At 41.7% G+C, this 72089-nt stretch overlaps 2 protein-coding genes across 5 annotated transcripts; one reads left to right on the top strand and one right to left on the bottom strand.

Annotated features, from left to right (window-relative positions):
- Window positions 1-12798: 12798 nt before the first annotated feature.
- LOC122905469 lies at window positions 12799-21081 on the bottom strand. Its single transcript, XM_044247038.1, has 6 exons — window positions 21068-21081; window positions 16420-16474; window positions 15971-16242; window positions 15640-15709; window positions 15352-15452; window positions 12799-12904 (listed from the first exon to the last, which is right to left on the bottom strand). Exons 1-6 carry the CDS (start codon window positions 21079-21081, stop codon window positions 12799-12801), a joined length of 618 nt encoding a protein of 205 aa, XP_044102973.1.
- TCAF1 (TRPM8 channel associated factor 1) lies at window positions 15659-62414 on the top strand. Of its 4 annotated transcripts, none has more exons than XM_044246778.1 (9): window positions 15659-15732; window positions 37010-37643; window positions 51459-52453; window positions 52722-52819; window positions 54111-54324; window positions 54637-54876; window positions 55816-56153; window positions 57449-57699; window positions 59922-62414. In XM_044246778.1, the coding sequence occupies exons 2-9, from the start codon at window positions 37024-37026 to the stop codon at window positions 59929-59931; spliced, it is 2766 nt and encodes a 921-aa protein (XP_044102713.1). In that variant the 5' UTR covers window positions 15659-15732; window positions 37010-37023; the 3' UTR covers window positions 59932-62414. The 4 variants fall into 4 exon arrangements, with proteins under 4 accessions (XP_044102713.1, XP_044102712.1, XP_044102716.1 ...); XM_044246777.1 differs by lacking the exon at window positions 15659-15732 and adding an exon at window positions 27398-27517; XM_044246781.1 differs by lacking the exon at window positions 15659-15732 and adding an exon at window positions 27398-27517 and having other exon boundaries at window positions 57449-57725.
- The last annotated feature ends 9675 nt before the right edge of the window (window positions 62415-72089 follow it).

Here is a 72089-nt window from a genome sequence, read left to right as displayed (position 1 = left end):
AGACAACTTGAAGCCTCTGGAATCTACAATATAAAAGTTGACCAAAAGACTAATCATTTGCCTATAACTGATTACCTTGAACATTCTAACCTAAAATGCTCAGTGGCTTAAGGATTAATATTAGTGCAGTATTTTCTATCACTGTATGTTACTTTTTAAAAATGAGATATGGAAGAGTCAAGATGGAGGAGGAATAGCAGACTGAGATGACATCAGGTAGCAGGAGTACAGCTAGATAGATATCAAACCATTCCAAACACCTACAAACCCAACAGGAGACTGAAGAGAAGAGTGGCAATTCTAGAAACAAAAACTGACCACTTTCTGAAAGGTAGGACGTGCAGAGAAGTAATCTGAAGCGACAGGAAGATAGACTGCAGGGGGAGGGGCCGGCTCCCACCAAGTGGTGGAGCAATGGAGCACAAAATTCAAACTTTTAAAAGTCTGCTCCACTGAGGGACATCACTCCAGAGGCTAACTGGGGTGGAGTCCTCACAGAGACAGTGTGGTCTCGGTCCTGTGGGGTCACAGAAGGATCGGGGTGTCTGAGTGTAGCAGAGCTTGCAGGTATTAGAGCAGGGAAGCCGAGGAGTGAGCTCTCAGCTCAGGATTACCTTAAACTGTGTTCTGTGACACAATCAGTCCACTGCTCTTTGAGCAGGGACCCCACAAGTAGCAGATCGGGGAAAGCCACAGGAAGAGCAGAGAAACAGGAACTCTGCCGGGTTTGCAGACTCCAAATGGGGCTCTGTGCCAGATACAGAAATGCTTGGTCACGGTCAGGTGAGCTCGGAGTGCAGCTGGAGACCAGGGAGGTGGGAGTGATTGAGTGCTCTTCTCAGAGGGCGCACTGAGGAGTGGGACCCCAAGCTCTCAGCTCCCAATCTCCTCCTGGCCGGAGATTGGGAGGCCAGTATCTTCATTCCCAACCTCCAGAACTCAATGTGAAGTATTCAGGGAACAAAAGCTCCAGAGGATGAACTCAAGCAGATTACTTATCCCGGCCCCTGGCAAGAGCAGGGCAAAAAAAGACCAAATCCAGCAGGAGAAGAGACATAATAAAGATCACGGCAGAAATCAATGAAATAGAAACCCAAAAAACTGCAGTAGAACAAATCAACAAAACCAGGAGCTGGTTCTTTGAAAGGATTAATAAGATTGATAAACCCCTGGCCAGACTTCTCAAAAAGGAAAGAGAAAGGACCCAAATAAATAAAATCATGACTGAAAGAGGAGAGATCACAACCAACACCAAAGAAATACAATTATAAGAACATATTAGGAACAACTACATGCCAGCAAATTAGACAATCTTCAAGAAACAGACATTCCTAGAGATGTATAAACTTACCAAAACTGAACCAGGAAGAAATAGAAAACGAACAGACGCATAACCAGGAGGAGATTGAAGTAGTCATCAAAAATATACCAGCAAACAAGAGCCCAGGGCCAGATGGCTTTCCAGGAGAATTCTACCAGCATTTAAAGAAGAATTAATTCCTATTCGCCTGAAACTGTTCCAAAAAATAGAAATAGAAGGATAATTTCCAAACTAGTTTTATGAGGCCAGCATTACTTTGATCCCCAAACCAGACAAAGACCCCATCAAAAAAGAATTACAGACCAATATCCTTGATGAACACAGATGTGAAAATTCTCACCAAAATACTAGCCAATAGGATCCAAAAGTACATTAAAAGGATTATTCACCACGACCAGGTGGAATTTATTCCAGGGCTGCAAGGTTGGTTCAACATCCACAAATCAATCAATGTGATATAATACATTAATAAAAGAAAGAACAAGAACCATATAATACTCTCAATAGATGCTGGAAAGCATCTGACAAAGTACAGCATTCTTTCTTGATCAAAACTCTTCAAAGTGTAGGGATAGAGGATACATACCTCAATATCATCAAAGTCATCTATGAAAAATCCATAGCGAATATCATTCTCAATGGAGAAAAACTAAGAGCTTTTCTACTAAGGTCAAGAACACGGCAGTGATGTCTGTTATCACCACTGCTATGCAACATAGTACTAGAAGTCCTACCCTCAGCAATTAGACAACAAAAAGAAATGAAAGGCATCTGAATCGGCAAAGAAGAAGTCAAACTCTCACTCTTTGCAGATTATAGGATACTTTATGTGGAAAACCCAAGAGACTCCACTCCAAATCTGCTAGAACTTGTATAGGAATTCAGTAAAGTGTCAGGATATAAAATTAATGCACAGAAATCAGTTGCATTTCTTTACACCAACAACAAGACAGAAGAAAGAGAAATTAAGGAGTCAATCCCATTTACAATTGCATCCAAAACCATAAGATACCTAGGAATAAACCTAACCAAAGAGACAAAGAATCTGTACTCAGAAAACTATGAAGTACTCATGAAAGAAATTGAGGAGGACACAAAGAAATAGAAAAATGTTCCATGCTCGTGGGTTGGAAGAACAAATATTGTGAAAATGTCTATGTCTAAGGCAATCTACATATTTAATGCAATCCCTATCAAAATACCATCCATTTTTCTCAAAGAAATGGAACAAATAATCCTAAAATTTATATGGAACCAGAAAAGACCCCAAATAGCTAGAGGAATATTGAAAAAGGATGCCAAAGTTGCTGGCATCACAATTCAGACTTCAAGCTCTATTACAAAGCTGTCATCACCAAGACAGTATGATACTGGCATAAAAACAGATGCATAGATCAATGGAACAGAATAGAGAGCCCAAAAATAGATCCTCAACTCTACGGTCAACTAATCTTGGGCAAAGCAAGAAAGAATGTCCAATGGAAAAAAGACACTCTCTAAAACAAATGGTGTTGGGTAAGTTGGTCAACCCCTTGCAGAAGAATGAAACTGGACCATTTCCTTACACCACACACGAAAATAGACTCCAAGTGGATGAAAGACCTCAATGTGAGACAGGAATCCATCAAAATCCTTGAGGAGAACTCAAGCAGCAACCTCTTCGACCTCAGCTGCAGCAACTTCTTCCTAGAAACATCACCAAAGGCAAGGGAAGCAAGGGCAAAAATGAACTACTGGTACTTCCTCAAGATCCAAAACTTCTAAACAGCAAAGGAAACAGTCTACAAAACCAAAAGACAATTGATAGAATGGGAGAGAATATTTGCAAATGATATTTCAGATAAAGAGCTAGTATTCAAAATCTATAGAGATTATCAAACTCAACACCCAAAGAACAAATAATCCAATCAAGAAATGGGCAGGGGGCATGGACAGACATTTCTGCAAAGAAGACATCCAGATTGCCAATAGACACATGAAAAAGTGCTCCATATCACTCGGCATCAGGGAAATAGAAATCAAAACCACAATGAGATACCACCTCACACCAGTCAGAATGCCTAAAATTAACTAGTTAGGTAATGACAGATGCTGTCAAGGATGTGGAGACAGCAGTAATGTCTACAATAGCCAAACTATGGAAAGAACCTAGATGTCCATCAACAGATGAATGGATAAAGAAGAAGTGCTATATACATACACACACACATACATACAATGGAATACTATGCAGCCATCAAAAGAAATGAAATCTTGCCATTTGCGACGACGTGGATAGAACTAGAGGGTATTATGCTGAGCAAAATAAGTCAATCAGAAAAAGATAATTATATGATCTCCCTGATATGAGGAATCTGAAAGGCGATATTGGAGGCTTGGGGGTATGGAAGGAAAAAATGAAACAAGATGGGATCGAGAGGGAGACAAACCATAAGAGACTCTTAATCTCACAAAAGACACTGAGGGTTGCCGGGAGAAGGGGGATAGGGAGAGGGTGGTTGGGTTAAGGACATTAGGGAGGGTATGTGCTATGGTGAGTGCTGTGAAGTGTATAAGCCTGACGATTCACATACCTGAACCCCTGGGGCTAATAATACATTATATGTTAGCTAAATAAATAAATAAATAAATATGAGGTATGACTTTTATAGAATAAAATGTATAGATCTGAATGTTCAGTGCTGTGAATCTTGACATATATACCCACATAAGCTGCACCCGAATAAGATATAAAACATTTCTAGAAACACCTTTTATACCTCTTGCTCCTTTGCAGTCCATATACTCCCTCAGGGGCAACCTCTTTCTGGTCTTTATCACAACAGATACTAGTCTTCCTGTTCTTGCAATTCATTAAAATGAAATCTCCAGTGTCTAATCTTTTGGGTCTCACTTTTTTCACTCATCACCTAACATACATGTTTATTTTAAAGAATTGTTTAGTTTCTGTCTCTTCTCAATAAAGCAGGGATCTGTATTTGTTCAACACTGCATTCTGGATGCCCAAAACAGGGCCTGGCATATGGAAAGTACACAAAATTATAATATGTTGTTAGGGTGCAGGTAGTTATAAAATGGTAGGATGAGGGAAGCTTTGTGGTGGAGTTCTGTATCTCGATCACAATCAAGAAACACAAGTCGACACGTGAGATGCAATGGCATAGAACTGTACACACAGATACACACACACACAGAAGTGCATATAAAACGTGAAATCTGAGAGAAACTAGGTGAAGGGTATGCAAGACTTCCTGTACACTTTTTTTTACGACTTCTTGTGAATTTATAATTATTTCAAACTAAAAACTTTTTCAAGTTGTTGATTTGATTAATGAATTCAGCACAGCATGCAGCTGTGTTTTTTAAAATTAGGGGCTGAAAAAGGAAGAAAATATTTAATAATGCTAAGAGTAGCTTTCTTTGGACCTTGTTATGATGGCAGATTTATTTTTATCTATCTAGGTATTTAAGTTCCTAATGGAAAAATAATTTAACTTAGGGTTTCATTTTTTTGTTTTGTTTTGTTTTGTACTCCTTTACATATTCTTTGAGTCTCCTGGCACAGAAAGAAAGAGGTTTCAAATAATCTTTGAAATGTAAAGACCTTAACCATGCCTCCCTCCCAGACCCCTAAGCTGAACCCCCAGGTCACTTTAAGGTGAGAATATGTCCTTGGAACAGAGTGAACCACATGGATGGCTAGCAAAGCTATTTTGGGCTTTAGAAAACAATGATCTCTCCAACCAGCCTTCCTAAACTGCTTGTGTCTTCAGGTACCAGAGTAGTCAATTTGTATTGTTTGGCATTGGAAGCTCAATGAAAGAACAGATTGGGTTCGTGGCTTTTAGGTAGTTTGCCTAAGGGAAATATTTTCTCCTTGCCCCTCCCACCTGAAACAGAAAGAGAAGTTTTGTGAGCATGTAAGGGCACAGGGCTCCTAATACCACTGGAAAGCCTTGCCCATGACTCATTCTTTCCATTCCTAGACGGCAGCTCAGCTTTTTAATTTGTAGTTCTTTATTTTAATGCAAAACAACCTCCTTCCTTCTTTTTGCTTCTTTACCGGATAGCCCCTTGGTAATAATTCTCAGAAGCCTTTTGGAACAAGCAACCTCTAATTGTGCAAAATGTCTCTGATAGCACTTCAGTGAGAAAGGTGTGTCAAAACCAACAGCTAAGAAAGAATTAGATCCTTTAAAAGAAAAAAGTCACATTTTAACGAGACTAAAATATTTGTAAGTGGTTTTGTAATTTCTTTTCACCCAGCTCTGTGAATTCCTGAGCCTAGAAGCTCCACAAGCCACGTCTATAAATCTTACTGAGTCAGGAGCACCTCCACTGCAAAGTTCCAGCCCCTCGGGCCCCCAGTGAAGCCCAGAAGGAAGAATGGGGGCTTCCATGGACAATAATTCTTCTTTTCACTCTCTTTTCCTACTTTAAAAACTCTAGCCTATTTTTCTGTCCTTAGCATTTCTCTGACCCTACTTCTAAGCATGTTCTGAGCTGAAACTGTAAGTAATATAGACAAGGGAATTTTTACCTTTCAGAGTTTCTGGAATATGCAAAATCAGCTTACCAGGCATGGAAGATGAGAGGGCAGGAGGACCTTTCCTTGGTCAGGGCGACAGGGAGGGGAGCGCAGTCAAAAACAGTGCATGTAGCTACAATGGTGGACCTTTGTGAACTTGTGAAGCATAGGAAGGTATGTCTACAAGGTAAAGACTCTCTTTGAACCCAAAGGGGCCAAAGTTTCCTTGGGGATTATCTGTTTCTATTTTACTTCACTTGGGTTATGCTCGTAACTTATTTCTCATCTCACAATATCATCATCCTGACCTATTCCTTTTTTCTTTAGCTGTGTTGAAAGAAATTGTCTCTTCATTTCCACAACATGAAAACTGAGCTCCAGGGAAGAATGAGGATTGCTCAGCGTCATGCAACAAGTTAATGACAGAGCTCAGGCCCAACTCTCCAGGATCTCTGCCTCCATGTGTTTTTCCATTGCATAACCCCTGGAGCTCAGCATACTCACTCACCATTTCCACGTGCTGGCAGGACAGACGAGAGTGACCCACCAGCCAGCACTTATACACTTGGCACCCAGGCGTGGGTGCAAGCTTGATTCATGACCCTGGGTCCGAGCTTGATTTACGACAGCAGATGCAGACACAGCCCTTCCTCTCCCAACCACTTTAGTCATCCCACCTTCTCCTTACCTTCCCATCAAAAAAAGCTAACAGAAATCTTCTAAATAATCAAATAAAAAAGGCTAACACGATATGAAAACTATGCCGATATGAATAAAGCCAGGCCAGTAGCCTAAAGTATACCACTGCTACCACATTTTGTAAAAAGTGAATTTATGGGGTTATAAGATAGGTGCACTAAATTAATATAGCATTGGAAGACTGTATTACAGGGGAGCTAAATGAGAGATTTTTGCTAAACAAACTGCTTGGCAGACATCACCATAATCAAGGAATGGGCACGAACACATTTGTAATGGGAGAGGTTGAAATAATGTGACATCTGATAGGATGAAGAATTCCCTGTTGCTTCTGTGATGCTCTGGCCAAAATGCATAACCTGAAACTCAAGATGAAGAAATATCAGAGAAATTCAAATTGAGGATATAGAAAGTAACTGGCTGTAGTTGTCAAAAGTGTCAGGGTCATAACATGAAAGACTAAAACAATGACAAATATAACAGGTATGATACTTTGGAATGGGCACTGCCAAGTCCTTCCTGGAAATCATGGATCTCCAAAGGTCAGGAGGGCTGTGGGATCAATAATGAGTCGGCAAGACTCTGACTCAAATGTCCAACATCTTTCTACCGAAATCATCCAGTTGGCTATTAAGACATTTTGTTTAACTTCAACATGAAAGTGAATTCCCTGCAGGAGAGTAAAGTATGTGATCTCCTGACCATTGGGTTTTCATCAATAACAAAAACTGAGGTGTTCTTTCTACCTCATCCTCCCTGGGGCAACATGGGTTTTGCTGCCTCTCGGGGCTCTCTGTCCTTAGAAGAGTAGAGCCACCTGTTCAACCTGTCAGCTCGTTCATCATCCTCCAAGACGTGAGCCAGGGTCCAAGATGCAGTCTCAGCTGTTCCATCCTGAGTCTCGTAATTCTCCCTGGCTCTGCTTTCCTCTTCTGCCTCTTCCATTACACATCAGCAAAAAGAATTCCAGGCAGTTCTCAGGCTGGTTTTGCAAGCAGAGTCATGAGTCAAGCTGGACTCTCTGCTTGCCTGAACCAGGCCATATTTTCGGGGTCTCGATTATTGCCTTACAGAAAACTTTTTGTAATCTTGTCCCCTGACAGACAGTCAGAAATCTGGCATGCATTTACTCAGCCCTCTCTACCCTTCCACAGACCCTAAGACCAATACCTAGTAATGCGCTGAGCTATTGCTTTCACAGCTTTCAATTCAGGCATCACCTTTAGATTCTGCCTGGATTAAGTGTCCTTTGTCTCTCTCATGTATTTGTTCCATAGTTTAAACTCCTTACTTCTGCCCTGACTTTCTGTACCTTATCAACACCCTTGGCTTTCTGTACCGATAGAAAGATGTGAATGTGACCCCAGGGGGATGTGATTGGTTGTCCTGTTGCCCATCATAGACCCAAAGCCCAGGATTCTCGAAATGAAACCAGCAAATCCCATTCTGTTTGGGTTTGTCATATTATCCATTGATCTAATGTTTTTCTCCAAAATATGTTAATTGACATCGAACCATCCTCACCAACACACATCACCCATCAAACTATGAGCTATCATTCCCTGGCATCTTTCACAATTCAGAATAATCCTGACTCTTCAATTGAACCATCAGTTTTAAATTATAGACTTAATTTTTAGAAATGAGAGCCCGGGATCCGTTTTTGCCCTCAGAACACATTTTAAGTACCATTATCACTTTCACAGAGTCTACTTCAGCTTCTTGAAACTATTTTTCCAACAGTTTAGCGGCCATGATTAACCAATGCCATTAGCTCAGTTCTATGACCTGATGGTATTCAAACACTGTAGGGTAATGCACAACAACAGAACAGCCTTCATGTTACCCAATCCAACACATAACTCATAATCCCAGAGAAAGACTAATCATTTCTTATTAGTCTTATTAGTCTATTTTGGTACACTAGAAACAAAAATATATTTCTTTAACATGATACGTATTATCTCTCCATTTTAAATCAACAGCCAATATCACACTTAATAGTTTCTTTAAAGAAAAGATCAGTAGAGAGGCATCTGGGTGGCTCAGTGAATGAAGTGTCCGCCTTCAGCTCAGCTCATGATCCTGGGGTCCTGGAATCCCCCAGAGTTGGGCTCCCTGCTGAGCAGGAAGCCTGTTTCTCCCTCTCCTTCTGCCCCTCCCCACTGTTTGTGCTCTCTCTGTGTCTGTCTCTCCCAATAAATAAATAAAATCTTAAAAAAAAAAAATTCAGTAGCACTCCTTCAGACCAGTATGATCAGTTAGGAAATGTAATAATTTAAAAAAAAAGATATTTTAGGTGAACAAAATACATCAGCTATAAATAGGATTTATATCAGTTCTAATGTAAAAACCTCACATAATCACAGTGGTTACATACCTGGGTTTGTGCCTGACTTTTTCAGCCCTGCTGCACTTGCCGATGAAAATACACCCGTCCACTTCTTGAGGATATTTTTCAGTAATCCAACAAGTATCCAACTTTGTGGGCATTTTAGTTTTCTATCTACAAGCAAATAAAACATAGGGGCTATGGTTTTTTTGTTTACTCTTTGGCAGGAGCAGAGGTTGAGGACAGGACCCAGTACCTTCCAGGTAGAAAGAGATCACCATGAGCATCTCCTGGCCATAGGCTAGACCTCCTCAGGGCTTCCAGGTCAGAAAGAGGCCTAGAGTGGGTTAGGGGCAGAACTGGCAGTTAGCTCAAGGGGTGTGATTGGGGTGAGCAAAGAGGTTTCCTCACACCCAAGAATCCGTTGGAGTCTATTGTCTTTCAGAATGCATGAACCTAGGTCAGCTTCCAGCCTCTCTGGGGCTTCTAGCCTAGCGTCTAGGCCCTGGAAGAAAAGGGATGAGGACAGAACATCTGCCAGGCTGAGGAGGGGTGGATGGGTTGGGAGGCTTCTGCTGCCCCTGGCTCTGCTGTGACCATCTCCTAGTGTCTTCAGGATATGGGAGCTTCCTCCACAAATGGCCAGCCTGAATCTGACTTGCCCAGGGGTTATACACTTGAAATCCAGACCCTGATCTGAAGGAATTGGGGCCCAGCAGGAGGCTAGCTGAAGGAAATGGGTGGCTTTGGAGGCTCTGTTAGTGTCATCACTAGGGAACACCATGTAAGCCAAGGAGGGTCTACAAGTGCCCCCTAAGAGTGTCTGGGCCTGTGTCAGATCTGTCAAGACTTGTTTCTGGATCCCTTAAAATAGCTTATTTTTCTTCATTTAGAAGGATGATAGCATATTTTGCTTTTCTTTCTCCACATCACCCTATTTCAATTTCCTAAATGGGATTAAAGAGAGACAGACAAAGGGAGAGAGGCCACAGATTTAGAGTGTGGAGGCTATATATTTCAGTGACCAGGAGAAAAACTATGAATTTTTTTAAGTTAAATGAAAAAGCTGAACATTTGATAATTCTATAAAGGAAAACAGGGGAAATCCTTCCAGGAACATGTTAGTTAGCATAAATGCTGGCTTCTGCTAGAAGGCAGAAACAGGAATTTCCCTGTAAAAATGGCAGAAGGAGGCCAGATCACAAAATTCCTTTTCATCAATATCTAGTGAAATTTGTTTGAAGAAAATTGTAAGAGCAATCAAAACCATAATGAGATACCATTTCACATCAGTCAGAAGAGTTAAAATTAGTAACTTAGAAAACAACAGATGTTTTTGAGGATGCTGAAAAAGGACAGCAGTGTCCTACACTGCTGGTGGGAATGCGAACTGGTGCAGCCATTCTGGAAAGCAGTATGGAAGTTCCTCAAAAAGTTAAAAATAGAGCTACCCTATCACCCAGCAATTCACTGCTAGGTATTTACCCAAAGGGTACAAACATAATGACCTGAAGAAGCACTGCACCCCAATGTTTATAGCAGCAATGTCCACGATAGCTAAACTATGGAAATAGCCCAGATTTTCATCAACAGATGAATAGATAAAGATGTGGTATGTATATACAATGGAATATTACTCAGACATCAAAAATATAATCTTAACATTTGCAATAATGTGGATGGAACTAGAGGGTATTAAGCTAAGTGAAATAACTCAGTCAGAGAACGATAATTATTATATGATTTCACTCATATGTAGAATTTAAGAAACAAAACAGAGGATCATAGGGAAAGGAAGGGAAAAATAAAGTAAGATAAATCAGAGAGGGAGAAAAACCATGAGACTCTTAACTGTAGGGGACAAACTGAGGTTGCTGGAGGGGAGGTGGGTGGGGTGATGGGGTAACAGAGTGATGGGCATTAGGAGGGCATGTGATGTATGAGCACTGGGTGTTATGTGCAACTGATGAATCACTGAACTCTACTTCTGAAACTATACATTTTATATTAATTTATTGAATTAAAATTAAAAAAGAAAGTTGTAAGAGCATAAAAAATATACTTCTTAGTATAAATCAAAGAGGGAATGGGGGTATGACATCATTCCATGAAACCTAACAGTGAATATAATTTAATAAATGCATGGCATTTACTGAGACCTTCTACGTACTAGGCTCTCCTCACGCTCTGTCTTATATAAGAATGGGTGTTTGAAGCCAGGATGCCTGGCTCCAAATCCTCTGCAAAAAAATAAGATTCTTCATCTTGGAAGGATGTTTAAACACCATCCCCCGCTAGTTCTGCCTAAGGCTCCTTCGCAGCCTGAGAAACTGTACTAAGGGAAGAAGGTGAGTTGATAAAATGCTAAGAATTCTTGCTGTTATTGGCCAATCCTGAGATAATGGACTGATGAGGTGGGTAGCCCTGGAAAAAGAGTAAAATTCTTCAAGGTAGAAATGTCTCTCTACCTTCAACTTAGTCTGCGGAGACACCAAAGAAAGCTGCAGCACTAGCAGCTTCCTGGGGTTCAAAAGTGCTGCAACCCAGAAGAGAATACATCCAATCACATGCAGAAAACTCAGAACATTTTGCAATATTTCAGATATTCGTGCTGTGGAGAAGCATTTACCTGAGCAATCCTTTGGCTTCTCAGTTGAATCCAAATTAACTTAAAAGTTACACTGTTGGGATGCCTGGGTGGCTTAGTAGGTTAAGCATCTGCCTTCAGCTCAGGTCATGATCTCAGGGCCCAGGAATCAAGCTCTGGGAATCTGCTTCTCCTTCTCCCTCTGCTGTCTCCCTTCACCCCCCGCCCCCAACTCGTGCCCTCTCTGAATGTTTGTGGCCCTCTCGAATTCATATGTTGAAATTCTAACCCAACCTGATGTTAGTAATATTAGCAGAGAGAGCCATGGAGAGGTAATAAGTCATAAGGGTGTCCTTGAAAGGTGATGAAGAAATCCATGCTCTCTCTTTCTGCCATGTGAGGAAGTGCTCTTGCACTTCCTAGCCTCCAGAAAGTTGTGAGAAAAGACATATTTATTCTTCAAGCCACCCAGCTATGATATTTTTGTTACAGCAGACCAAAGTGACTTTTTAATTAAAAATAGCATGTGCAGAGGTGCCTGCCTGGCCCAATCAGTGGAGGGTGCCACTCTTGATCTTGGGGTCATGAGTTCGAGCCCCATGTAGGATGCAGAGATTACTTAAATGAATAAAACTTTAAAAAATAAAAATAAAAATAAAAATAGCATATACACTTTAATCCTTCCTTTTTTCTTGCATTCCCATCTATTAATGCACTGCATTACTTTCACAAAAATAAGGAAGTCATTGTCCTTAAAACAGAAGACAGCACTTAACTGTTCTTTAAAAAAATCTGCTTTACCAATCTTCCCTCAGTTTTCCCCCATTCTCCCACTGTTCCTATTTGGATTATGTTTATTTCTCAGTGAAGTTCCTACACTTGATTTCTAAACACAAAATGTTCCAAGCATAAGCTTTAAACATGTTTTTGTTTGCCATTGTGTTTGTAATAATTCCATTTAAAAAATTGATTTTAGTCCCTGTTAAAGCCCACAGGGAGGGACATATGAGGACATGGGGAGAAAATGGGGAGAGATGGAATCAACCATAAAGGCCCTCCAGTAGCTGATTTATTTTTCTCGAGCTTTTATCACAGACTACAGTGAAAAGTTACTTTCAGTGTTCTAAAATGTCCCCCTCCCACACTAGAAGTCCCTTTGTTATGCAATATAGTGCTTTTAGGGGTGGTGAGGAGAGAAAAAAAAAGCTTAGGAAAACACACAAGGAGCAAGGCCTGCCTGGTAAATAAAGAAAAGCCCCAGTGAGGGGCTACAGATAGGTAAATCTGTATAGAGAGGGATAGAGGACATTGATTTATCGCAAGGAGTTGGCTCAGGCGATGGCGGAGGCCAGGGAGTTTCCAGCTCTGCAATCAGCCAGCTGCAGACAGGAGAGCGCACAGTGGAATTCCAGTCCAGAGGCCAACAGGCTCAAGATTCTGGAAAAAAGGACAGGAGGATCAGTTCAAAGGAAGGAAGAATTCTCTGACTCAGGAGAGGGTCAGCCTTTCTGTTCACGGGTACAACCACTGTCCCTTTCTCCTTGGAATCTACAAGCTACCTGTGGAAACCTAGCCTCCCTCAGAACTGCCCCACCAGGCCGGGCCACAGATGGAGGGCAGACGTGGGGTTCAGTTCTCAGAGGTTTCCAGAAATGAGCAACTGGCTTCCCGTACACAGACGGGTAGTTTCTGACTAGAAAGTCTTCCAAGGCTGAAAGACAGAGGCAGCATCCGGGGTGTCTGGAGGCTTCTCTGGAGGCAGACTGGGTGCTCCCAAAAGACCCAAGTTGCCTTAGCCTTGAGCTTTCTCTCTTTCCCTTTCTCTCTGCCAAGGCAGCTGCATTTCTCTCTTGCCATGTTCCTCCTCCTCTCAGAAATTCAGAGTCAATAGCACACATGCCTGCCCTCCCCCACTCCCTCCCCTGACACTCACAAAACCCACCATTTTTAGTTGTTTGTTTGGTTTTTTTTTTGCTGTGCAATTGGTCACAGAGTTTGGGAGCTAAAGCATCTTGTCCAATCTCCTACATTCTTAAAAAGGAATACTGAATGCAGACAGAAGAAAGGGTTAGCACAGGTGGAGAAGGTGCATGACCTTGACATTTCTAGGCTTTGTTCTGTGTGTATGTGTGTGTGTGTGTGTGTGTGTGTGTGTGTGTGTGTGTGTGTCTGGGGGGAGACAGGGCGGCAGCAGCCTGCAAACCTCCTCCACCCATACTGGCAGACATCACCTACCTTGGCCAGCAAATTCCCTGCCAATGGGGGCGCCCAGCTGTTTTGCTCAGCTTCTCTCCTCTCACAGCTGCCTCCCTTATCCCCCTCTCCTCGCCCCTCCTTCTCTGACGTCACCCACAAGCTCTTTTAGGACTGGCTCTGGCCCTGGAAGGAAAGTCAGGCCTGGGGTGAGGAGCGGGAGAAGAAAGGCAGAGAGGTGGGGTACTAGGACTGACAGGCCTCAGAGTCAAGAACGCCAGTATCACACACAGGGTATCGTGTGTGTTTCTACAACCCCAAAAAGCAGCAGAGCTTTAAGTGGTAGTAAGAGGGCACAACCAAGTGTTCTGTTGACAAGGTGCTCTACCCACTACACTTTCTACCTGCAAAGAAGGAATTAACTTCTTTAGATGAACAAATGCAGAAGAGAAGATGAACAGAAAGAGAAATAAGCTTAAAAAGGGAAGTGAGATTCAGAACCGAAGGTGGTCTGTGGGATTCAGGGCAGAAAGGGAGCTAACAGGTCAAAGTCGCTCAGAAATAAGTGAAAGAGAAGCAAGAGAAATAGGAGGACAGGCAGAGAGATCCAGGTGGAGAGATGGCTGGCTTTGAAGATGGATCCCAAAAACCAAAGAATCTGGGCAGCCTCCAGGAGCTGAAAAAGTCAAGGAAATGATTTCTCCCCTCAGGTCCTCCAGAAGGAACACAGCCTTGTCTACACCTTGACCGCAGCTGGTCGGCTTCTGAGCTACAGCAGTGTATGATAATAAATGTATTCTTTCAAGTCACTAAGTTTGCGGGCATTTGTTACTGCAGCCGTAGGAAAGGAACGCACTCCGCGGATCGTAAGGAGGAGCCCTGCCAGATGCTTCAGAGTCTAGATTTGTAACAGCCACAGCTTTCTTTCTCTCATGCCCAGATTTATTTCTCAACAAATTGCCACTCCCATGCCCTGTCTGTCACCTATTCGTTGATCAGCAACATTTTTAACACCTTCCTCTTTCTTTTTTAACTTACAAAACAATACATGTGCTATTTTAAAATAATTCAGTGGCTTTTTAAAAGATTTTATTTACTTGACAGACAGAGATCACAAGCAGGCAGAGAGGCAGGCAGAGAGAGAGGAGGAAGCAGGCTCCCTGCTGAGCAGAGAACCCGATATGGGTCTGGATACCAGGACCCTGAGATCATGACCTTAACTGAAGGCAGAGGCTATAACCCACTGAGCCACCCAGGTGCCCAATTCAGTGGCTTAAAAAAAAAAAAAAAAAAAGATTTTATTTATTTATTTAACAGAATAGCACATGCAGGGGGAGCAGCAGAAAGAGAAGCAGAGCACCCACTAAGCGGGGAGCCTGATACCTGGCTGGATCCCAGGACCCTGAGATCATGACCTGAGCCAAAGGCAGACACTTAACGACTGAGCCACCCAGGCGCCCTAACTCAGGGGTTATGAAGGTAAGTATCAATAGCAACTCCTTCTCTCTTAGCTCTGCCCGGTGTATAAGCAATGTAAGATGGCTTTCTTAAAATAATGTAATCATATGCTCCATTCTAATGCAACTTGACGCTTTTAATTAAAAATATCTAGGACCCATAGTAGATTTACCTCGTCTTTAAAAATAATCGTGTATTACTGTCTATAAAAATATATTATATCAATTGCTCACTTGTTCATAAATTGTCTCAGATTTATTCTCAGCAAATTGCCCTGCCGCACTCCCTGGACGGGTGCTGGGGTCCCCATTCCGGATCTAGGGCCAGCATCTCCCTGCAGAAATGGATACAAAGCGAAGCTTCTAGGGTCCGGGGACTGAGGGCCAGGCTCCGCCCCAGCGCTACAGCCACCAATCAGCTCCTGGGACGCCCCCTCTCCCCTGCCCCGCTCGCCCCCCCACCCCCATCTGCCTGAGACTTTCCACGTCCCCAGCCTCATCCGCCGCCCACTCCCTTCTCACCTGAGAAGCTCCTTGCCTTAGGGAACGGCCGCTGCCCTTCCGAGCCAGTCCTCTCCGCCCCGAACCCGCGCTGCAGAAAAAGCCGCGCAAACGGTAAGTGAGAGTCGGCGATGGATTCTGGACCCAAAGAGGCCTGGGATCGACAGAGGCCACCGCCCCGGAGCGCTGCGACCCGGGGGTGGGGTGGGACGGGGGAGACCCGGAGACAGAGGGAATGCCCGAGGAGACCGTGTATGCTGTGGGGTAGAGAAGAATGGGGACTGGAACAGGGCCTCCGTTTGTCCCCAAGGGGGGGTGGCAGACGTGTTAAATAGAATTTCTTGCTGTTTACCTCTCGGATTCTTCTCTGCTGTCTTCCTGCAACTCGGTCTCTCTTTTCTTCTTGCTGCAGTGTTTGTCACCCTTGCTTGTCAGGAGGCGATGACCTTCCCCCTCCCCATTTTCTTGTGCTTTTTTGGTGCGTGTGCTCTGTATTGAGATTTGAGCTAAAAGGAACCCTGGAGGTAATGTTACCCATCTCCTGGGGCCTCGCTCTTTAATGATCTGGGTGTTGCTGGTCTCTGCAGGACCACTCCCACCGCCCCCCAACCCCCCACTTTGACCCTTGAAAGGTCAAAGTCCTGACATGCTCCAGGGCTTTAGGTGCCCAAAGGCTCTGAGTGTGTCTGCGCCGGGTGAGGGAGGCGCGCGCTGCGGGAGGGGTGGTGCTGGCGCGAGGAGGTGCGGTGAAGCCTGCAGAGCGTTTAGTCTGGAATGTGTTTGGCCTGAAGCTGTAAGTACCGGATTGTACAGTTCCCAGGTCAAACGCAGGAGCTGGCCAATGAGTTGGGTAAACCTGCCATGAAAGGAGAAGGCTTTAAGTATAGGAGAAAAAGACTTATGAATCAGATAGTAATGAAACTTCTTGAAGGAAGTGCAAGTTCAATTAGACAGAAAGGACCGAATGACCCGCCTAACAAACCGTCCATCCATCCATCCATCCACCCTCCATCCATCCATCCTTTCATACTCCAAATTAGTTATTTGTCCACCGACTTCATTTCAATATCTTGTTTTCTTTTTTGCTTTGGTTTGATTTTTTAAAATTTATTAGAAAGGGGTATATAAAGCATCTAAGAACAGTCTAAACAATAATGAACAGAATGCCTGACCATCTCCTAGATTGAAAAAATGACATTGCAGTACCGCAGGAGCTCCTTAAGCCCTTCTCCCTTCCGTGAGAGGTGACAGCTGATTTTTGGATTAAGCATTTCCTTGTTTTCCTTTATAGTTTTGTGATTTGTGTGATTTTGTGATTTTGTATCTCAAAAACATAGACATGTTTGCTTTCCCTATTTTTAAAACTTTTTTATTAATGACATTATACTGTAGATACTCAAGTTTTTGAGATTCACCCTCCATGATTCCTTCATTTTCACTGTTTATGGTAGGAGTATACTATAACTTATCCATTCTACATTTAGGTTGTTGCTCATTTGGGAAATGTATTAGTTATCTATTGCTGTGTGACAAATTATCCCAACACTTAGCAGCTTAAAACAAAAACCTATTATCTCACAGTTTCTGTGTGTCAGGAATCCAGGAGGAGCTTGGCGCGAGGGTCTGAGGCAGTATCTCTCACTGGCTGTAAGCAGCATTGGCTGGGACTATAGTCTTCTCAAGGCTGAGGGTAGAGGGAACCTCTTCCAAGCTCCTTCAGGTAACTCTTGGCAAGCCTCTTGTCCTCACTGGCTTTGGTTGGACACATCATTTCTTTGCCAAATGGGCTTCTGTTTAGAAACTAGTCAAAACATGGCAGCTTGCTTTCCCCAAGATAAAGGCTCCCTGAGAGAAGAAGAGAAAAAGATGAAGGCCAGATTCTTGTTGTAACCTAATCTCAAAAGTGACATGTGATCTTCTGTTTATTAGAAGTGAATCAGTAGTCGTAGACAACACTCAAGAGAAAGGGCTTACACAAAACCATGAATATCTGGAGGCAGGGATTATTGGGGGCCATTTTAAAGGCTGCCTACTACAGGGATATTAACAAACAATGTTCTCTAACATTCCTACACGTGGCTTGTGGTTCACATCCACAGGCTCACTCTGGCTCCCTCAACTGCACACTCAGGCATAGAATTACCAAGTTATAAGATTTGTGTATGTGCAAATTTATTAGGTTATTTCGAATCTGTTTCCTAAGTATTGAGCTGGTTTTTACTCCCTCTAGCAAGACATGAGAGTTTCTATTACTCCACATACTTGTTATAACTTGGTATTATCAAATTTCATTTTTAACCTGTCTGGTGCACATGAAATAGTGTTCCACTGTGATTTTAATTAGCATTTCTCTGATAACTAATGAAGTGTCCATCTCTTCAGACATTGGTGAAATATTGTGGTTTCTCTCTGAAATCCTGATTCCTGTCTTTTACTCATTTTCATATTGGGTTATTTGCTTTTTTTCTTATTGCCTCATTGGAATGCTTTCCTTATATAATGTGGATGATAACCAATTCTTTGTCAGCTATATATGCTGCAAATATCTTCTTCCAATTTGGTACTTAGTTTTCCTTTCTCCTTATGTCCATCTCTCTCAATGAACTAAGTTTTGAATTTTAATTTCAAGTTACCAATATTTTCTTTTATAAAAAGAAAGTTATGTTCTCAAGCCAATAAATTAATTTTAGTATATTTACCTCTTAAAGCATTTATAGCTTTGCATTTGGCAATTTGTCTTAATCTACCTGGAAACTGATTGTTATATTGTTTATTCAATATGAATAATCAATTGTCCCAGCACCAGTGATCTGCAAGAATTCAGTTTTTCATATACATGAATTTGTTTTAAGTTTCCCAGGCCTGTAGTTATCTATTTCCTTAATGATTCTAGGTTTATAAGAAGTCTTAAAATATGGTAGTAAAGTTCTTCCCATTTTTTAATTCTTCTTCAAGAGTTTTTAGCAATTCTTGGATCTTTGATCTTCCATATAAATATATTTTTTAAAGATTTTATTTATTTGTTTTAGAGACAGAGAGCACATGCAAGCAGGGGGAGGGGCAGAGGGAGAGAGAGAGAGAGAGAGAGAGAGAAAATCTCAAGCAGACTCTGCACTGAGCATGGAGCCTGATGTGGGGTTCAACCATGTGGCCCTGTGATCATGACCCAACCAACCAAACAAGAGTCAGACACTCAACCAACTGAGCCAACCAAATGCCTCCATATAAATATTTAAATAAACTTATCAAGTTCTCCAAAACAAGGAACACACGTGTAAACAAACCCGTTGGAATTTTGGTTGATATTGCATTAATTTTAAATATCAATTTGGGGAGACAAGTCCTCTTTAAGATGTTGCATTTTTCCATCTATGAACTTGGTACATAAGGCTATTTATTTAGTTCAACTTCAATGTTTTTTAATGTTTTTTGTAATATTTTTTATTGTTTTCCTTCTGCTATGTTTATTAAATTTATTTCTAAACACATTATATTTTTACTGTGATTGTAAATGTTTTTTTTATAAAATTATATTTTGTAGCTTATTGTTCCTGATGTATAGAAAATCAGTTGCCTTTTATATATTGACTGTATATCAAATGTGACAAACTCCATTAGTAATTCTAAATTTACTTATATAGTCTTTCAGATTTGTTACACAGGCAATCATATCGCCTAAAAATTGACAGTATTGTTTCTTCCTTTCCAATCCTTATAGCTTTAATTTCTTTTTCTTGTCTTAACTGCATTGGCTAGGACTTTCAGTATAAAGTTGAATAAAGGTTTTATCCTTTTTGTTATCCTTAAGATAAAAAGAAAGATTTCATTATGTAAACTTTGGTATTTGCAATGGTTAGTTTATAAATGCCTTGTTCAATAATAAGAAAGTTGGATTCTTTTTCTGGGAAGCACTTTTTTTAAATGAGTAGATGTTTTATTATAAAATGCTTCTTCTATAGCTATTGATTTTCTCATATGTTTTTTCCATTTAAATATGTTAATATGATGAAGATAGTCTTCAGTCTTTAATATTTAATCAACTTTGCATCCCTGGAATAAACTGTATTTGATAAATGTGCAATAATTTTTATATAATGATATAGACATAAGCATTAGATATTTGCATTTATATATGTGAATTGAGATTGGCATGCAATTATCTTCTTTGGTTCTAACTTTATTATTTGTTGATGTCACCTCATAAAATAAGATGGGTAATAGTCTCATTATTGCTATTCTGTGGAAGAATTTGGGCTAGGTTGGAATTATCTGGTCCTTGAATATCTCCTCAAATCACCAGCAAAACCCCAGAGTTTACTTTATCAAAAGGTATTAAACTTACTGGTTCAATTACTTTAAGGATTATAGGACTATCTAGGTTTTCTTATGAGTGAACTTTCATGAATTTATTTTCTAAGATATTTAACTGTTATATATATATATTTTTTCAAGCTTAATAGAATAAAATTGTTCATAATATTCTCTGATTATGTTCAGTTTATCATTATTATGACCTGTACACTTTCTCATTTTGTTTTGACTAATTTTGCCAGAATTTAGACTACTTTATTAGCTCTTTCATTTACTTATACACACATACATAAAACTTAGTTTTTTTCCATTAATTGTTATTTATTTTATTTGTTCTTCTTTGAATTTTTGGTATTTATTTTCTAAGCTTTTAAGGTATATGCTTAGCTCATATGCTTAACTCATTAAGCTCTTAAATTTGTGTACTGCTTTTTAGCTGTATCTCACAAGTTTTGACATGAATATTTTGTAATTATGTAGCTGTAAGTATCTATAATTTTCATTATGGTTTCTTATTTAAGCCATGCGTTTTTTCACAACAATGTATTTTAATTTCTAGTTACTCACATGAAGATTCTTTTATTATCTTGCAGTAAATGTTGCCTAATTCATTATGTAGTCAGAGAATGTTTGATATCAGTTCCTTTGGACTTCTGAAGCTAGCTTTATGACCTAGCACATGGTCCGTTACATTTGTGCACTTGAAGATAATGTGTAGTGTCTAATTAATTAACAAGTGTGGCAATTATACAATCCAGATCTGCCATATCTTATCAATTTTTTATCTGTTTGAATTGTCAATTACCAAAAAAAAACTTATGTTACAATCTCTCACTGTGATGGTAGATTTTGAAATTTCTCATTGTAGGTGTGTATAGTTTTACTTTATGTATTTTGAGGCTATTATTAGTGAATTGGAGTAAATTGAAAATTTTAACATTATGAAAGGATTCATTATTATGGCTACCTCTTAATGCTTTTAGTCTTAAACTCTTAATTTGCTCAGCTATAAAGTCAAGGTTTCTTTGACTGGTGTTGATCCTGATTGGTGATTACCTTTAAGAAAGATTTATCTTTCATCCTTTGACTTTAAATCTTTCTAAATCTGTTTTAAGTCATATATAGGTCACAAACTTACCTGTAGTTTTTCATTGCTGGTTTTGAAATTATTGCTTGAGGAGTGCCTGGGTGGTTCGGTTGGTTGGGCATCTGACTCAGGTCATTATCTCAGAGTCATGAGATTGAGCTCAGCATCAGGCTCCACACTCAGCAGAGATTCTGTTTGAGAATCTCTCCCTTTCTCTTGACCCCTCCCCTTCCCAAACAAATAATCTTGAAAAATAAGTACATAAAATTAGTGTTTGACAATTTATAACTTACCATTGAATAGTTTATTCCAATTATATTTATTGTGATTAGTAGGGCAAACAGATTTATTTCTGTCTCTCTCTCTCTCTTTTTTTTTTTTTTTTTTGCTAATTACTTTTTGTCTGATTTATCTGTCTCTTTTATTCCTTTGTTTCCCCATTTTACTACTAATCTTATTTGGAAATTATGTGTTGTAATGTTTTAGGCTGAATGTTTTGTATAACACATTTAATTCATAATATTTATTGGGGTATAATTGAGAAAATTTTCATATATATAAGATGCACATTGTGATGTTTAGATATATGTATACATTGTGAAATGATTACCACATCAAGCTAATTAATATATTGATCACCTCACATAGTTTACATTTTGTTTGTGTGTGTGTGTATTAACAATTGAGATGTATTATCTTAGCAAATTTCAAGTATATAATAAGATATTATTAACTATAGTCCCTGTAGTATACATTAGCTCTCCAGAACTTATTTATGTTATATACCTGAATTTTGCAGCCTTTCATCTATACTTCTCTTCATTTCTTTCACCTCCCAGCACCATGCTACTTTCTGCTTCTGTTTGACTATTTTAGATTCTACATATAAAGGAGGTCACACATATTTGTCTTTGAATTATTTTGAAATTTTGAAACATTATAATGCCCTCAAAGTTCATCCATGTTGTCACAAATGGCCGGGTTTTTTTCTTTTTTTTATGGCTAAATAAATTCCATTGTACATATATACAACAATTTATTCATCCATTCATTCATTGGATAATGATTTAAGTTATTTTGATTTTTCATATCTTGACTACTGCAAATAATGCTGCAATGAACATGGGAGTGCAAACATCACTTCCAGATACTGATTTCATTTTCTTTGAATATATACCCAGAAGTTGGGTTCCTGGATAATATGGTAGTTCTGTTTTCAGTTTGGGGAGGAACCTCTATGCTGTTTTCCATGATGACTTTACCAATGTACATTCACATCAACAGTACATAAGTGTTTCCTTTTCCCCTTACCCTCACCAATACTTGTTATCTTTTTGATAGTAGTCCTTCCAACAGGTGTGAGATAATATGTATGGTTTAGATTTGTATATCCTGATAATTAGTGGATTTGAGTACTTTTTCATATACCTATTGGCCATTTGTATGTCTTCTTTTGAGAAATGTCCATTTAGGTCCTTTGCTCTTTTTTTTTTTTTTTTTTTTTTTAGGTTTAAGCTCTTAATTATATATTTGATTTTTTAAAAATTTTTTTATTTTTTATAAACATATATTTTTATCCCCAGGGGTATAGGTCTGTGAATCGCCAGGTCTACACACTTCACAGCACTCACCAAAGCACATACCCTCCCCAGTGTCCATAACCCCACCCCCCTCCCCCCCTTTGCTCATTTTTTTTTTTTTTAAAGACTTATTTATTTATTTATTTGACAGACAGAGATCACAAGTAGGCAGAGAGGCAGGCAGAGAGAGAGGAAAGCAGGCTCTCCACTCAGCGAGAGCCCGATGTGGGACTCGATCCCAGGACCCTAGGATCATGACCTGAGCCGAAGTCAGCGGCCCAACCCACTGAGCCACCCAGGCGCCCATTTTTTAATTGGATTATTTATTTTCTTGCTAGTGGGTTGTTTGAATTCCTTAATTATTTTTTGTATTAACCCTTACTGGGGATATAAAGTTTACAAACATTTTCTCACATTCCATAGGTTGTCCCTTCCTTCTCTTGATTATTTCTTTTGCTGTGCAGATGCTTTTTAGTTTGAAATAGTACCACTTGTGTACTTTTGCTCATTACCTGTGTTTTTAGGGTGATATCCAAAAATTTGTTGCCCAGACCAATATCAAGAAGTTTATTCCCTATGTTTTCTTCTAGTAGATTTCCAATTTCAGGTCTTAACATTTAAGTCTTTAAGACATTTAGAGTTTTCATATATGCTATGAGACAAGATTCCAGTTGCATTTTTTTGCATGTGGATATCCAGTTATTCCAACACCATTTATTGAAGAGTCTGTCCTTTCCCTGTTTCTTTGTACCTTTGTTGACAGTGAGTTGAATGTAAATGTGTGGGCTTATTTCTGGAGTCTTCATTTTTTTCCCATTGGCCTATGTGTTTGTTTTTATGCAAGTACCATAATACTTTAATTCCTGTAGCTTTGTAATATAATTAGAAATCAGGCATATGTAATGCCTCAAGTTTTATTCTTCTAGCGGAAGCACGCCTTGGCAATTTGAGTTCTTTTCTGGTTCATATGATGTTTAGGATTTCTTTTTTCTAGTGTTGTAAAAAATGCCATTGGAATTTTGATAGGGATTGGGGCGCCTGAGTGGCTCAGTAGGTTAAAGCCTCTGCCTTCAGCTCAGGTCATGATGCCGGGGTCCTGGGATCGAGCCCCACATCAGGCTCTCTGCTCAGTGGGGAGCCTGCTTCCCTTCCTCTCTCTCTACCTGTCTCTACTTGTGATCTCTGCCTGTCAAATAAATAAAGTCATAAAAAAAAAAGCTGCCTTCAGCTCGGGTCATGGTCCCAGCGTCCTGGGATCGAGTCCCACATCGGGCTCCTTGCTCAGCAGGGAGCCTGCTTCTCCCTCTGCCTCTGCCTGCCATTCTGTCTGCCTGTGCTTGCTCTCTCCCTCTCTCTCTCTGGTAAATAAATAAAATCTTTAAAAAAAAAAAAAAGGAATTTTGATAGGGATTGTATTAAATCTGTAGGTAATTTTGGTTAGTATGAACATTTTAACATTACTAAATCTTCTAATCTATGAACATGGAATATCTTTTCATTTATTTGTGTCTTCACTTTCTTTCTTCAATGTTTTGTAGATGTCAGTGTATAGATCTTTTACCTAATGGTTAAATTGGTTCCTAGGTATTTTACTGTTTATAATGATATTGCAAATGGGATTGTTTTCTTATGGTTTTCCATATATGAGTTTTATGAATTTTAATTCTATAGTGAAATTCTCCAGCCTTGCTTCTATAATTTTTCAACATATTGACTCAGTTAAAGTCAATCCCTAAGAATGCAAATGTCCAAATCACCCATGAGTCTATTTCTATTATTTGTTGTTTCTTCTGAGTTCTTGGCAATGTAATCAGATTTTTAGCCTTTCCCTAAATATTTTATTGGGTAAAGGACATCATGAATGAAAAACTATAAAGTTATACTTGATGTTATTGTTACTCAAAGAGGATTTTTGGGGGGATGAGAAATGATAAAGCACCAGAAGATTACTTTTATGCTATCAAACACTAGTTTTAAGCTTTTTAAAAACTGAAGTATTTTAAGTTTTTACTTTACTCAAGACCATAATCTTTACTCCAAAGGTGTCATTCTTTTGATATGCCATGAATCCTCTCATGTCTCAACTGAAAGCAGAGTGTATTGACAAGAGTATATTATTTTTGTGACCTTCTTGACCTCCACTGCTTTATTCCCAGAACAGTATAGCTACTGAAATAACTGTCACCTGCTTAACATTTGACCACCATTTTCAACAAGTTTTGGTGGATTTTTGGAGGTAGCAGTCCCTCTCTGTGTGTGCATAGCTTAAGAGTCAGCCAGTGACAAATTAAAGGGAATTTGTACATAGATTTTTTTATATTCAGTTCTCAGAGATACCTTCTTGTCTGAAATCTTGTCCTATGAGTTCAGTTGGTTTGAGAATCTTGAATCAGTAAGACTGACACTTTCTGCTTGGCCTCACTTTTTCTGCATTGTGAACTAGAAAATGCCCTAAATGGAAAATCCCCAGCAGATGTGGAGCTCATGTCCTGTGTGTTTCTTCCCTTGGGATTATAGCTTCTCAAGTTCTCCTTGTGTTGTTTGCTCTTCAGAATCTTCCATTGTCTCCTATATTTTGTCCAGCTTTTACTGCTGTGAGTTTTCAGTGGAAGGGTTGTTCCAAATAAGGTATTCTCTCAATGCCAGATTAAAAAATTTCTTATCATTTTGTCTTGCATTTCAGGTAATTTATCTAAGATTATTGTATTTCTTCTTGAGATACATCCTTTAGAATTTCCTTAAAAATCTTTTGAAAATAAATTCTCAAATTTATCTGAAAATAATCTCCTCTTTGTTTTTAAGACATTTGTAATGGAAGATAGTGCCCGGGCAGCACTAGGGGTAAGAAAGAAAGGAGGCAGTATCCAGTTTTAGATTATTATGGATGCCGCTGCCTTGAACATCCTAGTATGTGTCTTTTGGTGATGCATATATATACATTTCTCTTTGGTATAAGCCTAAGAGTGGTATTACCGAATAGTCCTTTTTACCCCCAAATTATATTTGAAACATCTTAAAAATACAAAAAGTCTAAAGAAAAAAATTAGTAGCCAGCCCTCTCCACTTCCAGAGATAACCAAATATGTCCATATTTTTCCTGCATAAATAAACATAAAAACTCAATAGAAGCATTACAAATTTTTAGCTGAAAATATATATGGAGAGCATTTCTCAAGGTATGACTTGAGCTTGTCCTTTTTAAGAACTGCATAATATTTTATAGTATGGATTTTTAATAAATTGTTCATTTAGCTGAGTATTTACAAAATGTAATATTTCAAAAGTTATTTCATTACATTCAGGATTTCATGGCAATCATATAGTAGAAACTGGAAAAACAGAAACTCTAGAAGGATATAGGACTTAAAATGGTGCTAGTAATGTGAAGTCTGAAAGAGAGAGGGGCTAGAACTAGCTGAAATTTTAGCAGACACAGGAAGAAAACGAAGTGTTTATTGAAGATTAAATAAGAGAAGATGAAGAAGAGGAGAAAACTTACAACATAGGAAAGGTGTGGTTTGATTCATTTTTTAAGCTGCTCTTTGTCTTGTTGAGGAGTGTGCTACGAGTTCCTCATCCCACATTCATGTATCTTGTCCATCCATCCACCAAACAGACATTACCAAACACATGTTCGTGGCCACATGATGAAGTGGAGAATCTGAAGAAGAATAAAATAAAGTTCTTGACTTATGTTTACTCTAGTTTGGAGACTTTTAATGAAATCCTGAAGTGATCCAGGATATAGGAATCTATCCCCTTTACCACTGAATCCACATTCCTGTGGAAGGTCCAGCCTGGACACTGTTTCGTGGTAGGGGACCATTTTTAACGGTCACTTCTTGAGAATGGTTTGGTCAGGGACACCTTCTTCTTAGGCACCCAGAGAATAAGGGCCAGTTCAGTGATGAGTGAAGGGGGAGGAAACAGCAGAATGTACAGAGGCCACACAAATCTTTCAGGCCTTTGGGGCCAGCCATAAAAGGGGCAAGTGGTTTTTCTCCCAGCTTCTAAAGTTGAGCTTCCCAAGCTGGATGAGAAGACATGGATTCAAGGCGGGACCATATAGTCAGCTTATGGCTCTAAAGTCAGGTGTTATATCTTGCTCTGACTTGACTAAAATGAGACAGGACTAGGGGGAAAGTTCAAGAATTCCCCACACAGAGAGAAATCATATTTATGGATGTGTCCCTACCAGCTATTTGTGCAAGGATATTTCATCTATTTTAGTTTATTAAATTTATCAATTTTTGTTACAAAATAATATATATTCCTTCTGAAATGTTAGAGGTGTATGAAGAAAACATACTTAAAACTAATCTACTCTTAACTCTCTGAAGTAACCGATTCTGTGTTTATATAAGCATATGTAATAAATTTTTCCTTACAAAAATGCAAGCTATTTTTAATACCTTGTTAAATGTTCATTAAAAATATAAACATAGATACAGCCTAACTCCTGGCACATATATGTATATTTAACTCATCCTTGTAAATAGTTATGTATCGTTTTATATACAAATCTATATTTATCAACCCCTCCCTTGTTGGTAAATAGTTTACGGATTTATTTTTTAACAAATCGCCCCGTACCACTGCCGCACTCCCAGAGCTCTGCGGGGACTCTATCCAGGATTTGGGGCTGCATTCTCTGGCCGAAACAGACACAAAGCAGGGCCTCTGAGGAGTGGGGGCGGCCGGCCAGGCTCCGCCCCCCGCCGTAGCCGCCAATCAGCTCCCAGGTTGTGCCCCTCCCCCCCGACCCTCTGCACTGCAGCCCATCTACCCCTGCACGCCTGCCGCCGCCACCTCCACCAATTACCGAATCCGCAGGCTGACTGCCCTGTCTCCTTGTCACGTCTCTGCAAAGCAGTCACTTCCCCCTTCAGAGTAGCCCGGTGTGAAAATTGCTGGATAACGGGTGAGTATCGTCCAAAGATGGTTCCGGTACCGGAGCAGGCCCCGGCGTGCGGAGCAACTCCGCGCAACCGGAGTGGGAGAAGGAGCGACCCAGACGAGGTCCGGAGGAGCGCGGGGGAGGGGCGCCTGTCGGGCTGCGAAGGTAGTCAGGGTTTGGGCCTGAGACCGCTTGGGCCTAGGGAGGCAGATGTTTTCCAAAGATTCCCTGTGGTCTCTCCATCTCTGTGTCTGGTTCTTCTGGCTCATATTTCTTGCGTGCTTCATTTTTCTCCAGGAATTTCAGCCTTTTTACAACACTTTTCATGATGAAATATTTCGAACCTGCAGATACATAAAGAAAATAATATAACAGAATTATCAGATGCGGACATTATATTACCTTTGCTTCAGCACACTTGCTCTCCCTGCCCCCCACCCCGTGGGTGTGTATGTGCGTCTCCCCCCACCACCGGTATGTGTGTGTGTGTCCTCCTTTCTAAGAAACGAAACCTGACAGTTAAAATCCTTTCCCTGTCAAATTTCATGTCCATCCTCAGATGTAAGTTAGGGTCTATCCTTCTCTATATTTTTGTCTTTTTATTTTTTCTTTTTATGTAAGCAATAGGTGTGTTTTTGTTTTGCATTTTAAAATTTTCCAGACAACTCAGTATTTGGGGGGTTTGCCTTGCAGTGCTATTATCTTGTCATTTGAGACTGGAGAGGGACTTAGCAAGCAAGTCTCCAATCCTCCTTGTTTATTAGCTCAGAACCCTGAGCTCTGTCAGGAGGGAGTTAAAGGACTAAAGGACATGCTCACTGTCACTCAAGTGGTCCTTCACTGGGCAGGATCCTGAAGGTTCTCTTGATTTCTGTTCCTGTCATTCCCTCTATGTTTTATGCCATTGACCTCACCAACCCACATCCCCTATTGGCTATTAATTATATGATTCAATTTGGGGAAAGATTTAAAGAAGAAAGGAAAGAGGAAAAGGAGGTAGAAGGGGGCTCCAGAAAGGAAATATGACTTGGATTTGGACCAAAACTCTAGTCAGTATATTTAAAAGTATGCATTTTCCTGGAACATGAAGTATTGAGTCTTAGGACAGCCTGAATGTTTTATTTAACAGGCACTGGCCCAGTCTTACTGTATGCCAGTCATTGATCTAAGAACTTTGCAAGTATTCAGTCACCTAATTTAGGCTTTAAAATAAATCTGTAACATAGCTACTAATTTTATCATTCCCATTGTACAGGTAAAACTGAGTGCAGAGCAATTAAGTAACTTGCTGAAGCCACTCAGCCTGTAGATTGTAGCAGTGAGATCTGAACCCAGGACATCTGGTGATAGTCTGAGTTTTTAACTGCTGTCCTAGCTTGCATTTCACATGCTAGATCTAGTACCCGAGGACAATGAAGTCATGGACAAAGTAGAACTCACAGTTCACAGAAGGGAGGAGCGGCTGTCAACTGCTGATCAGAGAAGACTTCAAGAAAGAAATAGAACGGAAATGTACACGGAAATGTACACTAGCTACCTATTGTCTATTTGAAATGTAATATATTCTTAACTTACAAAAGTAACATAGACAACAATGCAAACAATGCAGAGCTATATAAAAGTTGCCCTGTGCTCTTCCTCAGGTCAGACATTAACAGGTAGAGATGTAGCCCTCCCTTCTCCCATCATAGTACAAATACGTAAAGGGCGATTTTTTTTATTATAAAAATGAAAGCACAGCTAACAGTTTTGTATAATTTTTACCCCCTCCCGCAGTATGTCAAATAACCCCCCTGCCCACAACCAAATGGAGATCTAAGCTTTTCCTAAGAATTGAATAATACCGCACAGAAGGTGTCCTATCATTTATTCAGCCTTTCCCTTAGTAACGAATAGTCAGAGAAGTTTGTCTGTAATAGAACGGCCGTCCACTCTGCCAGGATGGGGGCCGCTGCAATGCCAAGCCAGCAGGGCCGGCGACACAAAGAAGCGCTGTCCCCTGCCAAGCGCCGCCCCCTGGGCTCGCTCTCGCGCCCGGGAGGAAGTGGGAAGGAGGAACCCCTCCTTCCCCCCCTACCCAATCCCGGCTGCGCCTCCTCCCGGCTACCAGCTCGCTCGCCTGCGCGCCGCGGGGCTGCCTGCAGGGAAGCCCCTTCCCCACCGCACCGTGCGTCCGCACTGCACCCCCAGCCCTGCCCCCAGCTGCCGCCGAGACCCGGTGAGTGGCCCTCTGCCGAAGCCCCGCAGGCGGGAGAAGGGGTGGCTGGCGGGGAACTCGGCCTGGCTTTAGGGGAGGGCGGTGCCGGAGGGCGAGGGGGCGCGGGCGGATCTGCGGGACCTGCGGGACCTGCGGGAGGGGCGCGCCGCGGGCCCGGGGGCGCCCGGATCTGGGACCGGTCCCTCGATGATTGTGTCCTGGCCCCCGATGCTGTTTTCTGCTCTGGGCTCCGCGTCGCCGCTGCCGCATTGCTGCCCCTCTCCGGGTTCTGACATTTGATGTTTGTGTTTGCGTGCTTTGTGTGGTGGAGATTCGTACAGGCCCGACCTCAAGAACAGCATCTCCTCCGCAGCTTCGTCGGAGCCGAGGGAGGAGGCAGGGCTTGCTCAGGGTCACACAGGTGGCTGGTGACAGAGCATCACTTCTGTCCTACTGCCCTTTGATCTTTGCAAACACTGGCTCTAGGTCTGACTTCCCTTACCGCTCTCACTAGTCCCCGGAGACGTGTGTGTGTGTGTGTGTGTGTGTGTAAGTAAATGCAAGAGGCGGCAGTGGTCTGTGTACCCCTACCTCACCCAAACGGTGCCAGTGGGTCTGGAGCATTCCCTGCCAAGCAGAGCTTTTCCGCTCTGCTCCCCTCCTCCCCCTAATACCTTCCCCACCCCAGCCCCCCTCCATTCCTCGTCTGACGTCACGGACAAGCTCTTTGCGGACTGGCTCTGGGCCTGTGTAGGAAAGTCTGGTTGGAGTGAGGGCCTGGAGAGGAGGAGAGAGGATCCCACTCCAGAACTCAGTATGGACAACCCCTCGAATTTAAGAACGACCTGTGTCCCGCGTTGTCCATTTCTTAGGACACTGTCCTCTGGGAGGCAGGCTGGTCAACATTCCAGGGCTTGTGCTCCCCATGATGCTGTTCTCCTGGGAGTTCCCTGGTCAGAGAAATGAGCAAATATGAGAAAGAGAGAGAGGCCCTGGGGGACTCAGGAATTGAGAAGGGAGTGTAGTAGGATAGGAATAGGGGAATAGAAAAACAGCATTTTATTTTATTTTTTCTTAATTTTTTTTATTTTTTATAAACATATATTTTTATCCCCATGGGTACAGGTCTGTGAATCGCCAGGTTTACACACTTCACAGCACTCACCAAAGCACATACCCTCCCCAATGCCCATAACCCCACCCCCCTTCTCCCAACCCCCCTCCCCCCAGCAACCCTCAGTTTGTTTTGTGAGATTAAGAGTCACTTATAGTTTGTCTCCCTCCCAATCCCATCTTGTTTCATTTATTCTTCTCCTACCCACTTAAGCCCCCATGTTGCATCACCACTTCCTCATATCAGGGAGATCATATGATAGTTGTCTTTCTTCGCTTGACTTATTTTGCTAAGCATGATACGCTCTAGTTCCATCCATGTTGTCGCAAATGGCAAGATTTCATTTCTTTTGATGGCTGCATAGTATTCCAGTGTGTATATGTACCACATCTTCTTGATCCATTCATCTGTTGATGGACAGAAAAACAGCATTTTAAATCATGCTTACTTTTATGGGAATCGGGGGTATTGGAGAGGACCACAAGAAGGTCTTCAAAATTATTGGTAATGGTCTGTTTTTTAAGCTGGGTAGTAGGTACATAGGAATCTGTTTAATTTTTTTAAAGTATTGTTCTTCCATATGTATTTCATATTTTTTAAAGATTTTTTAATTTATTTATTTGATAGAGATTACAAGTAGACAGAGAAGCAAGCAGAGAGAGAGAGGAGGAAGCAGGCTCCCCCATGAGCAGAGAGCCCGATGTGGGACTGGATCCCACATCCATGGACATGGACTCTGGACATGGACTCTGGGATCATGACCTGAGCTGAAAGCAGAGGCTTTAACCCACTGAGCCGCCCAGGTGCCCCTGTATTTCATATTTTTAAAAATATATTAATTAAACCATTTTTTAATGAAAAATAAATAAGATTGATCTGGGAATATGTAGAACAGAATACAAAAGAAGGGTGAACCCACCCCAATTCTAGCATAGTAGAAGCTGATGGGCATTGGACAGGGTATTGGATGTATACGGAAAAAGAAACAAGGGGTTCATGGAAGAAAATGGCAAGAAGAAGAGAAGACCTATAGGACTGGATGTCTGTGTGAGTAATCATTTGTCAAGGCCAGGGTAGCTCTTTACTGAAGAAGTGATCCTAGGTCTGCCCTTGACACCATCCATCACTCCCCGTTATCCACCACGGAGCACCTCTTCGTTCTTCTGGAGAATCCATACCCCTGATCTCTGATACTTACTCTACTTGGATTTGAAATCAAACTATAAAGCAGGATGTGGTGCAGTACCCAAGACAGGCCTGCTACCCTCCTTCCTATCCAAATACAACTCTTAAAGGGAAACCCCATTTAGGTTGCATGGGGCTCTTTTTGATAGGAGTAGGGGATTTATAAAGCTCTCTGCCTGAGTTATAGGTTGTGCCTTCTGCTTTAGAGGTGTCTTGATTTCCAGCAAGCTGAAAGAGGCCAGAGTTGGCACAGAGGAGAGAAAGCAGAAGCCATGGAAGGAAAACTAAGGATGAAGAGAGGGAGAGAAATAAGAGGGATCTCCCCACCCTACCCCATCCCCCTTCAGGCTGTGTTCCTCTGCAGTCCCCAAGCTGGAGTAGCAAACAGGGATTCCGGCATAAACAGGAAGCATTCGGTTAAAAAGTCAAGTGTTGGAGTCATGGATATAGCTGGTTAAAGTGGGAACAGAACCAGCTGCAAAGTTCAAAGAACCCCACAGAGAAGGAAATCAACTTTTTTAGTAGATAAATGCACAACTGATGAAAAAATGCATTTTAGGTGAGATATGATCAGTTGAGCAATCCATTAATGTATATACTCCGTCATTTAAAGTGTGTTTACTTGCTTGTTTGAAGTTCTATTACCTGTGGTATTTTTAACTGTAACAGTAATATATACAACAATTCAAAGGTTGCAGACCTGGTTAAGGAGAAAGAATACTGTTCACCTCTTCCCTTCCTAATGCAGTTAATGTTGGCATGTTGGAATATGGCCTCCATAGATTCTTCTCTTGTGTATAAAATCCTGGTCCTTAACAGGCTTGTATATTTCTGGAACTTAAGAATGTGAACTCAGTACAAGATTTTTGGGGCTTGAATCCTGGATCCACTACTCACACTTGTGTGACTTGAGCAAGTAACACATTTCTCTGGCCATCACATTTTTTGTTTTGTTTGCTGTTTCCCACCTATAAAATAGATAGTGATTGTACAAACTCACAGGTTTTTTTGTCAGGAGTAAATACTTTATGAAAGAAACTTATAATAATACTTGGAACCTAGAAAGCAGTGTATTGTGATTACTCCTACTAAAATTACTAGTACTATTGTTAGTCTTTATCCCTACAAAAATGGGCTTGTGTCCTAAAATTACAATGATGTGAGGTTTCTACTTAAAGTATATCAAGGGTTGTCTACATAGATGCAAAACAGATTTAACTCATTCTTTGTAATAGTGATGTGATATTCTATGATAGAGATTATCTTCCTTTATCCAAACATTCTCCCTTGCAGATGTTGGCTTGCCACGCATGCACCATTGGTATCAGGCTGAGGCTGCATTACAGTCTCACTCGTGGAGCAGGACAGGGGAGACTGAGTGTTCCTTACCAAACCCTGGCAGGTAGAAGGAGGCAACTCTACAGGAAAAGCCCTCTTCATTCTGGTGCCCTACTTTTCAAATCTCCAGGCCAACTGCTCATCCCTCTGTCACTTTTCCACAGACAGCTCCCCCATGAACTAGCTTGAAATACAGTTAGTGAGACAAAAAATGTGAGTTCTCTGCTCTGAGTGTTTCTGGAGTACCAGCCCTGGCAGTGACTAGGGCCCGGAGAGGAGGGGTCTGATGGGCAGCTCTTTAGGGTGTAGGTATGCGTGGCTGGCTGGGGACTATGCCCCAGGGTCTTATGTTGTAACACTAGGCTGTGGGGTGGGGTAGCACGCAGAAGTGGGATAGGTATGACTTTGGGTTAGAGAGTTGCACCCACAGAAATCATAGATGGTTCTGGAAAATATTCCTTGTCACCTATCTGTCTCCAATTGTAGTTTTGTGTGGCAGTGAGCATCCTTGTACATATGTCTTCAATCCTGCGGCTCTTGTTTCTGTGTGAAAGGTAATCAGAAGAGGGATTACTGGTCTGAGGATCTCACCTCTGAAGTGGGGCTGCCCACTGTTGATTACTCTCAGCGTCTTGATCCTTCCAGCAAATTGTGGTCACATCCTCCTGGCCTTTTGGACATTGGGCATTATTATCTGCCTTTATCTTCTTCACCTTCTCTTCCTCCTTCTCCTTCCTCCTTTTTGATGATCTTATAGGCAACATCATGCATTCTATTTTCAATTGTCTGACTAGTGAAATTGAGCATATTTTCATAGACTAATTGGCCATTTAAATTTCCTCTTCTATGAATAATTTCTCTTAGAAGGGTAGGATTTCAACAGGTTGAAAGAGTGGGAGAGGGAACAGGAAGGAAAGAGCATGAAAAGAGACTCTAAAATGAAAGCAGGGCATGTCCAGGGATGCCAAGTGTTCTGGAAGCTGCAGAGAGGTTAGGTAGCCAGAGACATGGCTGGAAAATGTTAGGAGCAGCCAGCCCTGGAGACCTCAAACCCCAAGATGAAGGTGTCAGATTTAGCCCTGTGGGGAAAAGCAAAGCTCTGGGACGGGGTTCTTTTCTGGGAAATAATACTATCAGTGGCTTTAGAAGAATAGAGGCAAGATCAGGCCCTGGTGACTCAGAAACTGGGTCAGTTTAGTCGAGGAATGAATTACTGAGCATCTGAACTAAGTTCCTGGCACTATGGTTGGAAACCATGTATGATGACATTGACGGGACTGTGACCAGCTGGACATGGGACAGGAGGGAGAAGGGCACAACTGTGACTCTGTGCAGTTTGCTGTCCTGGCTATTTGTGGACACCAGGAAGAGCAGGGAAGGGACAAGCTCTTGTGAACCAGCCGCCTGTTCTATCATCTCAAAACTTCTCTGAGGTCAATGTCACCCTCCATAGCAGCTAGGGACATTGAGTTCATGTAATGTGCCTAAGAGGAGCTAGTTTGGAAGGAAAAGACTAAATTTAAGACTTCTTTAGTTTTAGAGACCACTGCAGTGGTAGAGTGCTCTGTCAGGAGGGATCTTGAGTTTATTCATTACCTCAGAACCAGGGCCTTTTCATCTGTACCTGAGGAAGGCACAGTGCCTGTGCCCAGGACTTTCTCAAGGACCCATGGAAACACTTGAGAACTAAATGTAATCATAATTAATATTACTGTTAGCATTGGCTCCAAAATGTGAAAACTATAAAATCGGAATCATTAAATTTTTAGCTCAGTATTTACAACATCTGACATTAGGTTTGGTTTTTGCTCACTTTATAAGAATTCTCTATGGGATGCCTGGCTGGCTCAGTTGGTTGAGCATTCGACTCTTGGTTTCGGCTCTAGGTCGTGATCTCATGGGTCATGAGACTGAGCCCCATGTTCGGCTTCGTATTCAGCTGGGAATCTGCTTGAGGATTCTCTCTCTCTGCCCCTCCCCCACTCACTCGCTCACTCTCTGTAAAATAAAATAAATCTTTAAAAAAAAAAGAATTCTCTCTTATGCACATTTGCAAGTTAAATAGCTTACTCTTACCAAATAATTATATGTAAATACATACACACACACACACACACACACACTCATATATATATAATGAATAATTGAGAGACATTTAACCTGTTATTTCCTTTAATCCTTGGGACAACCTTATGTGCTAGACACTTTTGTTCCTACTTAATGAATGAGGAAATGATGTCTGAGATGTGTTGCCCTATCTCACAGTTAGTAAGCAAACAAAGCTAAGATTCAGGCCCAAATAGCCTCCCTCCAGGGCCTGAGCTTGTAACTGCTTTGCCTATTATCTTGGGAACGAACATATTTTCTGACGAGAAATAGATAGATGTTAAGAGCCAAAGATAAACACAAGAAATATCTGCATTTTCAGAAGAGGTCAGGGAAGGATAGAAAGTGAATGGGTCAGCAGGTTGAAGATGATGATATTGGCTCTGGCCATAACGTTACTGGCGGTGAGAGTCTCAGGGAACAGGACAGCAGTATTGGCCAGTGCCCCTGAGTGGTCAGTGAGAACGCCAACCACTAGATGTCCCGATTATGAAAACACATCTGCTCTCGGGGGAACTGCTTCAGTAAAGTGAACACAGTGGAGGACAGACATCAAGCATCTGAGCAGGGAGCTCCTGGTGAAGAAGCAGAGGATTTATGTGAGGTCACATCCACAGACATACAAACCATTCTCCAGGTACAAGGTACAAGGAAGAAGAATCTGCCATAATTCCTGGTTGATGGAGACCTGGATTCAAGCCACAGAGGACTTATTTTTTCCTCTTCCCCAACCTATGACTGCGACCAAAGAAGATCCTATGAGGACCCAGACCTTCTAGACCAATATTCTGGGATTCCACAAGCTGGGATAAATAAGATCAACGTGGTTGCTGAGGGGACAAGGGGCAGTATGAGGCACCATTGTGTTAGTTTCTGGTGGCTGCTGTAACACATCACCACAAATTGGGTGACTTAAAACAGAAATATGCTTCTCTCACAGTTGTGAGGGCAGAGAAGTTTGAAGTCCAGGTGTTAGCAAGGCATTCTTTCTGGAAATTCTGAAGCAAAATTTGTTCTATACCTCTTCCAGAGCTTCTGGAGCTCACCAGCAACCTCTGGCCTCCCTTGGCATATAGACGCATCACTCCAGTTTCTCTCAGCGTTCTCCCCTGTGTGTCTCTGTCTGTGTCCAGATGTTTCTTAAAAGATACCAGTCATTAAATCAGGGCTCATTCAAATCCAGCATGACCTCATCTTAACTTGATTTTACCTGCAAGGACACTATTTTCCAAATAAGGTTGCATTCACAGGTACTAGGAGGTGGATTTGCAGGTAACTCTTTGGGGGCACAATTCTGCCCACATTCTCCACTTCTGTTTGTTTCCTTCTGCAATGGAAAAGTGTCAAGCTCTTTCCGTTTGGCCGCAAAAGTTTAGGAGGACCGGGAAGGGTGTGATGAGGTCTCCTGGGTTGGATACCTTGACACCCCTGGAGAGTCCCTGAGTCAGTTCACAGTCTGTCTCCTTTGCGTCACGGGAAGAATTGCCCCTGCTAGGGGAGGAGTGAACCGTTTGCCTCCTTTGTTTATTTGTTTATCTATTCTTTACCAAACTGAGTCTCTGCTTTCCTCTTACAGAAGTTGATCCAGCCATGGCGACTCCCTCTGCTGCCTTTGAGGCCCTTATGAATGGAGTGACAAGCTGGGATGTCCCTGAAGATGCCATCCCATGTGAATTGCTTCTAATTGGAGAGGCCTCCTTCCCAGTGATGGTGAATGACATGGGCCAGGTCCTCATTGCTGCCTCTTCCTATGGCCGAGGTCGCCTGGTGGTGGTGTCCCATGAGGACTACTTGGTAGAAGCCCAGCTCACTACCTTTCTCCTCAATGCAGTGGGTTGGCTCTGTTCTTCCCCTGGGGCTCCCATTGGTGTACACCCATCCCTGGCACCCCTGGCCAAAATCCTTGAGGGTTCTGGAGTGGAGGCAAAGATTGAGCCGGAAGTGAAAGACTCCCTTGGGGTTTACTGCATTGATGCCTATAATGAAACCATGACGGAAAAGTTGGTCAAGTTTATGAAACGTGGAGGGGGCTTGCTCATTGGAGGCCAGGCCTGGGACTGGGCCAACCAGGGCGACGACGAAAGGGTGCTTTTCACATTCCCTGGCAACCTCGTGACCAGTGTGGCCGGCGTGTACTTCACCGACAACAAAGGGGACACAAGTTTCTTTAAAGTCTCCAAGAAGATGCCCAAGATCCCAGTCTTAGTTAGGTGAGTGCACTGCCCCACTGGGGATTTGGTCCCACATTAAAAAAGACATGGTTCTTGTCTTTAGGTTGCTCCCAAGCTAACAGATGAGCCTTTGGCACTTAGGCATGGATTCCCCCTAAATCAAGCAGAGTTACCCATAATCAAACAGATCACCCTGAATCAATTAGGGTCCCCATTGTTGCTGCCTCCCCAGACTAGACCACTTAGCTCTTTGAACAGAGAAACTTCTTAGTGACCTTTATGTTCCCCGGCATCTAGCTTAAAATATATTGCTGAATCCCAGAACTGGTGTTGCTATTCCAGGGTCACAGCAGAAGGTTGCTTTGAAATGAAATGTGAGGAAAACGAAAACAGACATAAAGGGACCCCATAAGACAAAGTCTAAAGAGCTGTGAAAAAGGCTTTGAAATGTCTAGCCAGATGGGATTGGGATGGAGATAAGAACTAGAGGATTCAGAAGGTGATATAGAAGAAAAGATGGCATGAGTTGTTTGTGCTAAATCTAGGAGTTAGGGGATGATTTTACATCTGCAGGCAAAAGACCTGATGTTGGAGAATGAGGGAGACAGGTGATGGGGATAGAGACAGGCTACATGGAAGTTCTCTAGGAGCACTGCCCAGTCTGTTCTGTTCATAGTGTACTCCAGTATCTCACACAGTGCTGAACGTGGAACAGGTGAGTAGGTGCTCAGGAAACACTTGTTGGTTGATGACTGGATAGATGAATGGGGGAGATAGGAGCTGGAGTATAGGAAGTGTACCAGGCCATGCCCTATTGTATGTTAAAACTCACAGCATCCCTGGAGTAGAGAGCTTTGGAATTTCTGATTGGCGGGAGCAGAGTAAAGCAGGATTGGGTGAGAAAGGGATTTCAGGGTCAGTATAGACACACAGAGAATGGGCCATGGGCTCTTCTTCGCATGGGACATTTGAAAGAAAACCCCACATGTGGAATGAGGAAAGACACACTTGTTCTGAGGCATAGTGATTGTGCCTCAGTTGCGATAGTGATTGACCAAACTGATCAAATTTTCAGCTTACCAGTGATCTTCATCCTAAGGAATAGAGAGGTAAGACCTGACCGTAATTCTGTTTGTAAACAATCTAATCCCCCTATTTGCATTCACAGATGTTTTTCTCTACCAAAACCATACCTCTTTTTTCTTTGGTTATGTCTAAATCATCTCTCGTCATGAATGATTCTCAACTTGGGGGGTTAGGCTGTACGTGTGTGTATGTGTACTCATATATATGTGTGCACACATGTAAAATCACCTTGAAGACTAATGTCTGAGAAAAAAAATCAGAGTTTATAAGGGAAGTTTGCAGACTCTGTTGTGGAAATTGTGGGTTATCAGTATTGGTTATTTACTAGGTAGGACTGCATCACAACTCTTGACTGTCTTTGCTTATACAGCTAGATATAGCATAGCATTGCCCATAATTAGGTGGATCATTTTTTGACTTGTGGATGGGTTGAAGATGGCAGTAGTGATTTTCCTGAGCTGACTGGCTGACAGAAGTATGGAGTAAAAAGTAAAAGGCAAAAGAGGGTGTGTGTGTGTGTGTGTGTGTGTGTGTGAGAGAGAGAGAGAGAGAGAGAGAAATGTGAAATACTGATCAAATGCATGGGTTGAGATTAGTATGGAAAAAGAGAAAACAAAAAACCCTCTCCTCCTTACCCCATAGTTTTAATATTCACTCTCACTGGGGCACCTGGGTGGGTCAATGGGTTAAGCATCTGCCTTCAGCTCAGGTCATGATCCCGGCACATCAAACCCTGCACTGGCTTCTTGCTCAGCGGGGAACATGCTTCTTCCTCTCCCTCTGCTCTACCCCCGAGCTGTGCTCTCTTCTTCTGTCCCTCTCTCAAATGAATAAATAAAATCTTAAAAAAAAAAAAAAAAATTCACTCTCACATAGCCAAAGCTGAAATGTAGACATTGAGCGATCTTTCTCCCACCTGATATTGTGGTTGCCAAACTGTATATCAAAATCTGTAATTATAAACCTAAATCAAGTGATTTTACTTTATGTGAATTAGGCCTTAATAAACCTTTAATATGTCTTTTAATAGGACTTTTAAAAAGAATCAGATAGATTCATATACAAGGATATGCAATTCAGCATTATTTGTAATAGGGAAGAATAGTATATTTAAATAAATTATAGATTTAATAACCAACCATTCAAACTATGTTTCCAAGAATAATTAAGGCATGAAAAAAATCTTTTAGGGGGGTACTATTAAATGAAATAAAATAGGATGGTAATCTGTTGTTCAGTATGTTCCTACTTTTTGGTCAAAAAATAAAGCTATGTGCAGAAAATATTATAGAAGGAAAAGGTCAAAATATCATTAATGGATAGAACTCTGGGTCATGGAATAATGCTAGATGATTTTTACTTTTAAACTTTTACTTTCCAGACTTTCTATGAATTTTTATTAATAAGGTGTATATTTAATTAGGGCAGTTCACATTTAGGGACACTAAAAGACAAAAAAACAATTCATGTCATATAAACACCTTCCAATCTGTCAATGCATAAAAACTTTTTATGACATAAACAGAAAACATAAAACCAAATTTAACTCTCCAAATGATTCACTTTTTGTCACTTACCTTTTTAAAAACTCTGATATACATATAAATATGTCTATGTGTGTATGTGTTACCAACTGCCAATACTTTTGAATTATGATTCTTCTTTTAAACTATTTTTCAATATTTTTCAATATCTCCTATTTTTTAAATGTTCATTTTTAAAAGTGATAGGTCATAAACACACAACATAACTTCATTTTTGCATATTAATTTCCCCATTCATCCATATTTTACATTGTTATCATCTTAGTATACATACTATTTTGAATTCCACTCACAAATATTTTTCATTCTATATAATCTTCCAAGTTATATTTGATTCACTTCATGAGAATGCCTCATTTATTTTATCATTTGCCTGCTATTGAGCATTTGGATCTTTCTCCACTCTTGTAATAGGTAGTACTATACAGAATAACTTCAGAATGTTTTAGAAACATTAGACAATGCAAGATACCAGGATGCTTTTATTAGAATTCAGGAAGGAAGATTATTTCTATCACATGCTTAGCAAAGTTCAAATTGAAAACCGCTATGGATTTAGTTACTCTTTCAAAGGATCTTATTTATTTTTAAAACCCTCATTTAAACATGAGAGCATGAATTAAGATAACTTTATTAGACAGCTTATCTTATTACTTGCATATTTCTTACTAAATTCTAAATAAAATCTTGGGATCCTCTCACCCTTCTAAGAGTCAAGTATGGCAGATCTTACCAAGATGAATCAAATTTTTATCAGAGGAAGTCCACTTTATGATCAGAAAAACAAATCCCTAAGTAATAAAACCGTATGATCTTTTAGCCTGGTGAGAATACCCACAGATGTTAGGACATGAGCCTCCTACTTGCTGCCCTCACTTCCTGCCTGGAAAGTGTCATCATCCGCATTTAGAATGCTAGTCTCCGTGCCCTCTGCAAGACCAACCCACCTGCAGTCTGTTCCTCAGGTGATTTCTACTCTCTTATTATCTTCATCCTCAGTGTCTCTACTGTGCCTCCAGCTCTGAGGTCAATGGTGTTGCACTTTATGTGCAGAAGGAGACTCACCTTCTATTAAGTATTTCATTTGACAAAACACTGGGTCCATTGTCATAAACTACCCACAATCTCATTGCAGGACTCAGGATTCATATAACCTGGAAAAAGCACAGATTTTAGAGAAGGAAGGCTTCAGTAAGTTCCCGAGCTCTGTCTGATACATGCTCTATAACCTGGTGTCACAGTCACCCTCCCTAAGCCTCATCTCTGAAGTGGGATTAATAATGGCTACCTTTCAGGATGGTTGTGAGGATTCAATGAATTAAGAAACACCCTCAAATACCTAGAACACTTTAATTATTTCCACATCCAGCCTATGGTACATAAGAGTATGATGTCCTGAATATCATTCCCAATCATTGACACTTACCTGGCATTCATCGTTATGGTCGTTTATGTTGTCCCAGTTGTATTAAGTATTGGCATGTTAACTCCTGTTTTTACCTACTTCCTCCACCAAACCGAGACAGCATCTTCATGACTAACTGCCACATTTTACCTCTTCGTACATTTAATAAAACAGGTACCAGAGACCGAATTGGCTCCACCAATTAGACATGTGATGCAGATAAAATTTGTCAGTTGATCAATCTTAGGGAGGTTTTACAAGAATCAACCCGAATAGTTTTTCTAATCCTCTGTGCAATAAAAGTCCTTTGTCTCATTTTTACCCAAATCTCCGGCTTCTATTAAAGAGTTTCAACTCTGTATTTTGTTCATCCATTTATATAGCCAGTATTTACAGAGTATATTCTATATCCCAGGCATTATTTCTTATGTCAAGAAAATAATTTCCAAAGACCTGAGAATAAAAAGCACATAACATCTCCAGTACCCAGACCTGGAAGGAATTACAAAAACTGAACAACTGTTGTAGGAAGAGGGCTGTGATATTGAGTTTCACTGGAACGTGGAAACCCGGGATCTCACTCCCAGTAAATACAGCATGACCTTGGCATATCCTTCCACCTCTTTTTCCCTCTAAATGGAAAGTGCTGGAGTGAACATCCTTGTCCTCCTTTTGACTATATGTCATTGAGACTGGTTTTCTATCTACAGTGATTCCCATCTATACTCAAAGTCATCAGAGGTGCATAGAGAAGAATGTTGTACAAATGGTCATACCCTGAAATGTCTGCATGCTCCAAATTCCTCGGCTTGAAAACACCTCTGTGAAACCTGAATTGATGAACATCACACATTGATAACAATTTATACTCTCTTCATTTTGAAAGATCCTAAGAGGATGTTACACACACAAAGTCTTTGAATTCCAGATCATTAAAATTTCAGAATTTTGAAAATTGAGTAATCTACTTGAAATTAATTCAAATGAAGCAAGAAAACTATCAGTTTATGGAAGATAATCATGACTATGACTTCCCAAGCAGTTTGGAAAGCCAAAATATCAAAGTGGATCTTAATAATAAGCTTATTTATAACAAGGATCCACAAATTGTTGGAGGTCATTGCTTGTTACATGTTAGGGATTTTCAGAATGCTAACTATAGAATTTTATGTCAGGATCATGGCCAGGCATTGACGGGGGTGGTAAACATAGTGCCCTAACTCCTACTCGACCCTTCTCACTTCTTGCTTAATTATGTAGACTAAAATTGCATTAGCTGGTTCTCAAAAAATAAGAAGTTTTAGAGAGCAAATCCAAGTGGGAAGAAAGGGCACTTCAGAAGAGTAATTGCTAAATCACAATTCAGATTTCTCTGCCTTTTTATGAAGTTTCCGTTCTTCAGTTTCAAAATACAAGCTTGTAGTGCTTGCCTTGGCAGCATATATATCAAAATACATGCTTGTTGAAAAAGAACTGAAATAATCCATAAGTATGCAAAGTAAAAAGTAAAACAGCTTCATCTCTACCTCTCCCTCTGCCTGCACTAATTCATTCTTTTCCCCAAAGTTTGGACTCTATCTTTTCTGACTTTTCTTCCATTTGTGTGTGTGTGTGTGTGTGTGTGTGTGTGTGTGTGTGTGTATATATGTGTGTGCGCGCGCGCGCGCACGCGTGTGTGTTTGTAAGTGGGAGGGGGTGGTAGAGTTGGGGAAGCAGAAAGAGAAACAGAGATCTGCAACTTGATTTTTCACTTCATGTATCTTGAACATTTTTCCATTTGCACCTGATAAACATAGATCATCTTTCAGAATAGCTATAGAGCATTTCACAGTTGGATTTTTTTCATAAGTTACTTAACCATTTACCTATTAGTATACAATAAAGTTATTTTCTAATATATCTTGAATATCTAAATATTTATAAGTTAAAAAATACATGAGTACCCTACAAGTCAAAAAAGAAGTTACAAAGGAAATTAGAAAATGTTTTAACCTGAATAAAAATGAAAACACAACATGTCAAAATTTGTGTAATGCAGGTAAAGTCGTGCTTAAAGAGAAAAGTATACCTTATATAAATGCTTTTATTAGAAATGATTAAAGTTTAAATTCAGTGACATAAGTTTTCAATATCAGGAAGCTAAACAAAAATGAAAACCTCACCCAAAATTTGTGGAAAGAGTAAGAAGATAATAAAGATGAGAGCTGAATTCAATGAAACAGGAAATAGAAAATAATAGGGAAAATTAGTAAAATCAAAAGCTGGTTAGTTGAAAAAAATCAATAAAAGTGATAAATCTCTATATAATGATCACAAAAACAAGACAGATTATGCAAATGAAAAATTCTAGGAATGGAATATGGTTGATTAATACAGATCCTACATACAGTAAAGGATAATAAAAGAATACTATAATTGTATGCCAATGAATCTGACAACTTAAATGAAATGGACGAATTTCCGGAGAGAGACAAACTACTAAAATTGACACAAAAAGAAACAGAAAATATATGTTAAATGAGTTGGAATTGTATTTTAAAACATCCCAATACTAAATACAATGTGGTTTCCCAGTTTGGATCTTAGAAAATGTTGGTGGGAAAACTGATGAAATTTGTCTAACGTTTAGAGTTGATAGCATTTTACCAATTTTAACTTCTCAGTTTTGGCAAATATATCACGATCGTTAACATGCTAACATTAGGAAAACTGGGTGAAGGTCTTATATAACGGTACTATATTTGCAATTTTTGGTTTTTTTTAATCTTAAAATAAAAATTTTATTTAAAATCAACAACAATGAAAAAAAAGCCCCAATAAGGAACGTTTCACATCTAGATAGCTTCATTGATGCATTATATCAAATATTCAAAGAACAAATAATACTAACCCAACATAAACCATTAAAGAAAATAGAAAAGGAGGAAAATTTTTGCAACTTGATTTATTAAACCAGTATTTCTCTGATGCCAAAGCCCGAGAAAGACACTGCAAGAAAACTAAAGAACAATATCTTTCAGGAACAAAGATGCAAACATTTTTAGTAAAATATTTTAAAAAGAATTAAAGCCACTTTGGAAAACACTGTGAAGGTTCCTTAAGAAATTAAAAATAGAGCTAACCTATGACCGTGCAATTGCACTACTGGGTATTTACCCCAAAGATGCAGATGTAGTAAAAAGAAGGGCCATCTGTACCCCAGCGTTTATAGCAGCAATCACCAAACTGTGAAAAGAGCCAAGATGCCCTTCAACAGACGAACAGATAAAGAAGATATGGTCCATCTATACAATGGAGTATTATGCCGCCATCAGAAAGGATGAATATCCAACTTTTGTATCAACCTGGATGGGACTAGAAGAGATTATTATGCTGAGTGAAATAAGTCAAGCAGAGAGAGTCAATTATCATATGGTTTCACTTGTGGAGCATAAGGAATAACACAAAGGACATTGGGAGATGGAGAGGAGAAGTGAGTTGGGGGAAATTGGAGGAGGAGATGAACCATGAGAGACTGTGGACTCTGAGAAACAACCTGAGGGTTTGGGAGGGGAGGGAGGTGGGGGTTTGGGTGAGCCTGGTGGTGGGTATTATGGAGGGCATGTATTGCATGGAGCACTGGGTGTGATGCATAAACAATGAATCTTGGAACACTGAAAAAAAAATTACAAAAAAAAGAAGAAAAAGAATTAAAGGGATCTATAGAAGGGTTACTACATCATGACCAAGTATGGCTTAACCTAGAAATACATGGCTGTTTTAACATTCTAACATGGAAGTAATTCACCAAATTAAAAGAGTGAATGAGAAAACCATATAATTCAATACATGAACACACACACACATAGACAAACAAGGATTTGGCAGCATTCAATACCAAATCATGACAATATCTTATTTAGAAATAAAAAGGAACTTCTACCATATCATGAGCCATCTTTGAAAAAGCTATAAGAATGTGCTTAATGGTGAAATATCCTAAGGTTGAAAACAAGACAAGACAAGGAAAGATACCTGCTCTCACTGCTGTTATTCAACATTGTACCAAAGGTCCCAACCAGTGCAGTAAGGCAAGTTAAAAAAAAAAAAAAAAGGCACAGAGATGAAAAACTAAGAAGTAAACCTATGTCTATTTGCAGAAAACATCATCATCTATGTAAAAAATTCCTTAAAACTATTAAAAAATGCTATAATTGAAATTAGCAAGGTTGCAGGATACAAGGTCAATATAGAAAGATCAACTACATTTTTTAAAAAGATTTTATTTATTTATTTGATAGAGTGTGTGTGTGCACAAGCAGTGGGAACAGGAGAGGGAGAAGCAGGCTCCCCACTGAGCAGGGAGCCTTAATGCGGGGCTTGATCCCAGGACTCAGGGATCATGACCTAAGTCAAAGGCAGACACTTAACCAATGGAGCAACTCAAATGACCCATTCAGTTACATTTTAGTATACTGGCAGCCAGAAATTGGTAATTGAAATAAAAAAATACAGTATCAGTTAAAACGGGATACAAAATTGTGAAATACTAATGAAGTTAATAAAATATGTTACAAGACCCATACCCTGAAAACTATAAAATGTCACTGACAGAAATTAAGACCCAAAGAAATGGAGAAATACACCACATTGATGAATCAGAACACTCAGTACTTTTAAGATGTCAGCTTTCCCTCAAATGACGTATAGATTCAATGCAATAATCCCAACCAAAGTTCAAATGGACTCAAATTAATGCAAATGAAAGGAACTAACATAACCCAATTTTAATGCTTATGAGAAAGTAAAGTAATCAAAATACTAGGGTATTGGTATAAGGATAGGGATACAGATCAATGAAACAGACTACACGATTCAGAAATAGACTCACAGATCCATGCTCAACTATTTTTTCCAAAGGTGCCAAGGTAATTCTATGAGGAAAAGATAATCTTTTCAACATATGATTCTGGAATAAATGGACACCCTTATGGAGAAAAAGTGAGTCTTGATGCTTATCCCACTCCATACAAAACAAGTAATTCAGAAGATCTGGACCAAAATGCAGAGACTAAAATTTAAAAACTTCAAATTTTTTGTTTGTTAAAAACTTCTAAATGAATGCACAGGAGAGATTATCTGTGACCTTAGGGTAGGCAAAGATGGCCTAGAGAGGACACAAAAAGTACAAGAGCCATAAGGGAAAAGACTGATAAATTGAGCTTCATCAAAATTTTTTTTAATAACTTCTGCAATTCAATAGACAGTATTAAGAAAACAAAAGGCAGTCTACAGATTGGAAAAATTATTTGCAGTATTTATATCTGACAATGGACTTGCATTTAGAATACATAGAGAACTCTTACATCTCAATAAGAAGATAAACAATCTAGTAAAAAAAAATATTTTAACATACTTTACAGAAGATAAATGATGAAAGGACAATAAGCCCACGAAAAGATTCTTAACATCATTAGTCATCAGAGAAATGCAAATTAAAATCACAATTAGATACCATACACACACGCACACACACACACACACACACACACACACACACACGAATTGTCCCTAAAATGACTCACAGAGTTCGCAAGAATGTGGAGCCACTGGAAATCTCCTACATTGCTATTGGGAGTGTACAATGATACAACTACTTTGGAAGACAGTTTGGCAATTTCTTATAAATGTAAACCTACTCTTACCATACTACTCAACCATCTCATTCCTAAGCATTTATCCAGAAGAAAGGAAAACATGTCCACACAAAAATTTTGTGTATGAATGTTCATGGTAGCAAGCCTCACACTGGAAGCTACTAACTAAATATTCATCAACAGATGAATGGATGAACAAAATGTGGGATGTCTATCTACCCAGCGGCATACTACTCAGCAATAAAAAGGAAGGGATTACTGTAGATGGGTTTAATAACATGGATTGCTCTCAAAAATGTATTCTGAGTGGAAGAAGCCAAACATGAGAGGATATACTTTATGATTCCATGTATATGAACCTTTAGAAAAGGCTGATCTCATTTACACTGAAAGCAAGCACGTCAGTGGTTGCCTGAGGACTGGATCAACTGAAATGGGACAAAAGGTAGTTTTCTGTGGTGATAGAAATGCTATATATTTTTATTGTGATTATATGAGTGTATAACTGTAACAAAATCTCATCAAGACATAGACTTTAAATAAATTTTATGTGTCAGTGAAGTTGATTTTTCAAAATTGGCATGTTCAACACAGTATTCAAGGAGAACAAAGTTGGAGGATGGACAGTATCTAAGGCTTACTATACAGCTACAGTAATCAAGAGTGGTATTTGTGATAGAACAGACGAACTGAACAGAGTAGAGAGCCCAGAAATAGACACACATAAGTATGGTCATCTGATCTTTGACAAAGGAGGAAAGGTCATAAAATGGAGCAAAGGAAATCTTTAAAAATGATGATGGAACTGGATATCCACAAGCCAAAAAATGAATCTAGACATAGACCTTATAGTTTTCACAAAATAACTCAAAACAGATCACAGATATAAATGTAAAACAGAACTATAAAACTCCTAGTAGGTAACAGGAAGTAAGTCCTAGATGACCTTGAATATGGCTATGAATTTTTAGATATAATACCAAAGATCCGTGAAAGAAATAATTATAGGCTGGGCTGCATTAAAATTTAAAACTTCTGCTCTGCAAAAGACAATGTCAAGAGAGTAAGAAGGCAAGCCACAGACTGGGAGGAAATGTTTGCAAAAGACACATCTGATAAAAGATTATTATCCAAAATATACTAAGAAATCTTAAAATAATAATAAGAAAACAATCCAATTAAAAATGTTCCAAATACCTTAACAGACACCTCACCAAGATGTACAGATGTCTGACAATCATATGAAAAGACACGTCACATCATGTGTCCTCAAGGAAATGCAAAATGAAACAACGAGATGTCAGTAAACTGAAAATTCAAAACACAGATACCACCAAATGCTGATGAGAATGTGGAGCCTCAGGAACTCTTCATTCACTGCTGATGGGAATGCAAAACGGTACAGCCACTGCAAGACAGTTTAGCAGTTTCTTACAAAACTAAACGGCGCCTGGGTGGCTCAGTGCGTTAGGCCGCTGCTTTCGGCTCGGGTCATGATCTCAGGGTCCTGGGATCGAGTCCCACATCGGGCTCCCTGCTCAGCAGGGAGCCTGCTTCCTCCTCTCTCTCTCTCTGCCTGCCTCTCTGCCTACTTGTGATCTCTCTCTGTCAAATAAATAAATAAAATCTTTGAAAAAAAAAAAAAAACTAAACTGCTCTTACTATAGGACCCAGCAATCACACTCCTTGCTATTTATGCAAATGAGTTACATCCACACAAAAACCTGCTTGTAGCAGTTTTGTTCATAACTGCAAAAACATGGAAACAACTAAGATGTCCTTCAGGAAGTGAATACATCTCTGGTATGTTCATACAATAAAGTATTATTCAGTGCTAAAAAGAAATGAGCCAATAACCCATGAACAGACAGGTAGGAACATTAAATGCATGATTCCAACTAGATGATGTCTGGAAAAGGCAAAACTACGGAAACAGTAAAAAGATCAGTGGTTGCCAGGGGTGGGATGAGAAGATGAATAGGCAGAACACGGAGTATGTTTAGGGCAGTGAAGATACTCTGTGTGATACCATAAGTATGGATACATGTCTGCCTTTGTCCAAACCCAAAGGATGTACAACAGGAGTGCACTCCATCTATCATTATTACTTCGTTGGGGGTTGGTTATTTTGTTGCTTCTCTTTCATGCTGTTACTTTTCATCAAATATTTGCTGATTCTTTATTTAAATGCTAAATGGCATTGAAATTCTAGGTTGATTATTATTGGTTATGGAAGTATATTTTCTCAGTAATAATTATCTCCATATTTTCTCATAATCCCTATTCTTTTTTTCTTGATCTTTTTCTTTCACATATATGCAGTTACAGATTCTTCTGTGCTTATGGGTTTCTGATCAGTCTGATTCCATTTGATTTATATTTTCAATAAATTGTCACTAACCCAGTTTACTGATTGTGCCCTTTTCACAACTCAGTGCAATCATGGATTTATTCTGATTTTAAAACTTCTGTTTCATTTCAGAAGAGAATGGGAAAGAAAAGTAAACAATCCAATTCAGATCTTTTTTAAAATTTTTTTATGAAGCAAAAAAAAATTTTATGAAGGATTTTTTATGAAGCAAAATCATTTTTTTATGAAACAAAAATTTCTCTTCCCCTGTACCAAAGTCATGGCTATTAGAAATAACATGGCTATTAGAAAACAGATGTTTTTGAGGGTGCCTCCGGCTAAGCATGAACAGGACCTAGGGTCATTGTCTAGATGATATGCTAGTGATTTGGTGTCTGGGCCTCAAGTTTGCCCATTCAGTATCACCCACCTTATCATAATAGGCTACTGTATAAACCCTGATGCCAGTGTATTCATCTAAAACATAGTAGCTTACCTTTTCACTGACTTGATTGTCAAACAACTGATTGCATGAAATTTATAAACAGAACCCCTTATGAGAATTAAAACACATTTTCTTTTAATTTTGTATACAGGTACAAAGTAATAAAAATTTTAAAAATTAATATTTTTAAATTTAGAATCACCAAATTAAAGATAGACTGTGCAAGGGTGTTGCTTGAGAAATAGATATGTCACAGAACTAGAACATTCTACTTGACCTGGCCCCTGACTTCTTTGTGTAGGCAGATGATCATCAGAAGCGAGATTATCATCACAAGGTGGTTCAGTAAACTTGGAATCAGAGCAAGAAGAGCCAGTTGAATGATTTCAGTGGTTAGTGCTTCAAGGAGCAGGAGAGTCATTCGTAGGGTGATACCTTTGTCTTCAGGGAAGGATCATACCTCCTAAGAGCACCAGAGTCTCCCTTCAGTTAACTGGGATTCTTGCAGCCACAGAGAACACAACACAGACACACAGTGATGCTATCTACGTGACTCCCATTGTCCAGTGTTCGCATGCACTGCCTTCTAGCTGTATGTTGCCAGTGTTTACCTAACAAAAGTGGCATAGCCAGTTCTGGGATCTCCAGGCTTTAGAGGTCACTTTACCTCTTCCCCCCTAATGATCCCACTAGGTACCCAGGGCTGCATCTCCCATTTGGGGGATATGGGTGTCCTGAGGTCTTCTGACTGGGGTTTCGTCCACAGACAGGCCCAAATGGACTGAGAAACACCTTATAGCATGGATATGAGCCTCCTGTAAGCCATCCATGAATGGGCGGAGTTTGGGTGTAGACAGTCAATCCTTTGGGTTCAGGTAACAAGAAGGTCTCCACTAGAGTTGAAACCAGCCAGCTCCCCTGCCCCACCTTTTGAAATAATAGTGATTCTTCAGTGGTGCCACCAACTCAGCCCTCCGTTGACTTGACTTGAAAACTGGCTGCATAAAATTTATAAATAATCTTTATAAGAATGAAAACATGATTACCCATTCAGTTATTTATATAATGCCCAAAAGGCTGAAATGAACACTTAAATGTAGAATAGCTAAGATATGATACTGGGTAAACACAGCAGGGCTTCCTATGAGATTTCCTTTGGAGGATTTGCATTCCAAGAAGGAGCAGAGCAGAATGGATGTCCCTCTGTCTTCCCTCAGACCAGCCTGCACACCCAGTGGGGTCAGATGCGTCTACTTTGCTTTCCCAGCTCTCCCTCAAGAGCTAGAGGTGATCATAGTAGTAAGGCTGACACTTGCTGTACGCCAGGAACTCTTCTGAGAGCTTTATGTGATCCCTCCTTTAACAGAGAACGCCTGTATCTTTTGCAGCTGTGAAGATGATCTCTCCGAGGACAGAGAGGAGCTCCTGCATGGGATTTCAGAGCTGGACATCAGCAACTCGGATTGCTTCCCCTCCCAGCTTCTTGTGCATGGGGCTCTAGCCTTTCCCCTGGGGTTAGATTCCTATCACGGCTGTGTCATAGCGGCTGCTCGCTATGGCCGGGGCCGGGTGGTTGTGACTGGCCACAAGGTATTATTCACCGTGGGAAAACTGGGCCCCTTTCTGCTCAATGCTGTTCGCTGGCTGGATGCAGGCCGCCGAGGCAAGATCGTGGTGCAGACGGAACTCAGGACACTGAGCGGCTTGCTTGCGGTCGGGGGCATAGACACCAGCGTTGAGCCCCATCTGACCAGTGATGCAAGTGTCTATTGCTTTGAACCCGTGAGTGATGTGGGGGTCAAAGAGCTGCAGGAGTTTGTAGCTGAGGGTGGGGGATTGTTTGTTGGAGCCCAGGCCTGGTGGTGGGCCTTCAAGAACCCTGGAGTGTCTCCTTTGGCTCGGTTCCCAGGAAACCTCCTCCTCAACCCCTTTGGCATCAGCATCACAAGCCAAAGCCTTAATCCAGGGCCCTTCCGTACGCCTAAAGCAGGGATAAGGACCTATCACTTCCGCACCACACTGGCCGAGTTCCAAGTCATAATGGGCAGGAAAAGAGGGAACGTGGAAAAGGGCTGGTTGGCCAAGCTGGGGCCAGACGGTGCAGCTTTCCTGCAGATCCCCGCCGACGAGATCCCTGCATATATGTCTGTGCATCGGCTCCTGAGGAAGCTGCTGAGTCGGTATCGGCTTCCAGTCGCAACCCGAGAGAACCCTGTTATCAATGACTGCTGCAGGGGGGCTATGCTTTCCCTGGCCACTGGCTTGGCCCACTCTGGAAGTGACCTCTCTCTGTTAGTGCCAGAAATTGAAGACATGTACAGCAGCCCCTATCTGCGCCCCTCGGAGTCTCCTATCACCGTTGAGGTCAACTGCAACAATCCAGGTACTGAATGGGGAAGGGACGAAGCGCTCAGTGTGGGGTGCCCTGGGGGTGGAGGGCTCCGCGTGGGGGCTGAGGGAGTGGGGCCTGATGACTTCGGAAGGTCATCTCCACTCTTGGCCATGCACTTTCAAGGAGATGGGGGTGGGGCTTTAGGTAACAGTTGCCAAGAGTTGAGTCAGGACAGCAGGAAGGGAGAGAGCTGTGCAGAGCTGGATGGAGATGGTGTCACAGAGGAGGGATCAAGTTGGCCCTTTCCGTGCTTTGGCAGGCACCAGATATTGCTGGATGAGCACCGGGCTCTACATTCCTGGAAGGCAGATTATAGAGGTCTCGCTGCCTGAAGCCGCTGCCTCTGCTGATCTGAAGGTAAGGCCGTACCCCATCTCCACTTGACGCAGAACCCAAATGTTCTTGCTTTTACGGTCACCGTCTTTTTTGATCCTCATAAAAACCCTATTGGCAACCCGGGGCATGTACTTTTACCCCATTTTAAGGATGAGACAACTGAGCTGCAGGTATAGGTAGATTGAAAATATCTAGTACAACACCTGAAACTAATGTTAACATTGGGTGTCCACGATTACTCCAATCAATCAGCCAATGGATACGATACATTTCAGAGCCCAGGACTCAAACCTAACCAACTCCTAGCTCTTAAGTTTTGTGCTTTTCTCTTATGTCCCAGAGTGGAGAATAAGAAAGGCACAAATGGGTGCCTGACTGGCTCAGTCAGTAGAGCATATGACCCTTAATCTCAGGGTCACGAGTTCAAGCTCCACTTTGGGTGTGGAGCCTGCTTTAAAAAATAATAATAAAATGTTTTCAAAAGTAAAAAAACAAGAGGCACCAAATGGAGAGTGCCCTGGCACGCAGAAGTGTTCAGTCCATCTCAGTTCCCTTTCTGTGCCTGTCCAGTCCCTCACTGGAGAGCAAGGTCTTTCTTCCTCTTTCCTAGGACACTGAAGACTGTCCCTTGCTCCCCCGGTCTCCCTCCAGCTCTGTCACTTTCACACCCATGCACACACTCTGTTTGAAAAAGTAGCCATCCTGCTCTGTCCCCCTGGAGAGTCGTTGTGACAGGTAGGGCCTGTTCTGTGGTCTCTGTTCTGGAGCCTGTTTAGCATAAACCTGGGAGAACAATCCCAGGACTCCACCCAGTACAGGAGCCACTCCATGGGCCCAGGAAGGGGGGGCCTGGCCAATGGGAGGAACTGAATCCTCCCTCCAGTTCCTGAGCCTGTCACACTGCCTCCCCCTGGGACTTCTCTCCAGTCAGCAAAGGGCTGAAGTCCGTAAGACCCCGCTGCCCCATTCCCCAGATGACCAGTCATCACAACAAAGTAGGCAACCCAGGATTCTGTGGGTTTCAGAGATACCTAGGGGCCGTGTGTGGGAGTCAGCCCTCCTCAGTATCAGTCCATGTGCTACACCTGGTGCCTCTCACTTCAGCGTCTCAATACGACCTTGTGTGGAGCTCACGCTCCTGGGAGGACGTTTACACACGATTCGGTCCACACAGCCCGGAAGAATGAGGGAATGGTGTGGGCTAGCACGGGGTCATGGCCCAGTGACCTCTCCTGTCTCCACCTCCTGGAAGCCCTCCCTTTCCACCTACACACACCCGAGGTGACTTTGCGGGGGGATCTCTCTGCTCCAGATACAGATTGGCTGCCACACGGATGACCTGACCAGAGCCAGCAAGCTGTTCCGAGGTCCGCTCGTGATTAACCGGTGCTGCTTGGACAAGCCCACCAAGTCCATTACCTGCCTCTGGGGCGGCCTGCTCTATATCATCGTGCCGCAGAGCAGCAAACTGGGCTCTGTGCCCATCACTGTTAAGGGGGCTGTGCATGCCCCATACTATAAGCTGGGTGAGTGGGAACTGTGGGGTGAACCCCAAGGGAGTGGGAGAGCTGGGTCAGGAGATCATCTGGGGCTGTTTGCTGTTGGAAGAGAGAAACTCCAGGCTGGTAGAGGGGAGGAAGCTCAGTTTCCTTATTTTCAGCACTGGGGCCAAGGAGATGAAGACCAAACCACATTCTTAGAGATTTCCTAGAAGAAGGATAAAAGGGGCGATATGGTCACTTATGACTTCGGTGTTCTCTTCCTGAGGTTCAAGTTGGATGTTTTAACATGAGGGATTCGGGAAAGTGAGTTTCAAGCCCTGTGGCCTCTCTTCCCAGGGGAGACCTCGCAGGAGGAGTGGAAGAGGCGCATCCAGGAGAATCCAGGTCCCTGGGGAGAGCTGGCTACGGACAACATCATCCTGACAGTGCCAACCGCCAACCTCCGAACGCTGGAGAACCCCGAGCCGCTGCTTCGCCTCTGGGACGAGGTGATGCAGGCTGTGGCACGGCTGGGGGCCGAGCCTTTCCCTCTGCGTCTGCCTCAGAGGATCGTTGCTGATGTGCAGATCTCAGTTGGTGGGTGCTCTGTGCGTGCCGCCCCTAACAGCCTTTTTTCATTTTCAGCAGCCATGCAGCAGGCAGCCAACAGAGTAAAAATGTTTTTCTAGCAAGACATAGAAGATATAAGTCTTGAAAGAGGGGAAATATGTATTTTTAAAAATAGACTCAGCCAAATCCCCCAATCAAAAAAATTGGAAACTAATTGTCTAACAGAATGGAATACTTAAGTAATATATCATGTGTACCTCCAACAGACACTTTCTAAAGTAATATTTTGATGGCATAAGGAAATACGATGGGATTATGGGACCGGAGGAAAGCAGACAGTTGGCATATCCAGGGTTGTCTTCCAATAGCTGGAACAGCATAGGAACAGAGTGCTAGGATTTCACAGGGATCCCATTGGGGACTTCAAGGAGAAAGTAAAAGGGGTGGGGGGTCTCGTCCCAGGTCACAGTTGTTGGACACAACATTGAGAAGACACGGAAAGAAGAGATCTCTGCCAGTGGGTCAAGAGCCTAACAAATCAGGGGTGTGGAAATGAAAAAAACGATGGAAATTTCTTTAGACCCCAGTTTTCCTGCCTTACAGAGATGATTACAATAAAATAGCATCAATGTGGGCAACACTGTATCTAAGTAATGAAAAAGGGAAGCCACCATCCAGGAGTTCTCCATATTGAGAAAAGAGTATAATGAGACAGGTTCCCAAGACAAGACACCCTCACAAGAGTGGAAAAGCCGAAGAGTAATGTGAAGGATTGTTTCTAACGTGCACCAGTCCCACTCCTCTCAGGTCACAGTGAGGGGGAGGCACAGCTACAGAAAGAGAAGACGGTGGAGAGCCCTGGTGGGTCAGTGTGGATGGCCCTTCTGAGCTTTACGGGGTTCTGGTAGTCTTGGTAAAGACAGGAGGGTGTGTTCTAACCCCTCTTCCTCCCTTCTGCATTCCCAGGCTGGATGCATGCGGGGTACCCCATCATGTGCCATCTGGAATCTGTGCAAGAGCTCATCAATGAGAAGCTGATCAGAACCAAGGGGCTGTGGGGACCCGTCCATGAGCTCGGCCGCAACCAGCAGCGGCAGGAGTGGGAGTTCCCCCCACACACCACCGAAGCCACCTGCAATCTGTGGTGTGTTTACGTGCATGAAACAGTCTTGGGCATCCCTCGAGGTCGCGCCAATATTGCTCTGTGGCCCCCAGTTCGGGAGAAGAGAGTCCGAATCTACCTGGGCAAGGGTCCCAATGTGAAAAACTGGAATGCGTGGACTGCCCTGGAAACGTATCTACAGGTACTGGGCAAGAAGGGATGGGGATGGGGAGATCCCACTGTGGGGACCCCAAAGTGGACTTAATTGTCCTAGCCATAGCCTCACACGATGATTTTGAGGAGATTCATGAAAGGACCAAAGCAGAGGTAAAGACAGTACTGTACAGTTACCATGGCTGGCTTTAAAGCCAGACTCACCAGAGACTGAAGCCAAACCATGTCATGGAATAGCGATCTCACACCAAACATCCTGTCCATTCCCCACACCGCCCCAACCACACGTCACGGGATGGGACCCATGTTTTTCCTTAGAAACTGCCTCACTTTCTCCCTCAGGAGCAATCCAAGATGCCTCACTGGTCTCCACATGAGGTTGCCTCTGCCTTTGAATGACTGTCCGGCACCCCAGTTCCCTCACCCCAGTCCCTGGAGCAGCTCCCAGGCCACCATGCAGAGTCTCCCCACCTGGGATTCTGGAACTCCCTCTCCAGCCGGGTTCTTCCACCTGCCCGAATACCTCTCTGTGTGTACCCTCTGCCCTGGGAAGGAGAGCGAAACTGCCCGGAGACTCTGGTCTCCTCCCTGGGCCGTTTCACCCCAGGGACAAAAGCTGCTCGCCTGTGCAGTCCAGCTAAGGGCGTTTCAGAGAACGGCTAGTGTCGTCCTAACTGTAAGGAGCCATAACCGGGCCTCACACGGGCTACTCCCTGTGGCCTCGAGACAGCTGCCTTTTCCTAAAATCGTGTCTTACTTCACTTCATTCCGTCCACCTAGACTGTACATCGACTTCTGTTTCTACCGAACTCACATTTTCTTTCTGAGAGGCCACACCAGTAGCCTCGCAGATTGGCACACACCTGTGACTGATGCAGGTTATGTCAGGGTAAGGGAGAGAGGGACAGTTCCCCAGTTTGGGGGGGTTAATGTTGCAGCTGTGAAAGATACAAGGATTTTTTTTTACTTCGGCCGGCTTTGAATCCTTGTGTGCTACCCTGCCGACACCTTGATGATGGAGTGAGCTACATGAGTAATGACATAGGTGGCAAATACTGATAATAACCCTAACAGGTGTTTCCACAGCCATCCTTTCTTGAGTGTCCGCTCTGGGCCGAGCACCGTGCTCGATCGGACCCCTACGGAGAGAAGGCAGGGAGAGTAGCCCATGAGCCAGCAGCGAGAGCTGCAGAGACGGCCACTGACAGAAATAAAGCCAGTGTTTTAGGGGTTCGGTACATTATATTAGCTGGTTACGGTGTTTGTTGGGACTTCCTTCTGTGGACTAAATGTCTTTTTCTGCTGCTGCTGTTCTCTCCCCAGCTACAGGAGGCCTTTGGTTGGGAGCCATTCATCCGTCTCTTCACTGAGTATAGGAACCAGACCAACTTGCCCACAGACAATGTGGACAAAATGAATCTGTGGGTGAAGATGTTCTCCCACCAAGTGCAGAAGAATCTGGCTCCGTTCTTTGAGGCCTGGGCCTGGCCTATCCAGAAGGAAGTGGCTACCAGCCTGGCCTATCTGCCTGAATGGAAGGAAAATATTATGAAATTATACCTCCTCACACAGATGTAAGGAGTGCCCAGCGAGGTGGCAGGTAGAGAGGTTTGGGGAGGTAGGCAGAGATGGGGATTCACTCCTCGACCTCTGTCTCTTAGGGTTCTAGCCTTGCCCTCTTGGCTCATTGCCCCCATATCTTAATACCTGATAGCTCCATCTCTAGAAAGTGGGTTAAGAACACAGCAAAATGGGGAATCAGAATCTCTTAGGAGACAGACCTTCTGTTTGAGTCTCATTCCTCTGCTCTCAGCTATCAGATTCCCTTCTGGCCCCATACTGGCCTGGTTCTGAGAGCTTTGGCATCTGCTTCTATGCCAGCCCTTGGTTCACCACTGTGGGCCATGGCCCTTGGGGGTGGTGCTCATTCTGACCTGCCGAGGACTCTCTGGGCTTTTGTTTTTTGATGAGTTTTTCCAAAAACCTGACCACAGAATCCACTGAAACACAAATCTACCAGGATACTCAGACAGTTCCTTGATATTCTGTGTCTTGGGCAGTACTCAAAGAGCTTGTAAAGCAGTCTGGTATAGTAGAAAGAGCCCACAGCTAGCATTAGCTCTTGGGAAAGTCATTGTTATCTCTACTCACATTTCTTTCTGTGTGAGATGAGGACAAAAATGCCTTCCTGTCAGGGTTGTCCTGAAGACTCAGACTGATAGTTCTGAAGAGGATTGTGAATGGAGGGATTCTTGTATGTTCTGCTGGGCCACAGAGTAGTAAGCTGAGTACAACCCTTCTCGCCATAGCTGGGACGTTAGGACCATGATCTCGCACAGCAGACTCCCTGCATCCAAAGTCTGGTTCTTCCACCTCTTGGTCACATGACTCTGGACAAACTCCTTATAAAATGGGATCTATTTTGTAGAATTATTGTGAGGATTAAATTTAAGTTCCCTCTAAAAGGAATTAGAACAGTGCTTGGCTGTTGGTAGATACTGAGAAAATGCCAGCTGCCATTATTACTAATTAACGTTAATCAGTCATTTCAGAGCTAGACTGCCCCTTTAGATAGTATTCACAGACACAATGTGATCCATCCATCCCATCCTACACCTTATACATCAGCTTCTGGAAGGATTGGGGTCTGTTGCTTTATAAGCTCTAGGATCAACAGGATCCACAGGCTCTAAATTCAGAACGGGGGTCTTAATAGCTACTTGGAGTTTGGTCTCTTTATTCAATTCCATCTTTCAGGTAGAATTCCTTCTTTGATTAAATCAGAAGCGGGAGTCACTTGAAAAATCAGAACAAATCCAGAAGAGCATCTGTCTTTAGAAACGATGGGCATCTGGCTTAGGCGTGGTGTTTATGTTTCCGTGGTGACACAGATTCCTTTCACTGCCCAGAGTTCCTTTCCAGTTTGGCAGATAAAGTCACACACAGAGAGAAATCTTGACTTCTGAACCAGATAACTGGATAAGACTGACCCAAAATTTTATTTGATTACAATGCAAAATACTATACTCGTTCTTTTATATAGATTGTTTAATTTAATCTTCACAATAGTCTTATGAGATGGAAATTTATTGCTCCCGTTTTAGAAATAAGTAAACTGAGTTTTGTGGAGATCAAGTAAATTGCCTACGTCTACACTGCCAATAGATGGTAGACCTGGGATTTGAACCTGGGCACTCTGATTACAGAATGGCTGTTTGTAACTACAGTACTTTGCATGTGCAATAAATGAGTCAGTGAAGAGACCAGCCAGCAAACAGAAGGATCTTTATGTCCCTACTTGCCAGCTCTTTGCCTGCTTGTACTCACCCCTCATCGAGTTTTACCAGAACAGAAAGTCCCTTTGAGTCTCCCAAATGCCAGTTCAAAGAAAGAACTTGAGGTAGGCTCCTAAGGTACTTTGCAAAGACAGAGACCACTTTAGCATCATGAGGTCTTTTAGGTGCCTGTTTCTTCAGGTTTCATTTATCATCACCAGTGCACCATGAAAGCATTCTAGTAGTGCACTGGGATCTGAATGATGGGTCATTTTGGTAAAGCACCTGACTCCCAGAACAGACATTGCATGTTCTCAGCAAGAAAATCAGATTCTTAGTCCTCTAGAATAATATTTGTATCCACCCTGACCCTCTTTAGTTCATTTTTAGCATTATGGCCCCTGGGACCTTTTTAAAATAGGAAGCTATTCATGTCATTCCCCTGTTTTAATGCTTCCAGTGCGACTTTGACTATAAGATGATGAACTGAGCATATAAGTTTACCTCCCCTCCCTCCCCAGGCCCCACTGAAATTGAAGTCAAGAAATGCAAAAGAGAAGTGAAAACATCTCGGCAAAGAAAACTGAACAGATTTGATTATAAGTGAAGAACATCTCAACACATTTCTGAAAGAGAGAAAGAGGATGAAGCATGACAATGAATGAAAGACTGAAGGTATCTTTCAGATAGAAGCTGATCTGAACAACATAATCCCAAAGAAACATGAGCACCTGAAAAGTCTATAAAGAATTTTAACAGTTGTAAAAGTGAAACCAATCCTACCCTGCCCCAACCATTGTGCTTAGAACAGAGGCAGACCATTATTGGTATCCATTAAAAATCTACTGTTCTTGTTATTGTTTGTATAGAAATTGAATAAACTGCCTGAGGAAAGGTAGGAGTTGGTGTCCCAGAATAAAATTTCTCTTTTTGTTGAAATAAGTGACCCCTAGCCTATCAGCTAATTCTCTGACTATGGAAACCCCTGCTCAAGTGACCCAAGTGCTTCTAGTCCTAGAAAAAGGCTTATTGGAGAAACAGACCCAACCATACACTGGCAGGGGATACCCATGCCAACCCCTGTAACAGTTAACAGTTACTTGATTCTTAAATGCAAATAGTCAGCTAGGAATCCCCAGTCTCTGGGCATCGGGGGTTGAAGGGAGAGGACACGAGAGGAGCAGATAAGAAAAATGACCAGTTAGAATTTGGAGACCTGAAAAATACAACAAACTCTAGAGGAAACAAAGTGAACATGGAAAGAATAACTTTAAAATCTGTATCTTCAGAGAGATTGCAGGTGTAATTGTAAGACGAGTTCAGAATGCTACAAACAAAGGAGAAACTGAGAATAAAAAGAGCCCTTGAAAGTGAAATTAAACTGCCCAAAATATCCAATAGGCAGGCTGGAAAATAAAGTTGAAGGAAGCCCCTTAGATATAGAACAAAAAGAAATAGCAGAGAAAATGAGGAAAGGAAAAGATCTAGACAATCAATATCTAAGCATTAGGACTATCTGGAAAAGAGAACACACAAAATATAGGTGAAGAAGTAAAATGGAAAAAAATGAAGAACAAAAAAAACTAAGTCTCCAGATTGAAGGTTCCCAATGAAACCTATCTAGACAGAATCTTGTGAACTTCTGGAATATTAAGTATACAGGGAAGATATTAAAAGGGTCCACAGAGAAAAGAGACTTAACTTTTTAAGTCATCACCATTAGCTCATCCAAAAAACGAATAAGAAATAGACTGGCAGCAGATTTTTCATTAGCAACACTGAATGCTAGAAGCCAGTGGAACAATCGCTTATGGAAGATTTTTGTACTCAGAATACTATTGCAAGCCAAACTGCCTCAAGTAGTGTCAAAATAAAGACATTTTCTGACATGCAACTTTTCAGTCGACCTACTTCGAATCCTTTCTGAGGAAGTACACTGAGGAAGTTCTCTGACAAAATAAAAAGGAAACCCAAGGAAAGAGGAAAATAGAGAATCCAGAAAACAATGCATCTCACCCAGGATGTCTCACTCTAGAGTGAGAGTTGTCCAGCAGGATGTGTCATTTTAGCAACCCACTTTAGATGAGAGTACACCGTCTCAGCCTCTTTGGAGAAAGTGTGCATGCTGTTCCATAGTTTCTTTGAGAAGCTGGAATGGAGACATACATTCTTTACTCCGCAAAAAGAAAATAGAAATGTGTCAAGACATTCAGGTCCAATTGTGAAACAACAAAAACTCACAGGATGTGAGAAGAGCCTCAGTTGGACATTGGCGGTAGGTACCTCTCCTTACAAGTGTCACAGGCTCATGAACACTGAATATGTACGGGAGAAAATGTCCTAGTTCCGACTCAGCTCTCAGTAAACACGATTTACTTAGCCAAAGTAATGCAGATGCTGTTTGTTGGTATTCAGTGTTCTGATCAGCCTAGAGACTAAACATGAACGGCTTACTGTTTTGTTCAGAACTGAAATGGAAAATAATTAATTCTGACAAGTTAAGAAATGAGAGCAGAAAGAGGTTGAGAACTGGTTGTGGAAGGGAAGTGGCAGGAAGACTGGGGCTGCTTAGATAGTCACAGTAGGAATGAGAAGATAAAGTCTGCAGTTAATGGGACAAGAACTGGAGGATAGTATACTGTCCAGAGTTATACATTAAATCAACAGAAGTCTAAAAATGGCGTATCTATCAAAAATTTGGGAAAGGATAAGCAAAGGAAAGCCAGGGGTAGTGTCAGTTAAATCCTTATCTTTTGTAATGGGAAATTATTAAAGATTGTCTAAAGTTAATAAGTCAAGAATTGTTGTCCAGACATATTATTTAATGTTAGCAAGTTAGTCAACAGAAGATCTAAAAATAGAAATTGTTAAATGCATTGCCTCTAGGAAATGGGTCTAGGGTTAAAAGGGGTGGGGTGGGAAACGGTGTTTTTCATTTCAAGTCCTCCTGTACTATTTAATTTTTTACCTTGTGCATGTATTTGAAAAATTTTTAATAAACTCAAATAAAAATCTCCAGTGACCTCATATTGACTAAGATATGCCCCAACCAACATCCTTCAAATGGCTTATGATGCCTTCCAATATTGGGATCCACCTGTGTCCAGGTTCATCATATCTCCGCATTACTCTCGGATTCTAGCCATACTAAGTATCTTCCAGCTAATCATACTTCATGTTCTCAATTCTTCATGTGTTCCACAAAAAGCAAAGCCTGCCCCTGATCTCAACATGTATCTGAGATTAAGCTTACCCTCTGCAGATTTTCAATATTTGTTGAGTGAAGGAACACTGAAAAGGAGTTGCCTGAAGTTGGCCAACCAGTGTTCTTTCCCAAAAAGGTATATGATATTTGTCCCAATTCCAGGAAGCATTTCAAGATCATAATGGGTTTGTATGTTTGCCTGCATTCTTATTCATTTACAATTTTAGAAAGTTTTAGTTCTATATGAGACCAGATGGTGTCCGAGGATTTCTATCCACTGGTCAGTCCCCTTGTTATGTTCTTTGCCACTTTGCCTGAACGTCATAATCTGCTTTCTGCTGTTTACCCCCTCCTGTCCCACCATATTTTGGATAAGCAGTCAACTATCTAGGGGATATCTTCAGGCTCCCAGATTTCTTGTGTCTTGCTATTTGTAGTATCTTGGTGGCTCTTCCTTCCCTGTCTGTTTACTTTCTTCCATTGTCCAAATCCAAGGCCAGATAGAGCTCCCTAAGGAATATTCGCCTTACGCTCTCACATACTGACCTTACAGATTACTCTGATACATTTAGTCCCTAAACCAATGTGCCCAGCTGATATCCCAACCTCTCCTAATGTGTATGCTTAGCAAGCCAACAGATAACCAAATAATGTCTTAGATGTTGACTATTTTTGCTGACAGTAGTAACACATGCTATCCCTTCTTTCAAGACTACATCATATCTATGCTTATTCTTTTGAAGATTTTGGTCCCCTGCTCAGCTTCCATTTTGAAAAACACTTCTTCCTTTGACACTCATCCTTGAAGTCAATCTTCTAAGTGTGGTAGACAAGGATCTTCTACTTTTCAGACATATTCTTTTTGTTTGTTTGTTTATTGTGTTATGTTAGTCACCATAGAATACATCATTAGTTTGATGCAGTGTTCCAAGATTCATTGTTTATGCACCACACCCAGTGTTCCATACAATAGGTGCCCTCCTTAATACCCACCATCAGGCTCACCCATCACCCTACCCACCTCCCCTCTAAAACCTTCAGTTTGTTTCTCGGAGTCCACAGTCTCACATAGTTTGTCTCCCCTTTTATTTTCCTTTCCTTCTCCTAATATCCTCAGTGTTATTTCTTATGTTCCACACGTAAGTGAAATCATGATAATTTGATTTCTCTGCTTGATTTATTTCACTCAGCAGAATCTCCTCCAGTCCTATCCACATTGATGCAAAAAGTGGCATTCCTCCTTTCTGATGGCTGAGTATTCCTCCATTGTATATATAGACCACATCTTTATGCATTCGTCTGTTGAAGGGCTCTTTCCACAGTTTGGCTATTGTGGACATTGATCCTATGAACACTGGGGTACATATGGCCTTTTGTTTCACGGCATCTGTATCTTTGGGGTAAATACCCAGTAATGCAATTGCCGGGTCATAGCGTAGCTGTATTTTTAATTTTATGAGGAATCTCCACACTATTTTCCAAAGTGGCTGCACCAACTTGCATTCCCACCAACAGTGTAAGAGGGTTCCCCTTCCTCCACATCCTCTCCAACACATGTTTCCTGTCTTGTTAATCTTTGCTATTCTAACTGGTGTAAGGAGGTATCTCCATGTGATTTTGATTTCAACTTCCCTGATGGCTAATGATGATGAACATTTTTTCATGTGTTTTCTAGCCATTTGTTTGTCTTCACTGAAGAAGAGTCTGTTCTTGTCTTTTCAGACATCTTCTAATTACACACACACACACACACACACACACACTCCACATCCAATTTAAGAGAGCTATAGAAATTCTTTTGATACACTTGGATTCTTGTAGATTTGAACACTATAAGGAAGCAGCATTTCTTTGTGAGGAAAGGTTGTGTAGAGTAAGTTATTATTAATGTTCTATCATTATGTTGGATGTTTAGTTTTATAGGTATTCAGTATATTAGAAAAAATGGAATAAATGAATGAGTAAATTAAAAATAAACCATGCATTGTGCTATGATGACAGTACCAGAAGCCAAGGATTATATTAATACAAATATGTGTACATGAGGGCCATTACATGTTATTTCTATTCATCTGGACTATAAAAGAATTCAAACATACATAATTAAGAAATACATGTAGATGCCAAAAATTTCTTTGCATGAATGGCCTAAATTTTGACATAAAATTCATTTTCACAGAGTTCCAAAATTATTTAGTATATACTTTGAGATCTGAAATAACATAGGTGGGAGGCAGACAGTAAGGGGGAAGGGTGGGAACCAGGAGGGCAAAATGATCAAGGGTACAACATAAAAACAGTGAACTCACACAGTCCAGAAGAGACCGCACAAACACAGAAGACATCCCTCCCTTCCTCAACACAACCTGTAATCCAGGGCCAAGTAAATGTAACGGGTTATATCAATGCCTCTTCCTGTTATCTACAAAGTGTCTGTGCTTTAAATAAGAGCCAAGTACCTGAAAGAGTTCATAAACTCTTCCCTTAGCCTCTATCAAGATATGGAGAGGGAGGCAATGCCAACTTTTTGCTTTTTGGTTTTTGTTTTAACATCGAGTTTCTCCTTTTGTTCTCACTGTCAGAGCAGCCTTGAGACCAAACTGGTACCAAGGAAACAACACTAAGCCTCAACCAAGGCTTTGGACATTAATTCACAAGAACCTGTGGCACTGTGAGTTTGACCACTGGTAGCCAATTTGAACAATCAAAATGCAAGCGGACTTAAATCTCAATCCTCATAGGAAACTGAAATGAAACTATAAAAAGGCAAACAGCTGAGTCGTGTCCGTACTGTTGGAGCGACCATCGGATAACACCTGGTGGATCTCCGGTACTGAATAAAGAAGAGCGTCTAATGGGATGGGGAGGAGAGAATGTCCTCAGGGGTAACAGATGATGGAATTCCTGCCCTCCAGCCAGAGCCCAGCAGCATCACAGCTATAGTTCAACAAGTTAGATTGCAGGGAGGGTTAAACACAGCAGGAACTGGGCATCTCAGTAAAAGGGTGTTAAAAGGAACTACTAGAGAACTGGGGCTTTGGGTGGATGATTTGGGGGAGAGTCTAAGGAAGCAAAAGCAACTCTATGATCATCTCAGTAAATCTCCTCTGTTGGTGCGGCTAACTGAAGTGCTCATAAAACTATAACTGTTTCCTGAAAAAAGTAGCAGGTCCTCATTTCAGACAAGAAAGAGGGATTTGGTCTAATGTGGTTGCCCAGGGACCTCATTTTTGTCTTGCTTCATCATGGTCTCAAGAGTGCTCTTGTTTGAGGTGGATGTTCTATAAATTGTTAATGCACAGGGGATTGAATAACAGTGCCACGCTGTGAGTGTGTCAGACAAGCTCTTGCATGTCCACAGCTGCTATTGTTTTCTTTCTCACCCCAAAAGAATGGATGAAGAGCCCCTGTTCCTCCTATACGATATGAAAATATGCATTCCTCTTGATTGAACACAGGGATAAATTAGGGAAAAAATTCATATCACAAGGTACCCAAGAGTGACCCCTGAAAAGGATGACTCCCTAATGCTTCCCTAGACTGGAAGGAAGCCTTGGTTCTAATTCAAGATGAAGTTGGGACCACAAGTCAATACTGATGGGTCACTTACTTACTGTCTGAAACATCCCTACGTCTGAGTGTTCCTCAGATGAAACACCCCATCCCTGAGCGTTCCCAGGAGGAACAGAAAGTAGGCACGAGGGCAGCAGTTTGCTTTTACCTAGCAGGAATAATGCAGCAGTCATTAATCTTCACAATCTGTTTAAATGCACTTGCTAACTGAGCCATACAGGGGGGGAAAAAACAACAACAACTGGAATTTAAAACAGAAACTAAAGATGCCTATACATTAGATACATAATGCTTTGATAAAAGGGGTATCAGAAACCATTTTCTCCAGTGCTCAAACTCCCCCTTTTGCATTTACAGTCTCTGTGAGACAGGGAATAAGATAATAAAGATCTGAGGGGTTTGAAGTGGCGGGGGTGTGGGAGGTCGGGGTACCAGGTGGTAGGTATTATAGAGGGCACGGATTGCATGGAGCACTGGGTGTGGTGCAAAAATAATGAATACTATTATGCTGAAAATAAAAAATAAATTAAAAAAATGTTTTAAAAAGATAATAAAGATTTGTGACCTTACTGAATTTTAAATATTTTTTAACACTAAAAACTAGTTGAAGCCACTAGGAAAATACTTTTCCAAGTTAAATTAAAATCCCTTATGTTTTATCTGCCCTCTTTTATGAAAAGATCATGGAAATGTTGCCTAACAGTCATAAAATCATAAAATTTTTATAAAATCTGTAAGATACATGTCCCAAATCTGGGCATCCAATCAGGTCATTGGGTCACCTATAAATTCATTCAATCGACATTTATTGAGCAGATACTACAATGCCAGTTCCTGTTAAAGAGGGAAATACATAATAAACATAATAAAACATCTGCCCTCATAGTACTTATTTCCACTTTGACCATTAAAATGAAAAAAAATAGAGGCTCCTGGGTGGCCCGCTGATCAAGCATTTGACTCAGGTCATGATCTAAGGGTCATGAGATTGAGCCCCGTGTTGGTCTCTGTGCTGGGTAAGGAGCCTGCACTTTACAGGAGATTTTCCCTGTGGAATTTAGGAGTAAGAGGGGCTCATCTCAGCGGTTGCTGTGCCCTCTACCAAAGGTATTGAATGAAGATGTTCCTCTAAGTTCTGGGCCCCTCATGATGGCGTCATGGACCCAGTAACAAGTGGAATCTGGAACCACATTCATATGGAGAAAACTGATGTGGAAACAACTGACTAAATTTGCACAGCAATGGAGGTCTCAGACTTACATATGGCTGTCCATGAGGACAAATGTGCAGAGAGTCATGAGAAATAGCTTCAGGTCTCCTTGGCTTCTTACTCCATTTTCCCTCTTCTCTCATTAAGCTGCATAATTCAACCTCAATCAAAATTAAGAGACACTTGGATCACAAGTCTCAGCATAAAATGAAAAGCCTTGAGAAGGAAGACCTTGATGTTATATAACTCTGGAATAATCCATTTGGAAATAATTGTTTATGTTGTAAAGAAACATAAAAAATAATGTTGCTGGTCCCAAAGGACTAGGAGCTTTGAGACTCTGTGTAGGAATTTTGTTGTTGAGAGATTGGCCTTCACTCACTCCCAACTCCCAACATGAGCCCCTCTGACATCCTGACAACATGTGTGGGTTTGTGTGTGAAGACATCTAAACCACACCGGTGTGCATGCAGTTGTAGAAACTGGGTCTGCTGTGTGCCTACCCAGTGGCTCTGATATTTCAGAGCCAGAAGAAAAACATCCACACTCAGCCTTGGACTAAGTTAGCTCCTCTGGCTCCCAGACAACTGAACTCTTCAGTCAAAAACCAAACATTAGGGACGCCTGGGTGGCTCAGTTGGTTAAGCAGCTGCCTTCAGCTCAGGTCATGGTCCCAGGGTCCTGGGATCGAGTCCCACATCGGGCTCCTTGCTCAGCAGGGAGCCTGCTTCCCCCTTTGCCTCTGCCTGCCATTCTGTCTGCCTGTGCTCACTCTCTCTCCCTCTCTCTCTCTCTGATAAATAAATAAAATCTTTAAAAAAACAAAAAAAACACCAAACATTATGTCTGAACTGGAGATGGGACAAGTTTGGAAACAAAAGAAAACTCCTCGCTTGTTCCTTGTGGCAATATTACCCATTCCTACCATATGTGTTCTGTACACTTTTGATCCAAAAAGAAAACAGATTCCAGGTTGATTCCACAAAGACACCAAAGGAGAATATGAAAGCTTTCCTGAGTTTGATTAAGCTCTGGCCACCTGTCAACATCAGCCGCAAACTAGAGCTTCATTGCTTTAGATGAACTGGCTGGCAGGAACTTGCCCTAGAGAAAGACCATGTTGTAATTTGAACAAAGGTTATCATAAATGTACCAAAGAATGAAAATGTAGTGGGTGAGGCTTCTCTAAGTGCTCTCAAGGGAATGACGTTCCTCTTCACTGCCATTATAACACTAATTTAATACGTGCACTTGAGCACGTGAGCTTCGGGAGATGTAACTGTAACACTATATGTGTTAGCCTGGAGCCTCCAAGGAGCAGATGCCACGATGAGATCAGATGTGCAAGAGATTTATTAAGGGAAACATCCCTGAGAGAAAACAGAGAGGGACCAGAGGAGGCTGAGAGGGCCAAGAGACACTGAGGTAGTTGTACCTTTCATGAAGGAGGGAGCGGGGAAGGAAAGGCTCACACCGCAGGCCAGGTCTCAGAACGTCTCGTCAAGGCCAGTGGGAGGGAGTCCCTCAACCACAGTCGCCCATCAGAAAAGTCCGAGCTCTCCCACAAATGGGCCTGCTTCCTCCCTTTAGTCCCCTTAATCACCAGCCAGGAGAAGCCAGGAGAGGCCCAGCATGGCCCCAGCACCCGGATGCAGAGGCACCAGCTGGGGCTGTCCGTCAAGTACATGGCCGCCCCCTGCAGCCGGAGACCTGAGCAGAGCACTCTCGTGGCCACCACAGTACTTACTCTGAAGACAGCTGTAGGCACCTGTTCTGGGTCATCCGAGTGACTTAGTAAACCTCTCCAGTGACTCATCCCAGCAAATGCACATAGGTGGATTCAACCACCCCGACTCCTAAATTAGACGCTGGCTAATCCCTTCCAGATTCTTGGGGCCCTTCAGGGAAAGGATATATGGGACCACATTAAGTTTAACTCATAACTAAAAATAACTGAAGAAAGCCCGTGACTCTTAATGCTAGCCCATAATCAGAAAGCTTATGTATGAAGTTAACCCCGCATTTGGCTTAGTGAGAAAGTGGAATTACTGCAAGCATTTTTGTCTGCTTGAAGAAAATGGGCTGATGTGCCACAGGTTAATAGGAACAGTTGTGATTTGGGTATGCCTCTTGCTGAGGCCTGACAATTAAGTATCATATTGTTCATGCTTATTTATTTTTGTATGACCCAGAAAGAGCCAATCATTGCAGTATGGAGGAGAGAGACTAACATGCGTGGCTTCAGCTAATACATACCTACCCTTGCAACTGGATCTCGTAAGGGTCAGGTGGATTATATGAACAAAACTGGGATCTGCTTAGAAAGGGCAGTAGAGGTGAGGGAGGGAATAGATGCTGAAGAGGGAACCTCAGTGTTTACTACCTGGCATTCTTTTTTTTCTTTAAGATTTTATTTATTTATTTGACAGAGACAGACACAGCCAGAGAAGGAACAGAAGCACTGGGGGTGGGAAAGGGAGAAAGAGGCTTCCTGCTGAGCAGGGAGCCTGATGCTAGGCTCCATCCCAGGACTCTGGGATCATGACCTGAGCCAAAGGCAGACGCTTAAGGACTGAGCCACCCAGGCACACCCACTACCTGGCATTTATTAAAAACTTCCCTCCCGACTACAAACTCCAATCCAACCTCCTGGGATATCATCCTAATTCGCTCCTGCAATCGCTGTTACCAAGTTTCAGTCACAGTGAACATTTGCATGTTTTTGTCAAATCAGACTTCACACTGACATCTCCATGCTGTGGACCATGATGTGGTCTCATGGTGTAATGCCCTCCACTCTTATCTGCCCGCACACAACATTCATGTTTTTTCAAAGCTAAATGTTAGCGACCCCTTCCCTGTAAGTTCATCTCTGATGACTAGAAACCACTCCTCCTCATTTTCACACCTACATAAATCCTAGTGGTATTACAGTTCTGTCACGTCTACTGTCTTCTGAGATTTACTGACTGCAGGACCATTTCATGTCCCAGAGCACCTCACAGAACTCCGGCCCGATGAGAATATGCTAACTTTCATGGAGGAGTCTCTCTTTTCTCCAGGTTGTAGCAAGGGTCTGAGGGCTGCACCTGCACACCCTTCAGTCAGACCCATGCTGGCCAGCATCTTTTATTTGCCACATCTTAAATGGACCTTTAAGAAAATAGCAGCTATGTTCACAATAGCCAAAAGATGGAAAGAGCCCAGATGTCCACTGACAGATGAATGGATAAAGAAGATGTGGTATGACTCAGTCATCAATAAGAATGAAATCTTATCATTTGCAATGATGTAGGTGGAACCAGAAGGTATCATGCCAAGCTGAGTTCTCTCATATGTGGAATTTAAGAAGCAAAATAGTCAAACATGGGGGATGAGAAGGAAAAATAAAATAAGATAAAGACAGAGAGGGAGGCAAACCACAGAAAACTCTTTTTTTTTTTAAAATCTCTTTTCAGTGTAACAGTATTCTTTGTTTTTGCACCACACCAGTGCTCCATGCAATCCGTGCCCTCTCCAATACCCACCACCTGGTTCCCCCAACGTCCCACCCCCCGCCCCTTCAAAACCCTCAGGCTATTTTTCAGAGTCCATAGTCTCTCATGGTTCACCTCCCCTTCCAATTTCCTTCAACTACCTTCTCCTCTCCATCTCCCCTTGTCCTCCATGCTATTTGTTATGCTCCATAAATAAGTGAAACCATATGATAATTGACTCTCGACTCTCTCTGCTTGACTGATTTCACTCAGCACAATCTCTTCCAATCCCATCCATGTTGCTACAAAAGTTGGGTATTCATCCTTTTGATGGAGGCATAATACTCCATAGTGTATATGGACCACATCTTCCTTATCCATTCGTCCATTGAAGGGCATCTTGGATCTTTCCACAGTTTGGCGACCATGGCCATTGCTGCTAAAAACATTGGGGTACAGATGGCCCTTCTTTTCACTGCATCTGTATCTTTGGGGTAAATACTCAGTAGTGCAATGGCAGGGTCATAGGGAAGCTCTATTTTTAATTTCTTGAGGAATCTCCACACTGTTTTCCAAAACCACAGAAGACTCTTAAGTGTAGGGAACAAACTGAGGGTCGCTGGAGGGGAGGTGGGAGGGGGATGGGGTAACTGGGTGATGGGCATTAAGGAGGGCACGTGATGGAATGAGCACTGGCTGTCACAACGCTACACAATGCTGAATCACTGAATTCTACCTCTGAAAATAATAAGACACTCCATGCTAACTAAAGTGAATTTAAATTAAAAATTTGAAACAAACAAACGGATGGTCATGCAGTTTCCTATGCTGTTCTGTTTCCATTCTTCAGCCAACTCCTGCTCCCAGACGGCAGACACCTGGATGACCACAGGTACTTTTCGCCCTCCGGCCCTGGAAAAACCACCTTTGTTTAAAGCCCTTTCTTCTATTAGATCAACACCAAAATACTCTCAGGAGTCCTTCTAGAAGAGTGCTACTTTACCATAAAGACAGTGAAGTAGGAAGAGTCTGGTTAAAACCGTAGAGCCCCTCCCTAAAGTCAGCATTTGACATGGCCCTCTCCTGACCCACTCCCCCAGTGTCTGACTCCACTTTCCTTCCCAAAGGCTTGTTTCCTGGTCTCAAACCTAAGAATTCAACTAACTCAGCTCACATTGGGCTTCCACCTGCCAAACAGATTTCCACTCATCCTCCAAAGACTCGG

This window comes from Neovison vison, chromosome 4, assembly GCF_020171115.1.
Source record: "Neovison vison isolate M4711 chromosome 4, ASM_NN_V1, whole genome shotgun sequence".
Classification (NCBI taxonomy): Eukaryota; Metazoa; Chordata; class Mammalia; order Carnivora; family Mustelidae; genus Neogale; species Neogale vison.
This window is presented reverse-complemented; position numbering and strand designations above follow the sequence as displayed.

Bases quoted from the DNA above. Each gene is read 5' to 3' on its own strand.
- TCAF1 (XM_044246778.1), top strand. From the start codon at position 37,024: ATGGCGACTCCCTCTGCTGCCTTTGAGGCCCTTATGAATGGAGTGACA. The intron at 52,820-54,110 runs GTAAGGCCGTAC...TCTCTGCTCCAG, and splicing joins CTGCCTCTGCTGATCTGAAG to ATACAGATTGGCTGCCACAC. The intron at 54,877-55,815 runs GTGGGTGCTCTG...CTGCATTCCCAG, and splicing joins TGATGTGCAGATCTCAGTTG to GCTGGATGCATGCGGGGTAC.
- LOC122905469 (XM_044247038.1), bottom strand. The intron at 16,243-16,419 runs GTACTTACAGCT...TGACCTTTCAAG, and splicing joins CCTGGGAACTGTACAATCCG to GGTCAAAGTGGGGGGTTGGG. The intron at 15,453-15,639 runs GTGAGAAGGGAG...CCATTTCTGCAG, and splicing joins TAAGGCAAGGAGCTTCTCAG to GGAGATGCTGGCCCTAGATC.